Source organism: Syngnathoides biaculeatus, chromosome 22 (genome assembly GCF_019802595.1).
Source record: "Syngnathoides biaculeatus isolate LvHL_M chromosome 22, ASM1980259v1, whole genome shotgun sequence".
Classification (NCBI taxonomy): domain Eukaryota; kingdom Metazoa; phylum Chordata; class Actinopteri; order Syngnathiformes; family Syngnathidae; genus Syngnathoides; species Syngnathoides biaculeatus.
In genome coordinates, this window is record NC_084661.1 from 6,623,612 (window position 1) to 6,695,700 (window position 72,089).

The 72,089-nt window shown below is 39.9% G+C and overlaps 1 protein-coding gene across 1 annotated transcript; it reads right to left on the reverse strand.

The window, feature by feature from the left end:
• Positions 1-548: 548 nt before the first annotated feature.
• LOC133495966 (urotensin-2 receptor) lies at positions 549-48,469 on the reverse strand. Its single transcript, XM_061811061.1, has 4 exons — positions 47,780-48,469; positions 45,693-46,417; positions 42,948-43,325; positions 549-4,553 (listed from the first exon to the last, which is right to left on the reverse strand). Exons 2-4 carry the CDS (start codon positions 46,404-46,406, stop codon positions 4,548-4,550), a joined length of 1,098 nt encoding a protein of 365 aa, XP_061667045.1. The 5' UTR covers positions 46,407-46,417; positions 47,780-48,469; the 3' UTR covers positions 549-4,547.
• Positions 48,470-72,089: the final 23,620 nt, after the last annotated feature.

Sequence of the window (72,089 nt, forward strand, 5' to 3'; positions counted from 1 at the left end):
ACATTGGTTTTCTGAAGTGTTCAAATACTTATTGGCAGCTGTGTCACACGAATAAATCGTTAAAAAAATCATACATTATGATTTCTGGATTTTTCTTTTTGAATTATCCCTCTCACAGTGCACATGCACCTACAATGAAAATTTAAACTTTCTGACGTGCCTGCCTTTGCCACAGTGAGGCAGTGTAATACACTCATGTAAACAGAAATGAAATAGTATGTACTTCTTCTCCTGGTACTGTTGTGACTTCGTATAATGGTGTAATATTAGTCATTTTTCAAAGTGGAAAAAAATATTCCTATCAATATTGTCACACTGTATTGCGTTGCTCAACCATTTGTGTTCAAATAGTCATTGCTTCTAAAAGAGTAACTCTCGGTGCTAACTATGGGGATCGCAATGGCGTTTTCCATTGTAAGTATGAAGTAAAGTGGAGTTTTCTCGGGCAAAGCTATGTGGCTGTTTTAAATACATGACGTGTCATTGTCTTTGTTTTATGTTTAGGTTGACAGTGAACTTCAAGAGGAAGTGGCATTGAACAGGCTGAAGCCTCTTTTTGGATGAAATAGTCAACATTTGCCAAACTGCTGCCCATTGTGGCATGAGTTAAACTGTCATATACAAAAAAGCATTAAATATAATAAAATAAACATTGTTCCAATGAAAACACTACTACTATATAAGCTACAAAATATCTATGGCAAATTCAATAAAACACTCAGATTCAAATGTGAAATGAATATGGAAAAGGCTCTTGTGAGGATAAGCGGCTCAGAAAATGGATAGATGGATGGATGGATGAATAGGCATTTGATAATAAGAACAAAGACAAAACAAATGCATTCAACACAATTTTATTAAGTATACTCGGACAATAACTTTTTTTTTGTGTGTGTTTACCCACCAAAATTGCAAGGAAATTAATGACAGATTGTAATAGTTAATTTTTTTTTAGCAATTTTAATTAATTTAGTTTTGTAAACATACATAAAAACACATTCATGTTTTATTGACATAATATTTGGTGAAAAAAATCATTGGAACCATGTCACATATACAGTAAATATTACATCGTTTTTTTGTCTTCTTTTTTTGTTGTTGAGAAAATTGCAATTAAAGTCAGAACTAATGTGTGCTGGTCCATGTTTTATTTTTATTTTTTTTTTAATGCACCTTCTATCTTTGGTACAGAGGGCTTTTAGAAAAACAATACATCACAAATAACATTGTAATATTGCGGAATATTTACCAATAAAGGTGTAATAATATGAGACAATAATAATCTAGGTGTGGAGTTGTAATATTAAAATTTCTCCATATTTTATAATGACTATTGTCATGATATTACAACTCATTTTTTCTTAAAAATGACAACTTTCTTCTGATAATACAGCATTGCATTTTTTCCCCTCATATCACTATATTCTCATAACATTACAGATTTATTCTTGCAACTTGACAACATGTATTTTATTATAATACAATATAATATTTTTCTTTTCACACTGTCCCAATCTTTTATTTTTCTGAATACACAATTCATCAGCGACAAAAGCCAGCTATATTAGCGTATAATATTCATTTTTTTTTTTTTTACAGATGGCCATTATTCTTTTTAGCAGCGTTAAAATCAGCAGAGTTAAACTCAACAAAGCGTTCTTTCTTTTTGCAGATTAAGAGACAGATTTTTACAAAGACACAAACTTGTTGAAAATAAGTACATAGTATACAGCACCATGCAGTAGTGCAGAGGAACAGTTGTGTAACATCCATCCATCCATCCATCCATCCATCCATCCATCCATCCTTCTACCACTTTTCTGGGTTGGGTCATGGGGGGAGTATCTCTAGCAGGGATACTAAGACTTCCCTTGCCCCAGCCACTTCATCCAGCTCTTCCGGAGGGATCCCGAGGTGTTCCCAGGCCAGCCGAGAGACAGTTTCTCCAGCGTGTTCTGGGTCGTCTCCGGGGTCTTTATGCCCGGAACACCTCACCAGGGAGAGATCTGGGAGGCATCTGTACCAGATGCCCCAGCCACCTCGTCTGGCTCCTCTCAATGCGGAGGAGCAGCGGGTCGACACTGAACACCTCCCGGATGACCGAGCTTCTCACCCTATCTCTCAGGGAGAGCCCGGACACCCTGTGGACTACACTCATTTTGGCAATTTTATCTGGGATCTCGTTCTTTCGGTCACGACCCACAGCTCGTGCCCATAAGTGAGGGTAGGAACGTAAATCGACCTGTAAATTAAGATCTTCGCCTTTGGACTTAGCTTCAACTTTACCATAACAGAACGATATAAAGTCCCAATCACTGTAGACGCTGCACCGATCCCCCTGTCCATCTCCTGCTCCATTCTTCCCTCACTCGTGAGCAAGACCAAAGATACTTGAACTCCTCCACTTGGAGAAGGATCTCATCCCCGAACTCGAGGGGACATCCCACTCTTTTCTGACGGAGGCCAATGGCCTCAGGTTTGGATGTGCTAGTTGTGTTGGCTTCGCAAGCTGTGATCTCCAATGCTCACTGGAGCAGTTCGCAGCCGAGTGTGAAGGGGCTGGTATGACAGTCTAGTTTATTAAACAAAAAATAAAAAAAATATGAAATTATTGTACCTGTTTTTTTATTTATGTATTTTTAGAGTTCTCTGATTGGACTTGTTAATGTATGGGTGTGTTAATCCGCACTGGAGCCTAGTGTTGTAAAATAGTGGTGGTAATAGCCATAATAAAAAGACCTAGCTCTGCACAAAATAAATCATGAAAATGCAAAATGCTTGGTGCGCAAATGCGAAGTGACATATTTTAATCTGCTGCTTCTTTAATATGCCGGCGAGGTCCTGCAGACCACTAGTTATCATTCTAATGAATGCCGGAATTCCCAGCAGTACACAGTCTGTGGGATTCGTTGAGGATTGACACACTCCATGAGACAGATCTCTAAAAAATTCTCTAAAATGAACCAATTTCATCATGGCCTGAAAAATATTATTAAAAGGTCTTACATTCTTGATCCTTATGGTGTTTTGAAAAAGTAATGCCACAAACATGTACATGTTCTTAAGACACTAGGAATTATGTAAAATTCTAAAGAAGAAGATGCTGAATATGTCTGCTTGAAGTTATTTGGGGGTTAGGGTGACACCTTTTAATATTAGTGATACAGTACTGTTGAATTAAAACAAATTAAATGCTGTAGCTAATATTTAGGCCACAATGAAAATAATAAAAATGGAATTTAAAAAAACAGCATATTATTAAAATCCAGCCACAATATTACGAGATAAATCTTTCAATTAAAATTGCACAGACAATAATAAAACAGGGATACAGTTTGCTTCAAAAATAATTTCCTAATTTAATAACGTTAGCCAGTTTTTCCTCAAATTAGTTCCAATTGGAATGAAATATAAAAATTGAAGTTTAATGTTAAACGTGCTTGGGGAGGCCCCGTAGCTCAGTGGTTAGAGCACTGGTTTGGTACACCAGGGGATGTGGGTTCGTATCCCACTGGGGCATCCACTCCCTGAGAAGGGTTGCGTCAGGAAGGGCATCCGGCGTAAAAATTGTGCCAAACATATGTGCGTTCATCTGAGATGACACGCTGTGGCGACCCCGAAAGGGACAAGTCGAAAGAAACTCACTCACTCTCAATGTTAAACGTGCTTACAGTGTATATATATATATTTATATATATTGAGAGAGAGGATGGATGGATGGGTTGAAGAGTCACAATCATTCGCAATTAAAAAGGCATGTTGTTTTTCAGAATACAAGTATGCATAACAACACAGCTGATCAAGAGTGTGCAGCGCACTTTTGGTGACTAACAAAAATACAAAAAACTGGAAAACATTTGGACATCAAACAGAAAATCCAAAGAGGGAGGCAAAAAGCAAAATTTGCATTGTGGCACAAGCGGTGGACAGATTAAAAAAAAAAAAGGTTTCTTAGCATTCTAGTAACATTTTGAATGCAATGGTGCCATATATCCCCTGTCAAAATGGCTCTAATTCACCATTGTATCTATCTGTGCATATCTTTTCAATTAATCAAAGCCATGATATTCAATTATGAATGACTGCATTTATGATTGATGTTAAGGTGGTGGCCTCTGAGCCCTGCTCCACTTGTTTCATCATCATGCAATTTTTCAAGACCGAAAAAGATAACCCACAACAAACACGTCATCTTTTATATGCTTTGAATTAGCTTCAGTAACGTCAACACCATTTTTTTTTGCCACATATATTCATGCAGACTCACATATTTTAGAACAAGGAGCACAGATTGTCGACATATTTAACATGAAAGTCATCCCTATATTTCATTCATGGGAAATACAAATGGGCACACGTATGAATATACGCCGTTGAACACACAGGTACTACTAGCTTCATCTCATGAGCATCTATTATTACCAGTGTGGATGAGCACACATTTGTCATGTTTCCACTTATTCTGTTCATTTGGTAGATGTGAACGTTCGTCCGAGTCCAATTTCCACATGGTTGTTTGGTCCTTTTCATCATTCAGCACAGCTCGGTCAGATCTGCAAGGACAGAGAATACATGATACTTACAGTATTTGCATAAGTACAACATTGAAAGATGTTGTCCCTGTAAAAAAACAGAAACAATTAGTGATGTGTCTTATTAGGGCCACACAGACAGATACAAACAAAAAAAAATACTGCTACTATGAGAAATAAAGAAGTAATGTATTACAGAGAATATGACCCTATTGACCACACATTGGAAAATGTACAGTAACCGCACTGGAACACAGGCAGGGGCCAATAATGTGCGACTCTTCTCGTCACACCGCACCTTAATCTGGAACGTAACGCTCCAAAAACAATCTGCACATTAATAATAACACGGTTTCCTTCAGGCCAAGCAGATTAGGAGCTGATGATCAACCACGATGTAATGTCATGTTTTTGCGGGGTGAATGAAAATTATGATGTCGGGAGACATGCATATAAATCAGCATTAAAACAAAGTGCTGGGTATGTGTTGATATATCCGGGTGGTAAGTAGCACATTATTTGGTTTAATAATGCAAAACAAACAAAAAATGCCAGGTATATCACCATCTGTAGTGGTCATTACCACCAGACGTGTTTTGTAGTAGTACAGCAATCAAAAACGCGTTTTGCTCATGTTAAAGATTAAGTTCTATTTTCATTTTTCTTTCTCTGTAAATTTGAGTTGAATTGAATTGTTTAAACATTTTGTTGATTTGTAGTCCTATCAGTGGCTTCAAAGTAAACAACACCTCACAACTGTAAGTAGTGGGGTACAAAGCTGTAGTGTTGCCAGGGGCAGAGCACTGTAATTTAACGCCCGTGTTACAAGTCCAAATGTGTCCATTGCACAGTGTGCAGAAGTGCTAGTTTGTTAGGATGTTTCCTATTATTTAACTAAAATCACAGAAAGATGCTCGTGGGCATGTTTGGACATTTTCCCTTGTGCACCTTAAAAGCTAAGTACTGTTGTTAAAATGACTCAGCCCTTGATGATACCGGTTGTGAGTAGGGGAAAATATTATCCTGTAATACAGCACTAAAAATAGAATACTCTGGAGCTGGACCAGAAGTACAAAGTAGAGCATGGACCAGTCAGGGCGGCTAGGGTGGACATGCATTAATATAATCCTTAAAATAGCTTACTGGTGTCTTGTGCTTGGATATTGTAGAACCTGACACTTGTTTGTGTCATGACCAAAATCCAAAACACGCTTGAGTTGTAACTATTCATTGCTGCTGAATATATTTAAACTCTTGATTTCAACACTGCTGGGGGACATTGTTGTTTTATTGAATGAGGTTGCAGCTCTGTGATTGGAATTGTTTGTTCTTGGTCATCACAGTTTCTTAGCCTTTGAAAGGTCCCGTATTGTGACTAGTTAGACCTCTCGAGAGTGACTCGTTAACATGGACTTTGCATAACACTGTCAATTGTGTTATAAAAAAACATTCTTGTTTGTTTGTCCAGAAAAGGCCCCTATGATAGCCACTTCTGCTTACCCAGTTTTGTATCTGCTTTATCCATATTTAGCGAAGACCCCCCCTTTTCCTCTTATTGGTTGCCACTGAAGAAGACCCACTTGTTAGTGTTCTGTTAACTGCACTGGCTCAACATAGATAAGCTCCAAAAAAATTGAACGATCTCATTTCACTCCTCTCGGCAGAAAAATGTCTTGGACTCGGGAATGTGAGAACAATTTCAATTAATATTTTATATGTTTACTGAGGCACCATAGGGAGTCAGTATTATATCCCAAATTTTTGAAAATTTGAGTTTGTTTAAACATTGCCCCTTTAGAATCTCGAGTGTTTTATTAATTTGGTTTGGTGTTTGTTGTCTTGAAATCAAAAGACTTAAAAGATTGAAAGACAACGAACTGTAATTTTAACTGATTTATAAAATATAAACATGATATAACACTAGTATCCCAACTTTTCTTTCCACTTTTGCAACTTTTCACTAAATTAAACAAGAATTGTTTCCATGGCCATGGAAATCTCAAAATATTTGGTGTAATTTTGTAATTTTCTTCTGTTCATTAGCTTTTGATAAATACTATTGTATGATTCCTCATACTACTTTGGTTGTTGTTACAGCTTATGAACATACCTACTTTTTTTAATATGAGAGGGGCAACATAAGTTGTCTCCCTAAAGGTGACTCATCTACTCTATTTGCTCCATGAAACTTGAACCCTGTTGCCCCCAGTTTTGAACCTTGGACAAGTATGTTGAGATCTATTTCATGGTAGCGTGCTCACACGAGTGTTAGTCTGTTTTAATACGTGTTTATCCACCTCTCCTTTCCAAAAGAGTTAAGGAGCATGTGGAGTTTGAAAGGCTTAGGTTCGTGGTTGTCGTCCTTGTCCCTGATGCCCATTTAGCAATTGTGTATGTCTTAAATAGCAGCAGGGCAGAAAATAGAAAGCACGACTCATAGCCACTGCCCGTCTGTCTGCTTCTTCATTGGACACCTGTTAACTTGAAATTGCATGCATCTGGCCAAGTGCCCAGTCCACTGATGTCTCTCCTTCATCACCACACATCCACCACCACGCCCCTTTTCATTTGCGCCACTGTCCTGATCCAAAAATGTCAACCAAATGTCTTAGTTATCACCCACACGTCAGCATCGGCCAAGGAGGTGCATATTTTCCCCAACGTGCAAGAAGGCATCGTAATCAAAGGCTCATGAGATGGGAGGGGCATTTCTCAGTGTGCTGACAAAGGGAGGGTTCAATCACTCAGGGGAGTTTATCACTACATGAGGAACACTTGAAGTCATATCTTCACATTGTCTCACTGCAAAAATTTACCAAACCACTCAAAGTCAGAATCTTACATGGGCAAAAGGTAAAGTCTGGTATGATCTATTTAGATGACACGTAATGACACGCACAGGGTCATAAATGGAATAAACACAAACAACAAAGCAAATCTTTTGTCTGCCTATTTCTGAAAATGTGCCTGTGAACACTTCCGGCCAACTGTTACATAAAGTAGGGCCAATTTACATAATAACTAGCCTGAAACTGAATTATTTGCCAACAAGGCTCCCTAGAGCTGCTATTTTCAAGCCATGGCCCCAGTCTCTTACCGGATCAGCACATACACAATATGGTGAAATTAGCATTACGAGCTTAGCATAAGAGCCATTGCTTCGGAACCTCACCATCATTGCGACATAATCAACGTTTGCAAGTAACAGAACCGTCTGCCAAAGTGGCAGGATTTGAATCAGAGACTGACAAGTGGATAGTTGGTGTGTCTGTTCTGTTTCGTTGTTCTGTTTCTTTATCCTCTGTATATTTTGACTCTCTAATGTGGGACCGAGGAACTGTTTCAAATTGTGAAAATAAGGTACAATCGAGATGCTTTTAAGTGATTAGTACAGGGACGGAGGCTCTGAAGAAACAACAAGAAGCAGAACTTGAGGTAACAGAAATGAAGATGCTGAGGTTCTTGCTTAGTGTGAACAGGTCGGATAGGACTAGAAATGAGCTCATCAGAGGAACAGCCAAAGTTGGATATTTTGGAGACAAGGTGAGAAAGGACACACTTCGATGGTTTGGACATGTTCAGAGGCGAGAGAGTGAGTATATTGGTAGAAAGGTGCTGAGGATGGAGCTGCCAGGCAAAAGAGCGAGAGGAAGACCAAAGAGAAGGTTTGTGGATGTGGTGAGGGAAGACATGAGGGCAGTTGGGGTTAGAGAGGAAGATGCACGAGATAGGCTTAAATGGAAAAAGATGACACGCTGTGGCAACCCCTAACGGGAGAAGCCGATAGAAAAAGAAGAAGAAGATCGGTAACACTGAAGCTTTCTAAAAATGGGGAAATAAATATAAAGCAATGAATTGACTTCCTCAATACGTATGTTATGATGATTCTGCAAACTTTCACCAGAGACATCATGGCTTCACGAGTAATTTAATACAAGTGCATGGCATCTGAATGGTGCCGTGCCAACTGTCTAAATACCCAAGCTTCCTTGTTTCATCCCGTTGAGGCCAGGAGTTTGCCTGTGACATTATGTCACCAACAACGAGGGTTAGTTGACTTGTGTGCGTGTTTCTATGATTATAGTCCAGAGGAACCATTCAGTTTTGAAGTTCAGCCACCAAATATGATTTTACATTGTAGAAGCAATCAAACCATCTGTCTGTTTGATTCACATATCAACACCATCACTGAGCGGGAATCGATCCCACACTGTGCGCACCATTCATTCCAATTTAGCAGGCTAAATTTACTCTGCTTCTGTCGTGTTTTGAATTAACATGCAATTTTTTGGGCCTACTTAGTGCGATTTCAAAGATGCAATGAACATGACATGGATAAAACTGTTTAACGCACAGGCCAAATTTAGAGTTTCATGAACTGTAATCACAAATACCAATTTAGTCCAACGTGTATCTAATACGCAAACTCATAACAATTTGGACTGGAACATGCAAGTAAAGAGCAACGTTTAACTGGATTTTCTACAACTAAAATACTGTAGTGAAAAACATCACCGCAGTGAATTATGACAGCCAAAAGGGGTAACTCATGCCCAGCTTGAATCCGATAATACTTTATACTGCTTACATTGCTGAAACTGTCAGTGTGAACCACAGTGCCTCATAGTTAAGATACAAAATATTGATTATTGCCCTTCATGTCCCTGAAGGGGATATTCAAATCAAACTGTGAAGTATACTTTGTGTTGCATATTACAGACAACCAGATAACTCAAGGAAAGATTTAGAGTGAATGGGGTGTGGAAAGAGTATTGCACCACTATGAGCTGCAGTTTTGGGCCTAATGCATTTGCTCAATGGCGCCTCAACAACAGCCAGCAAGTGGACTAACATCCTCTAAAAGTTATCTTTTTCACATTTGTACATAGTGGGACTCGAACCTGTGACCTCTGACTACAAAGCCCAAGTCCCCATTTGTCACCCTTGCTCAATTTTGGCGATTTATAACAGTACTGACAGTGTGAGGCACTAACTATCCACTATAAAAGCGATCAGAAGCAGTTCTCTATCTGCTGCAGAGTATGAGGCAGGCTTTGTCTGGAAAGAGAACAAAAGAAGGTATGCACTGCTCATTGGAAAAGCTTTCTTGAAACGGAAGATGGATGGAAAACTAAAATGCCATGTGCGTCACAGAGAGAAGTTGTTTGGCTCCAGGGATCCGGAGGAGAAATAAAAGAAAGAAAAAAAAATCATCCCCAATGTAAGAAGGCTTGTCCTTTGATTGTATTTCTTAATATTACTTCACTTTGTTCACAATTACAGTAAGTATTCCATTACACTAGTAAATGTTAAAGATCTTTTTAAGGGAAAAATATGAAATATTATTTTGTATTTTCTTTCATGTTATTCAGATTGTATATGGCTGGGAAAGAGAAACTAGCCTCCCAAGTGAACTGTTGGTATTATTTCAAACTGAATTTGTCAGAAGTATTAGTTTGCATTTCATTCAGTGAACAAGTTAAAATCTTCCATGGAAATTAATTAATTAATTAATTAATAATTACTTTTACAGTTGTCTTGTTATAAGGCTATCACTGTATTAAAGATGTCATTCTTCCCTCAAAATGTCTGGCCATCCACTTTCAATGCCACTTATCCTCTTCAGGCTGGTATGTAGCTCAAGCACAGCTGACTTTTGGCAAAAGAGGCATAGAGAGACAACCTTTCACTTACATTCACGACATCACTGAGGGGAAACTGAACCCACTCTGCCCGAACGAAAGTCATGCAAGTCAAGGACTGCACCACGTGTTCAAGCCGAGGCTTTCAAATTATATCCCGTGTGTCCTTCTCCTATTCTTTGAGAACTCATCCACAATACATTCAACCTCTTTACATTGTGGATTTTTGCACTCAGCAGGCCACGAACGTTTTAAAAGTGAGAATCCATCTGAAATGGAATATCCAATAGTCGCCCTTGACCTTTCAACAGCCTAGTTTGAACATGCTAAGAGATCGGTATCTTACAACTGTGGATGGATAAATCTGTCCCGGGTTTGGATTTGCTTAATGACTTTCTCCTTGGGTATTTGTGTCAACGTGGAGGCGCAACAGTGTGGGCATGTTTATATCCAAACAAAACAATAGACTTGTGAGATCACTGCGATTACTTCAGAGGTGCATTGATCTTGGATAAAATAGCCCTAATTCCTCCGATTAAGTGTGATAAAACCCCATTTTAAAGACGAACTAAATTCCGAGGTGCAGCATTCATATTTGGAGAGCTTATTGCTCCTCTCGGCTGAAGGGTTAGCGGCTTTTGGGCCCTCTCTTCACACTCAATGCGGGACTCAAAAGCCATGATCTTTTGAAATGTAAGCAGAATGAGTGACAAGGAGAGACCAGAAACCTTTAGAAATCAGAGATGTGAGATGCACGAGATAAGCAGCGCAAGGAAATATGTGGTTGGGTTTCCTTCAGCATTAATCTGATACCTTTTATCAACCATTGTTGTTTAGAGCGATAACGTTTCCACTTCTATTCAATTTCTTAGGAACTGATTAAATTCCTCATTTGGCCTTCTGTTCTCTCGTGGCCATTTCAATTTCTGGTTGGAATAGATTGTAAGATATGCTTATTGCTGAAGAGTCTCGAAAAAATATTACATGCAAATGAGCAGAACTGACTTTTTGTTGTTACATAATGTACCGGATGTCTTCACAAGCTCAGCGATGGCGACACGGTTCAGTCGTCGTACTTCTTTGAAGGCAGCTTGGGATCGTCTGCCTTTTGCATAAAGTCAGCTGGGATAAGTCCCGGCCCCCAGCGGTAAACATTAAATTAATCAAAATTTTTTATGAAAGGTTTGAACTCTTTTTTTGGTTTGCCAGTATTTTACTGAGTCGATAAATTGTACTTGGAAAAGTTGTGATATTGGGAAGGTCTTGGCGGACAAGTAGATACGGATGTTTTTTTTTCAAAATTTATTTACCAATGAGGTGAAATTAACCTTTACAGTGAAGAAAATAAGTGTATAAAGACATAAGTCGTAATTAGTTTAATGAGTAGCTATGCTCAATCATGAACTTGTATATGCAGAGTTTGAAGGGCAACACATGAACAGGGAAATTGTGAGTCTCTTGTGATTGCTGTGAAGTTGTTTGTCTTTACAGTTATGCTTATTTGTTGGACGGCCATGAAATTACTGCATTATATTTTCACGTACTTAACTATGATGACACAATCACCATTAATGTTTTGAAAATAGGACTTACAGTGAAGAAAATAAGTATTTGAACACCCTGCTATATTGCATGTTCTCCCACTTAGAAATCATGGAGGGGTCTGAAATTTTCATCGTAGGTCCAAATCCACTGTGAGAGAGATAATCTAAAAAGACAAATCCAGAAATCACAATGTATGATTTTTTTTAATGATTTATTTGTGTGATACAGCAGCAAATAAGTATTTGAACACCTGAGAAAACCCCTGTCAATGTTTGGTACAGTAGCCTTTGTTTGCAATTACAGAATTTAAATGTTTCCTGTGGTTGTTCATCAGGTTTGCACACACTGCAGGAGGGATTTTGGCCCACTCCTCCACACAGATCTTCTCTAGATCAGAGAGGTTTCTGGGCTGTCACTGAGAAACAGGGCGTTTCAGCTCCCTCCAAAGACTTTCTATTGGGTTTAGGTCTGGAGACTGGCTAGGCCATGCCAGAATCTTGATATGCTTCTTATGGAGCCACTCCTTGGTTTTCCTGGCTGTGTGCTTCGGGTCATTGTCATGTTGAAAGACCCAGCCACGACCCATCTTAAATGCTCTGACTGAGCGAAAGTGGTTGTTCCCCAAAATCACACAATACATGGCCACGGTCATCCACTTAATACAGTGCAGTCATCCTGTCCCACGTGCAGAAAAACACACCCAAACCATAACGATACCACCCCCATGCTTCACAATAAGTATGGTGTTCTTTGGATGGAACTCATCATTCATCTTCCTCCAAACACGGTGAGTGGAATTATGACCATAAAGTTCCATTTTGGTCTCATCTGACCACAAAACGTTCTCCCATGACTCCTCTGTATCATCCAAATGGTCATTGGCAAACTTAAGACGGGCCTTGACACGTGCTGGTTTAAGCAGGGGAACCTTCAGTGCCATGCATGACTTCAAACCGTGATGTCTTAGTGTATTACCGTCAGTCACCTTGGAAACGGTAGCCCCACCTCTTCTCAGGTCATTGACCAAGTCCTGTCGTGTAGGCCTGGGTTGATTCCTCACCTTTCTAAGGATCATTGAGACCCCACGAGGTGATATCTTGCATGGGCTCCACTCCGATTGGGATTGACCGTTGTATTTAGCTTCTTCCATTTTCTAATGATTGCTCCAACAGTGGACCTTTTTTCACCAAGCTGCTTGGCAATTTCTCTGTAGCCCTTTTCAGCCATGTGGAGTTGTACAATTTTGTCTCTGGTGTCTTTGGACAGCTCTTTGGTCTTGTCCATGTTACAAGTTTGAGTCTTACTGATTGTATGCGGTGGACAGGTGTCTTTATGCAGCTAACGACCTCACACAGGTGCATCTGAATCAGGATAATACATGGAGTGGAGGTGGACATTTAAAGGCAGACTAACAGGTCTTTGAGGGTCAGAATTCTAGCTGATAGACAGGTGTTCAAATACTTATTTGCAGCGGTATCACACAAATCAATTGTTAAAAAAAATCCTACATTGTGATTTCTGGATTTTTCTTTTTAGATTTTCTCTCTCACAGTGGACATGCACCTACGATGAAAATCTCAGACCCCTTCAATGATTTCTAAGTGGAAGAACTTGCAATATAGCACGGTGTTAAAATACTCATTTTCTTCACTATATATATTTGTACTGAGAATGTGAATTGATTAAAATGACAAATTTAAAATTAAATTTAAAATTAAATTTAAAATTAATCACAAATGTATCTTTAATTGAGCAGAATTAAAAGTTGTGAATGTTTCATTAGCATAGTAAAACCTCGATTTAATGCAGGGGAACTGCATTTTTAATAAACTTGGACTTGAGTGGAACATTGTAAGTTGTCATTAAATTCACTCCATTGAACACGTATAATGTGAACTGTACAGACATTAATGGTTACAGAGGCTCAATGAAAGGCCAGTGTAGTATATCAAAAATTATAATTATACCTATCCACGGTGGACAACTGTTTAGCACATCCGCCTCACAGTTCTGAGGAAATCTGGTCACACCTGTGTGGAGTTTGCATGTTCTCCCCACGCCTGTTCGGGTTTTCTAAATTGTCCATGGGTAAGAATGTGTGAATCTTTGTTTGACTCTATGTAGCCTGCGATTATCTGGTGACCAGTTTCATGCCTCTTGCACTCAGTCTGCTGGAATAGGCTCCACCATGCCCACGGCCCAAGTGGGGATAAGCGGATATTCACCTTGTGGTTCAGAGATTCATTGTAATTAAACAAAATGTCATTTTGTACATTTGAACCTTCAACACCCGCAATGATTTAAATTCCTTTGCATGTGTCTGGATGCTGAGGCATGCTAGTTTTTTCACATTATTGGAAGAGAGAACAGCTCTCTTTTTCTTCTGAGTGATGTTACCTGAAAGAGAAAATAGCCTTTCTTGGCATATAGTGATGGCAGGTGTTAAATGATACTTGCAGGCAATATGTTCTGTAGTCCAGGGAGTCTTTTCTTGGTGACCACCGCTGCAATGGGCACCCACTCAGTCATGCCAACAATTGGATTCTGATTTGTGTCGCTCCAGAGTAGTTTTAAATTTCTTGGCTGTCTCATCCTCTGTCTGAATCAGAAGTTGCAAGCAAGAATATGGATAGTCATAGTATTCTTCTTTACCAGTACTTGTGTTGTTTCAACTCACTGATTCTGGGCCTGTTGTTTGTCTTTCACAGATTATAGAAAGAACTCCTCACTTCAGCTCTTTTGGATTCTGGTAGCCATTTAAACTCTCAAATGTAGGATTGAGTACAGTGGCAATCTTGGCCCAAGCAAGATTGCGTCTGCCCTTTTGATGGCCCAAGTCTTTAAAAAATTAAAGCTTTTTTAAACTGCACAATGTAGACAAGGTCATCAAGAAACTCAACGGAATTCAAATTGTAGCGTTCTCACCTTAAAGCTCTACCCACACGAAAGGCATGATTTTTAGTATGTTTTTTTAAAAAAAAAGGCTGCTGAAATGGACCCATCCGTTTTTTCACCACGTCATTATGTTGTCGTATAAGGATTTTTGTATCTCCCGCCATGAAAATCGTCTCTAAGCATCCGTTTTGTAGACAAAGCAGGAAGTGACGTTTTATCCAGACGCCCACACTGGCGGCTTCGTGTGTTTGTACCAGTTTTACCGGCAGGAAATTAGCTGGTTTTTTTCCTGCGTGTTAGCCAAAAGGCCATCTTGCTGTATTGCTGGATATTGGTCAAACACTTGGGAGGATGAGTTCACTCTTTACACGTTTCCAATACACCCAATCTGTCGTGAAAAATGGATTGCACAGGTACAAAGGACAATAGCTTCGTGGGTTCCAAATGACAGGTAGGTGTGGATAGAGCTATTAAAACAATAATAGTTGTGGGGGGTGACATAATCCTCTCAGAACCTAACAAAAGACCTGCGTCATAATAACTTAAAGTATGTAAGTCAGGGGGGCTAAATGTGTTGATGTGCATTGGCCAGCGTTGATCATCGCCGCCGCCGTTGGCGTTGTTAATTTCCTCCGCGTGCAGGAGGAGAAAGGAGCTCTCCCCCCCACCGCCCACCGGTGTCTGGCACCCCTGAAGTAGTGACTCCTGAGATCCTCCTGAGTACGCTACATGCTGTCATACATACTGTCGGGGAGTCTGTTGTTAGTTAGCAGTGAGCTGCATATCATCTAAATATGGCTCGAAACGATACGGTAATATGGCCACAGTCACGTCACTCGATTATGAGATGTTCTCTTCTTCAAAAAGAGCTTCCGTGTCAGAAAGAGCGTCAGAAAAATATGAAAATCTCTGTTGTTCGTCTCACATAGGAGGTAGCAAAGCGTCTTCTCAATGGCGACTGTCCCAGTGTGACATCTGTAAATGACGTTGCAGGCAGTATGGCTGCCACTGGGATGTCGAGTGAGACTTCCGCAACATTGCGCATGAATGACACGCTCTTTGCTCATTTTTTTGTATAGACATTGAAGTCGATATTATATGTAATTTTCATAACAATATAAGTTTTACAATGGATATAGGGATGTCGGTAGACTTTTAAAGGGCCACTGTCATGAAATGTATGATTTTTAGTATGTTATTAATGAAAAAAGGGCAGCCACCACGTAATCGGTCTTTCATAACTCTAAGAAAAGAGGCACGTACGTATGACAGGCGTGCAAAATGTGTCGATGTGCGCGTCGGACGGCGTCTGGCTTGCCGGTGAAGACTGCTGCGTCACTTCACCAGCGAAGGCTGCGCGTTAAGCTCGTGGACGGCGGCGGCTCTGAACAACACTGACAATGCAGCAAGCACTCAGCCGCGTCACGGCTTCGGCGAAGGCTGCGCGTCGGGCTCGTAGATGGCGGCGGCTCAGGAGAACACTGCTGACAACGCAGCACTCAGCTGCGTGCGACGGCAATGCCGTAAAGCGCCCCGGCTCGACAGTGTTGATCATCACCTACAGCGGAGGCTATGAACAACACCCTAAAGCAGCCCAGCTTGGCTCTGTGATAAGCCACCTCGGCGCTGAAAATGAGCCACACCAGCCAGCTGCGATGAGCCGCCATGGCTCATCTCCGCCACGGAAGTGGATCGGACGGGGAGACGTTTTGGCCGTGATGCATATCATCTGAATATGGCTGGAAACAATAAGGTAATGTCGCCCCGGTAACTTCACTCAGTTATGTGATGTTCTCTTCGAAAAGAGCTTCCGTGTCAGAAGGGGTGTGTTCGTCTCCCATAGAAGGGTCCACCGCGTGTTTTCAATGGCAAATGTCCGGGGTGACGTCATGGACAGGGGATGCAGCCAATATGGCGACCACTTGGATGTCGTAGAATGACACTTCTGCAACTTTGCGCATGGATGACGCGCTCTCTGCTCATATTTATTTTTTCGTATAGATATTGAAGTGAATAATGTTATATGTATTTTTCATTGCAATATCTATTTTAGAACGTTTATAGGGATGACACTTAACCTTTAAGATGTAACATAAGTACTGTCAACATGGAAATATAAAGAATAGAAAATAGTACAATGCTTATTGTTTTAACTTATTTCGGGGAAAGCGCCCAATTCAAATTACCTGCTCGGTTCAATTAACTTCTCTAACATCTTTAATTTTGAATGCTAGATACGTGTTAACATTTGCATTTTGCTGTTCTGCTGAGATAACATGGACTGTGTTGCTGATTTGCTTTGCTGGATCCTTATTGTCTTTTCAAAAGTAAAATTCCCTCTGGTCGGTGCCTCTCGACTAAATGACTTCTTTTTGTTTGTGTGAAGTTTGTGGCTGATTCAAGTCATGCACACTGTCTGGGGGAAAAAAATATGCAAAAATGGCCCTGCAAAGTGGTGCTCTATAAAAGATGACTGCTAACCCTTCTCGTCATCGATAAAGTGAGCCATGATACCAAAATAGATCTCATTGTTTACAAAGGTCAGGTGATACAAGTGACAATTCACCGAAATTTGCGTCATTTTTAGATCCATCTATTTTCTCCCGCTTATCTCGTTCAGGGTTCCAGATAAGCTGGAACACATCCCAGCCGACATAAATAAAAAATGTCCAATTAAAGACAGACAGTAGATCTTATATAAGCTATGTTACTGACTTCATGAAGTTACTTGCAGAAGCTATAATGGACTCCACTAGTGAAGATTTATTTACTGTCTGTTCTAATACACAACTTAATTCAGGTCACCATTTTGATATCAGACATTTGTGAATATGAACTGTGCAACTGTACTCTCAATTAGTCAGATGAGTCAATTATTACCATTAATATGAATGTTATTGATGAGATGATTCATTTTTGGGTTATTAGACATTTAATCATCCAAGTTTATCATAAACTGAGAAGTCATCTTGACTAGATGGATAAGCACTCCATCTTCAATATAATGTTTCATTTCATACCCAAATCACCCAAATGTGCATGCATTAGTTTAATTTGTCATTGATATATGAAACTCAAAATTTAATACAATATTGAACCAAACAATAGTAACCACATCTGTTTGGGTCTTACTAGACTTCAAATGTGCGACAAAGGAATAAAACACCGGGACTTATTGATTACAGTAATGTCCTTCCAGTCAATTCAATCTCACCTTTAACCCCAAACCACAAATCAGCGTTGTTTTTCCACCTGCTCCTCACATTGAATATCATTACAATTACACGTCCAGCCGCTAGCCACACATCCCATTACATCCGCTTGTTTAACACATCATCATTATGGGATGTGGCCAAAGGTACCAAAGCTTTCAAAGCTACATTTTAAACCCGTATGGTGGCTTGACTTGTTCAGTAACTTGTTTTTGTCACAAATTTGGATGACAAATTTATTTTGTGCTATATATAACCTGTATCCAGTGACGTATTCTGTTGCATATGTATGGCAGCTTATCTATGAGGATAATTGAACCACTGTGAAGTGCATATTTATGAACAATTATATATAATTAAGGTTTGCGGGCTAAATGTCTTGTGAGGTGTACCTATGACAAAGCTGTTTTCATCTAGTCTGAATTGGCAACCAATATAGAGTTTCTTAATTATTATAGCTGTTTATACATTGAGACAAATAGTCCTAAAAAATAGGACAAATCTGGAATTGTGAGTGTATCATTAACTGACTTCTTGGTTTTATTTCAAAATGTGTAGAAAAAAGATTTTTTGTGAACAACTTGAAATGGTCTGTGTAAAATACTGTACAGTACGTGTAAACGGCACATTAAATATTTTTACAGAATCTAGGATGTTTGTACTATTTCCAGAGATAGCGTGAAGAAAATAAGTATTTGAACACCCTGATTCATTGCAAGATCTCCCACTTAGAAATCGTGGAGGGGTCTAAAATTTTCATCGTAGGTGCATGTCCACTGTGAAAGAGATAATCCAAAAAGAAAAATCCAGAAATCACAATGTATGATTTTTTAATGATTTATTTGTGTGATAGAGCTGCAAATAAGTATTTGATCACCTGAGAAAACCAATGTTTGTATTTGGTACAGTAGCCTTTTTTTGCAATTACAAAGGTCAAATGTTTGCTAAATAAATATGTGTTCATCTAAGACAGGGGTCGGGAACCTATGGCTCGCGAGCCACACCTGGCTCTTTTGGTGGTTGGATATGGCTTGCCGAGCCCTCATAACGACACGCTGTCCAAGTGATTTTTGTCGTGCAGAGAAGGTTTGTCCTAGTGGCGTTGCCGTAGTTAGGTGTGAGAGGCAAAGCAAATGACGTAGAGACAGTTTGCCATAGTGGGTTGCAGGAGTTTTTGCGTGGTAGTCGAAGTCCAGTGCTGCAGAAGGGTCTAATACTGATCTTGTCGGATCAACTATTTATGGGAATGCTTTTGACAAAGGTCGCTCAAAGAAAAAAATCCGAGTACCACCGAATTTTTTAACAAGAATGGACAACCATTGTGGAGATGGAGGCTTCTGCTGTGTGCTTAAATCCACAGATGGGGAGTATGCCAAAGCGTTCGTATTCGACGTTGCCAATCAACATTTTGCCAAGTTCGCATCAAGACAAGATAATCAAACGAATAAAAGACACACCTTTGTCGGCAAGAACTGTTCACCATCCTACCAGCATGATAGAAAATCAAATTGAATTACGTTCACGATTAAAAGATGGAAATCTCAACGCCTGAGTAAAGATTAATATGACAGTGTATGAAACAGATTGTCAAGCCATTAGCAAAACCAGGAAGCACCTGAAGTCGCATTAATGGTAAGAAGTGCTTTTGTCAACATTGGTTAGCAGCATCATAATGTTATTTAAAAGAATTCAGAGACTATATTGTACTCTAAAAGTGTTGGTTCGACATAAATGCGCAAATACACCTGTATTTAGTGTTTTAAATATTGCATGGTTCTTTTGAAATCACGTTTTAAAATATTTGGCATTTATGGCTCTCTAAGTCAAAAAGGTTCCCGACCCCTGATCTAAGATGACACACTGTTGCGACTCCTAATGGGACAAGCCGAAAGGAAAAGAAGAAGAAACGTTTCCTGTAGTTGTTCACCAGGTTTGCACACACTGCAGGAGGGATTTTGGCCCACTCCTCCACACAGATCTTCTCTGGATCGGAGAGGTTTCTGGGCTGTCGCTGAGAAACATGGCATTTCAGCTCCCTCCAAAGACTGTCTATTGGGTGTAGGTCTGGAAATTGGCTAGGCCACGCCAGAACCTTGATATGCTTCTTACGGAGCCACTCCTTGGTTGTCCTGGCTGTGTGCTTCGGGTCATTGTCATGTTGAAAGACCCAGCCATGACCCATCTTCAATGCTCTGACTGAGGAAAACAGGTTGTTCCCCATAATCTCACAATACATGGCCGGGTCATCCTCTCCTTAAAACAATGCAGTTGTCATCTCCCATGTGCAGAAAAACACCCCCAAAGCATTATGCTGCCACCCCCATGCTTTACAGTTGGGATGGTGTTCTTGGGATGGAACTCATCATTCGTCTTCCTCCAAACATGGTTAGTGGAATTATGATCATAAAGTTCCATTTTGGTCTCATCTGACCACAAAACTTTCTACCATGACTGCTCTGTATCGTTCAAATGCTCATTGGCAAACTTAAGATGGGCCTTGGCATGTGCTGGTTTAAGCAGGGGAACCTTCTGTGCCATGCATGATTTCAAACAATGACGTCTCAGTGTATAGGTGACTTGCAGGTGATGTCACATCCGTTTTGAATTTTTTCTGGCCGCCATATTGGGAGGTCTCATTTCGCTGGTTACATTAGATTACATAAGACGCTTTTTGACTTCTGAGATGATGGTGCACACGTGTTGTGTTATTGGCTGCTATAACAAGTTCAGCAAAGAAGGGAACAGACGGTTTTTCCGATTTCCAAAAATAATTACGCAAAAACGACCCCAAACAGAAGAAATGTCGAGCAAACGGCAAGCGAAGTGGCTCAGTAATATCTCGCGTGTAGATCTCACTCGTCCCACAGTTTCAAGTCGTGTGTGCAGCGATCACTTCATAAGTGGTAAATTTAAGCCTCGTATTGCACTTTGACCATATCCTCCTACCACTATTTTTACATGTATGTGTTGTTTGCTGTGTTTTATATTACAAGACTAACGGTGTTTGATAGGTCTACATGTACATGTACATCCAACTCGGCCGCCGATCGAAATCGGCCGCCAGTGACAGGCTTTTCATCTAGGGTTATTATTTTTAAATTATTTTTAAGAAGGAAATATACCGTATATATATTAAAAACAACACGAGTATGCATGTAGAACCTACCACCTACCAGGGCATCATTCACGCTAGCCCTAATACAACAGTACCGGCTTTCTATATCCTGACATTTGAGTAAGGCAAATGTGAACAAATAGAAAGCCGCTACTGTTGTATTAGGGCTAGTATTACTATTAGGGCTACATTCAAACATTCACGCTATAATTTGTTAGTACTTAGTAATTTACACCTTGTACATTTTAATTATTGTCACATTACTTAATGCTCCTTCAAATAAATTTAAAAGATGGTGTAATATTTATTTGTCATAGATCTTTTTCCCTAATTGGTCCAATTTGTCGGACCTGAAAAGGCCATCATGGCTAAGCAGAAACAACAACAACAACAGTGAGTTACGCACTCTGTCCCGGGTGATTACAAGTTACTTACTCGGGCAACGATTAAAACCTTTTCTTCACCCAACGTTTTGCAGAGGACACTCTGAATCGACCCGCTTACAGAGTAATTGTAAGCCTCCAAGGACTTGTAGGCCTTCTTCTGTTGGTTAGTAAGGCTGTTGGTTGTAAGCACCAAGTAGTTCACAATGTCGGGGTATTCCACTCTCGACCAACAGTTTTCAGTCGCAAAATTAGCCTTCGATAGACTATACAGGTCCAGATCCTCACATAAACTGATTTTCTGCCTGTAGTAGGTTTCAGATCAGCCGACAGATCCTCGAAATACTTGGAAAATGCCATAGAAAGTGCAGATACAATGAACGCGATGCTGGTATGTAGACCTATTTACATTACACGTACGTAGAACTGTTTACAACCTCCCAAAATGGCCGACACACAAAAAATTCTTACCCACAATGCACTTGCTCTGAAGTTGTGCAAGTGACCTATTACCAACAGTCACCTTGGAAACGGTGGTCCCAGCTCTTTTCAGGTCATTGACCAAGTCCTGTCGTGTAGTCCTGGGCTAATTCCTCACTTTTCTAAGGATCATTGAGACCCCACGAGGTAATATTTTGCATGGGGCTCCATTCAGATTGAGATTGAACATCATGTTTAGCTTCTTCAATTTTGTAATGATTGCTCCAACAGTGGACCTTTTTTCACCAAGATGCTTGACAATTTCTGTGTAGCCCTTTCCAGCCGTGTGGGGATTTACAAATTTGTCTTTGGTGTCTTTGGACTACTCTTTGGTCTTGGTCATGTTACAAGTTTAAGTCTTACTGATTGTATGGAGTGGACAGGTGTCTTTTTGCCGTGAACGACCTCACACAGGTACATCTGATTCAGGATAATACATGGAGTGGAGGTGAACCTTTAAAGGTGGCCTAACAGGTCTTTGAGGGTCAGAATTCTAGCTCATAGACAGGTGTTCTAATACTTATTTGCAGCGGTATCACACAAATAAATCATTAAAAAAAATCATATATTGTGATTTCTGGATTTTTAGTTTTAGATTATCTCACTCACAGTGGACATGCACCTACAATGACATTTCAGACCCCTCTATGATTTCTAAGTGGGAGAACTAGCAACGTAGCAGGGTGTTCAAATACTTATTTTCTTCACTGTATAGATATTGATAATCATTGAAATTGCCCCTTTTTTGCATTCTCACTAAGAGTAGTGTTGAAAGTTATGAAGCATTTAATTTCCATTTCGTTGTTCAAAATTAGGTGAGGGCTGGTACACAAACAAGTCATCCTGCGTAGAAGACGTTTTTGTGTCATTTACAAATAAGTGACTGTTTAATAAAACTTTTTCTGCAAGCCTCATCCTTCCACGTGACATTCTGTTGATTAGAATTCCATTCGACGATGGCAAAAGCCACTAAATTGTACTTGCAACTTGTATCGCAAATCAATAGTAAAGCTGCCTCGAATGCAGGCTTTACGGGGTGCGGCAATCCGAATAAAGAAAAAAAAATCCACAGAATCCTGTCGGGATTGCTATTTCCTTCCACAGTATTTGTCACAGCAAAACTCTTTTAAAAGTGTCTGCGCATCACGTTGACTCTGTGTGTGCGTTTGAATGGAAATTTAGTGTCTTAGAAGCTCACCGGGGTGCTTGGAAATGTTCTCATTAAAAAGAAGTGTAACATCTGCCTACTATTCATCTATAGTTCTGAAAATAATAAACTCAGCATCTGTCAACCTTTCGACTCAGCCGTCCCTCAAGCGTCTTCGAGTTGCCATGGTTCACACTTGGCACATGTTCCCTCTATGCCTTGCTTCTTCCTAACTTAATTTCAATGATAAATTCATTTACCTCGGCTGAGATGAAAATGGGGAAGATGTTTATGAGGGTACCTAAGGATAAAGACCGCATTATACATGGCATCTGCATGCCATGCATTATACATGGCATGCAGATGTATAAAAGATCATTTGCTGGAGGTCTTAAAAGATTCATCCCGAAATGCAGTGTGGGTATTGGTATCTTGATTTACAATCGTCTACAATCTTGGTGAAGGATCTTTTTATTCTGGTGACATAATATCTTAAATTCAGAGAACACTGACAATGAAAGGTCATTCAGGCTCAGCAGGTGGAGACACACACGATGGTTTCAATTTTGAATTAAGAAGCCCATTCTGTGTTTATTGTCCATGGTCCTGCTGCTTTCTTGACAGTTAATTATGTAAAATGAGCTAATTTTATTTTAACCATTTCAAATTGAAACCCTACAACCATTTATGAAGGGCAATTTACCAGCAATCAGAAAAAGTAAACAACTTTTGTTCAAATAGTAGACAAACAAGCATTCCTATTCACAGCTCTGGACAATTTAGTCTTAAATTAACCTGGCATGCATCTTTTTAAATGTGAGAGGAAACTGGAGTGACTGGAGAAAAGTCTCACAGGCAAATTAACGCCGTATAAAGACACGAGGTGACATTCAAACCAAGATCCTCTTGGGTATTCCACCGTGGCATTAGGATACATTCATTCAGTTAAATTAATATTATCTATTGTGTATGTTGACTATGAATCGTGTGTAAGAAGTGACCTTTAGGTTTTGCATGCACTTTTCTTTCAGTCCGAATCCAAAGGAATACAGAGTACATCTAATTAAGCCCTTCGCATTGCAATTATCGTAGCGACTTCTTATTTTGTTCCTTGCCAGAGTGCGTCAGATAGAACTATGATTGTCTAAACATGCTACATGCATCCATTCATTTTCTGTCATGCGTATCCTGCTCAGGGTCGCAAGGACCCAGCAGAAACTGGACAAAAGACCGACTACAGTTAATCACAGCCTTTTAGAGCACACACGCAGCCAACATTTACATTTCTACAGAATGAGCACACAGTATAGAAGAAAATATACATCTTTAGGAATGGCTTATATGAAAATATGATACAGTAATAAGTAAGTTTCTTTCGGCGTCGCCACAGCGTGTCATCTCAGATGAACACACATATATGTTTGGCACAATTTTTATGCCGGATGCCCTTCCTGACGCAACCCTTCTCAGGGAGTGGAGGCCCCAGTTGGATACGAACCCACAACCCCTGGTTTACCAAACCAGTGCTCTAACCGCTGAGCTACGGGGCCTCAAAATATAATACAGTGACGAAAACAAGTATTTCAATACCCCACTATAGTCCAAGTCCTCCCACTTAGAAATCATGGAGGGGTCTGAAATGTTCATGCATGTCCACTGTGAGAGAAATAATCAATAAAGAAAAATCCAGAAATCACAATGGATGATTTTTTTTAACAATTTAGTTGTGTGATACAGCTGCAAATATGTATTTGAACACCTGTCTTTCAGCTAGAATTCTGACCCTCAAAGACCTGTTAGTCCACTTTTAAAAGTCCACCTCCACTCCATGTATTATCGTGAATCAGATGCACCTATGTGAGGTTTTTGGCTGCATAAAGACATCTGTCCACCCCATACAATCAGGAAGACTCAAACTTGTAACATGGCCAAGACCCCTTGCTTAAACCAGCACATGTCATGGCTTGTCTTACTGTAAGTTTGCCAATGTCCATTTGGATGATACAGAGGAGTCATGGGAGAAGGTTTTGTGGTCAGATGAGACCAAAATGGAACTTTTTGGTCATAATTCCACTAACCGTGTTTGGAGGAAGACGAATGATGAATTCCATCCCAAGAACACCATCCCTACAGTGAAGCATGGGGGTGGGAGCATCATGGGACAGGACGACGGCACTTTATTAACGAGAGGATTACTGCGGCCACGTATTGTGCCATTTTGGGGAACAACCTCTTTCCCTCAGTCAGACCATTGAAGATGTGTCGTGCATGGGACTTTCAACAGAACAATTACCCGAAGCACACAACCAGGGAAACCAAGGAGTGGCTCCGTAAGAAGCATATGAAGGTTCTGGGGTGGACTAGCTCGTTTCCAGAACTAAACCCAATAGAAAATCTTTGGAGGGAGCTGAAACTCTGTTTCTCAGCGACGGCTCAGAAACCTCTCTGATCTAGAGAAGATCTGTGTGGAGGAGTGGGCCAAAATCCCTGCTGCAGTGAGTGCAAACCTGGTGAACAACTAAAGGAAACGTTTGACCTCTGTAATTGCAAACAAAGGCTACTGTACCAGATATTATCATTGGTTTTCTCAGGTGTTCAAATACTTATTTGCACCTGTATCACACAAATAAATTGTTTAAAAAATCCTACATTGTGATTTCTGGATTTCTCTTTTTAGATTATCTCTCTCAGAGTGGACATGCACATATGATGAAAATTTCACACCCCTCCATGAATTCTAAGTGGGAGAACTTGCAATATAGCAGGGTGTTCAAATACTTATTTCTTAACAGTATTTCAAGGAAACAAAATCAAAATTTAGGCAAATTTTGGCTGTGAGTTTGCTTAACGTCCTCACACGTGCTACAGGATCACAAACACAGCCATCGAGATCGGCAGGTATCTAGAAACCCTGTAAAGTGTTTTTACATTCGGGCCCTCCAAATCAATATTCCATACAGGTTATACTAGTAAACTGTTAGTCATGGCTTCTTAGTATCGTCATCACTTCGCCCCATTGCCCCCATCTAGGATCGGAAGACAGACCAAATTCCAGATTAAGTAAATATCGTCCAATTTTCTGGTTTAGTTGGTTTGAATCTCACATGATATGATTTCCACACTTCAATATGTATTCATTCTGTTATGAGAAGAGACCTGCACGCCAAGACATGAGCTTGTAATATATGTGACATTTAATGCTATTACATCTTTTATCTGCCCCAACTTTTAACACAAGTGGCAGTCACTCAGATAATGCAATAATTTCCACACGTACTGTAATTATGTGACGTTTTATGAAAGTAGAGGACAATATTCATGGATTGTAATTTAAATGCGGACACCTCGGAGTGTGGACAAGCAACATTAGGTATTAAAGTTACGTCCCTTTTTGGTACAAAATCAACGTCATGGAGGCAGACGTGCTGCTGATCAGCTTTCTATTAATCAACTACCATCGTGACATCAAAGACTCGATTATACACAGGAAAGTCAGCTGCGTTTAGTCTTTATTTGAAAAGACAAGTTGTGTTGCATTTACTTTTTTTTTGTTTTATTTTGCAATTATAGTAATTTCAGTGCCCGGTTCAATCCAGCATCAAGGTCATTATTATTAAGTGCTTGAGTTTTGGGGTGGTAGGAGGTCTTGCCTCATCGCAACCCTATGTCTTGTCCCTGTGGTCATGGTTACAAAGAAACAGTACCTTTCTTTTTGCCCTGTTGTAATAGAAGGCCGAGTTGGGCAGTGAGTCATTTGCATCAGACTGAACCGCCTTCCTAAAATCGATAGATACTGTATCATTGAGTCAACCAGTGATGTGGCCCCTTTTATTAAGACATTTGGAAAGTGATTTATACAAACAAAATACAAAATAATTTGGCTTTGTAAAAGAAGAAAACATTTCTTCAAAGTCATTTTCAAGACTGAACTGCTTTGTGTTCTGATACAAACATTGCTACCCCTTGGAATGTCCCCACACCCCCATCCACAATCTGTGCCGGAAACAACATTCTACAATTTACTTAGTTGACCTCGGATGATTTAGATTTATATTATGATTCACATTACATGTGATATTAATCACCCATTGCTTTGATTTTGGTTCTAATAGTTTATGATGGCAGTGAGATTTTATATCTGCCATTTGGGATTTCTCATTCTCATATGCGGGTAGATTTGGAATGTACACAAGCAAATGAGTTGCCCTTGGAGAACTTTCTATTTATATGAGGATACCTTGGATGCTAATTAATTATGTGGCTGAAGTGATCATAGAATATAATTAATCAGTGAGAACCAGAGTAAAAGAACGTTTCCTCAAAGAATGCCGATAAATAGCGTGTTCTTATCATTGTTTGAGTCCCCACCATTTAAATGTCAAATGTCTACTGTCTTTGCTTCCAGTCTCTGTATCTTATACTCAGGTCTTTTTGTGTGAGAATGTTTTATGACCTTAAAAAGTTCTACTCTAAACTTGCGGCTCCATTGTTCACTGTTGCCAGTTGAAATCCTTCAAAGTCAAAAGTGGAAAGACACCATGAGAGTTTCTCTTGTTCACAAAAACTTTCCACATCCATCCAATGCCAAAAGTATCTTGAGCGCAGTTTGACTCCCATTGAAGTAAGTTTTTTTTTTTTTATACAAAGAATTACTAGAATCTGTACTACTTTATTATTATTATTATTTTTTTTTTAAATCAAAATTACCACAATAGACCACCTCCTACCTTTAGAGTGGTTTGAAACTTCACTGGCCATAACTTTAGTTATACCTTAAAACAATGCTGTTGTAATTGTGGTTTGGAATGAAAGGCATTTGTTCATTTTCTACTTTCAACAGATTTTGAATGTAATACCAGAGGAGCGATGCACCCTGGACTGGTCGCTGGTCATTCCCACTGTTGTTCTAATGCACTCTAATAAAACTAAAATAGACCTAAAATATATGATGCAGAGAATTGAAGGCATTAGTGGAGTGGCTTGTAAAAATTGTTGTGGTGCAGCAAATGTACACTTCACTGCAAAATTTTGTTAACAACCAAAAGCTTCTGAATACATTTTTACTCTGAACTCTGTATTGTTTTGGTTTGCCCTACTTGGCATTTCTCACAGTTAGCTGCGACAGGGTCCAGTTTAACCATGACCCAGATGAGGACAAGTGCTGAAGAAAATGGATGGATGGATAGTTGTAGTTATATGGCGAGTATTGTTTGAGAAAAGAATCTGAGCTCCTGAGCGAGCTCTTTTGTAAGAGAAGCTTTTTATTGATGACCCTGGTAGATGACTGGGATTTATTGGCCCGCATTAGGCTAGAGAGTGAGTATCTCTCAGGAAACAGACACAAAAACAAATGTGAATGCCGTGTGACTTACAGTGATGGATGGTATTTGGGTTCCGTGATTACGAGTGCAATCATTTCCCCTATGATCATAACAGAAACTCACATATGCCTGCCTGTGTTACTTTCAGCGGTAGAACCACACATGGTAGTCAGATAAAGCACAAACATAACACATACAAAAAGGAAGGCAATATGACCGTTCTTTCACGGGGGTTCAAAATTGTATCATCCTTATTTACGGTCATTCTGGTCTTGAATATGCAGTATATGTTTCTGTGGGGAGAAATATCAGGCATGGGTTCTCGCTTCCAGGTATTGGTGATCAGTAAAACCTTATCTTATCACAATAATGCGATGCCTCAAAGACAAACAGCCCAGTCTCCTCGAGATATTTGAACAGTACACTGAGATTTCAAGGTCATTTTTAGGGGAACCCGGTTAGAGATGGTGTCTGTTCAGAAGAAAGCCATGTATTTTTACAAATTCATTTTAGGGAAACCAAACAATATTACTGTTCGATTGAAATTAATTTAAAGTAAAACATGAATCTATCAAAGGGAGTTGTGATGGAGTTTTTCCATGACGCAAAGAGGCATAGCCATCAGCTAGCTCACAGACTAACAGGCTTACGAATGCTGCGGAAAGGTGGTGCGGTCATCCAAAATGGCTCCATGTTTGGCACATGGTCTGTCGTTTTGTGGTTCCACATTACAGAAACACTTTAGGGAAAGTTAAGAATTTATTAAACACAGTGGCACATTATTCAGCCTTTGGCTTGCAATAACCGACATTTGAGCCCATACTTTATTTCCTGCTACTTACAATATAAACCCTACAATGCTTTGCGCTTGGACATATTATGATAGTCTCAATAACACAAAATATGTAACACTTGGGAATTTGAATCATAACACTGAGCTGTACTCAAAAATCTGGCATCCAGGTAAGATGTATTTTTCATGTCATAGGCATATATAGCTTGCCAATTGTGCGTGTTGTGGTAGAAATGGGGCAAAAAATACATCTTAGTAACTCAACGGTGCTGCAAAGCCACTGATGGAACAAAGGCACACACTTCTTATAGTGGGGGAGGGGTGACTCTAGCTGGACAGCCAAGTCGATGCCTCAGAGTTGCTTTAGCCAAGCCTTGGAAAAGCCAGTGAACTGATATTGGGAAAATATATTATGTAGGACTAGATGTTAATATCCCTCTATTTACGCATATTTTGGCTCCGATGAGGCTCTGTGGGATGTTCAAATAAGTGATGGCACCCTACGGGTTATCAAGTGGGCTTCCTTCTGTCATCAAGTGTTTCCCCGATAGGCCCACGACACTCTCGAGAGGGTTCAGCAGTGAATCCCAGTGTTGCAGGTTCAGCCCCTAGGTGCCATCAATTCTCCTGGAGGCCTAATTGGGGTCTTTCCTGGCTGTCCTTTCCCACCGTCTTGTAGAGATCTCTGGCTACTTGCCGATGGGCATTCCTTCGGACTACCATCTCTCTGAGTAGCCTGAATGTTGAGGAGCCTATAAACCCTCTGCAGCCAACTTCCACCGGGCGTACCTCTGCTCTCCAACCTTGCTGTTGCACTTTGGCCACAAGTCCTGCATACCACAACCGCTTCAGCTCACACGCCTCCTCGACTGCCCCCTCCCAGGGCACTGTGAACTCGATGATGTAGACGAGCTTGAGAGAGGCAGACCAAAGCCCTAGATCTGGTCATAGGGTGGTAGTTGTAATCTCAACTGGAAAGCAAAGCTTCTTGTCCAGCTCTGCCAGCAGTTTCCAGTCTGGTGCACTGTCCAGCTGTCTGCTGTCTGGTGGCTTGTTGGTGTGGTAGGTTTGACTCCTCCCGAACAAACAGCCTTGGTTGCCTGTTGGCTGACAAGGGTGGGAGGGCGTTTACCCTAATCCGTTGATTCTCCAAGACACCAGCGAGACACAGCAACACTTGGCTGTGACGCCTGGTGTAACGGCCTTTAGTAAGGCTGGTCTTGCAACCAATCAGGATGTGCTTCAGTGTTGCAGGACTTGGGCATAACAGGCACTTGGAATGTTTGGCATACCACTGGTTTAGGTTCGTGAGAGAAGGCAAGACATTATATACAGCTCTGATGGTAAGCTTTCCCTGAATGCCTCCATCTCCCAAAGCTCTTTCCAGGTGATCGTAATTGCCTCCACTCCTTCCCAGGCCAACCACTGCCCTTGCTTGGCCTGCGACACAGCTTGGGGACACCTTTGTGTTTCCTCTTCTCGACGTAACTCCTGGACCACCAGCTTGCACCGCTCAGCAGTATTGGCCTTGGTCCATACTGGTCTACTGGCCCCAAGCCTAAGCCCACTCCTCTCCATCTACAACGGCCAACAATGTCCTTGTGTCTGAGTGGTGCTTTTGCCTGTTCAGTTGCAGCCACCAGTGTCCAATTCCTCCGAGTAACCAGGATGGGGGCAATCTGGGCAACCAGTGGATCAATGAAATCCAGAAGCATCATTTCCACTCTTACTTAGGCGCACTTGCACTCCTCTGCCAGGCTGGAAATGGGCAGGTGTAGCCTCCCTTTACCATAGAGCCCAATGCTGCTGAGGCACCTGGAAAGGCCAAGCCACTTCACAAATGAGCTGATCAGTCTCTCCAGCTTTTCTACCTTTGAGAGTGGGATCTCATAGAGTGTGAGTGGCCAAAGGAGTCGATAAAGTAACCCGTACTGCAAGCACCAGAGTTTCAACTTCCCAGGAAGCAGGGTTCTGTCAATTTTTTTCCAGGCCACTGGCCACCTCCTTTCTGAGCTGCTCTACCAAAAAGAATTTAGTGTTATATCACCACAACTGAATACTACATATTTCATTATGTTTTTTGCACAAAACGTCTGAATTCACTTAACATGGTCTTCACCACACTTAATTAACTAACCTGAGAAACCGTTTATGTGCCTTGTTAAGTGCTGCTGTATTTGGTTAGTGCGGTTCACATGGGCTCAGTTCACCATTTGTGTCATGTGAGATCAACAATGAATGGAGGTAGTCTATTTACATTTTTTTTCTCCTTAAAGGGAATAGTTTGGCAATTTAGTGACCCATTCATTGAGTTGCTAATTGAAGAAATAATTAACAGTAATTTGAGAATCCCAGCTGCTTATCTTCATGAAAGTACCACAGATGCATTATTTCCCTTGAGGATGCTAATTGAAAATTACAGAGAAGGTCAGAAGGAGCTACATTGTGTCTTTGTGGATCTAGAGAAAGCCTGTGACAGAGTACCAAGAGAGGAACTGTGGTACTGCATGCAGAAGTCTGGGGTGGTGGAGAAATATGTTAGAATTGTACAGGACATGTATGGAGTCAAGAGAATAGTGGTGAGGTGTGCCGCAGGCGCAACAGAAGAATTTAAGATGCTGGGATTACATCAGGGATCAGCTCTGAGCCCCTTCCTGTTCACTGTGGTAATGGATAGGCTGACAGATGAGGTTAGACTGGAATCCCCTTTGACCATGATGTTCGCAGATGATATTGTGATATGGAGTGAAAACAGGGAGCAGGTGAAGGAACAATTATAAAGATGGAGGCATGCACTGGAAAGGAGAGGAATGAAGATTAGCCGAAGTAAAACAGAATATATGTGCGTGAATGAGATGGGTGGAGAGGGAAGCGTGAGGCTCCAGGAAGAAGAGATAGCAAGGGTGACTTTAAATACTTGGGGTCAACAATCCAGAGGACTGGTGAGTGTGGTAAGGAAGGAAGAGAGAGTGAGTATATTGGTAGAAGGGTGCTGAAGATGGCGCTGCCAGGCAAACGAGTGAGATTAAGACCAAAGAAAAGGTTGATAGATGTTGTGAGGCAGACACGAGGACAGTGGGTATTAGAGAGGAAGATGTAAAAGATAGGCTTAGATGGAAAAAGATGACATGCTTTGGCGACCCTTCACGGGACAACCCGAAAGGAAAAGAAGAAGAAGAAGCTGCTTATCTTCACAAGAGTCAGAGGAGTGCTACAACCTATCCCAGCCTATCTGGCCAAAATGCAGACTACACCCTGAACTGGTCACAAGTCAATCGCAAGGCACATTTCGACACCATCACTGAGAAGGAATTGAACCCACGCTGCCCGCACTAAAATCAGGTGTGTGTAGCACTTCACATCAATGATGCTCAATATTCACAAATAGATTATTATTTTTTTTAATATTAATTTCTGATGGTACAAATGAAAGGGCATTCCTAAAATTATCATTATTTCTATTGCATCAATCCTCTCCATAATGAAATATTCAGTGGCAGTGATTTGAGAAAAGAAAGAAGCATCAACACAGTTTGAACTGCTCCAAATTTAAATGCACTGAGTCAACATAAAACATCTCAATTTCTCAGCTTTTTCTCGAGACAACTATTTGGCCAGGCGGTTGCTTCCAAAACTTAAATGACGCATGGCCGAAAACGCTTGTGAAACCACAGACACAGAACAGAATTCCTTCAAGGAACGCTCACTTAAAAATGGAACGATTAATCATGCCATTCCTTCGGGTGAATGGGCAGCCTCACGATTCATGTTCACTATAAAATACAAAGCTAGGCTTTTTGACCACTTTGCCGTAGTAAGAAACAAAGGTGACCCACTGGTTCATTCGGTTCATTCAGCTTGGCAACGCCTAACGCCAACGACTGCTATTGGACGTGAAAATGAAATGATAAATGGCACTTCTCAATGGCCAACAATCTTATCTCATCTCAGCAAAAGCAGTCTGTGATGAAAACAATACTGGCACAATTAATGTTTGTGTGTTAGGGACCAGAAAAACTTGTGAGTGGGCTACCGTGCTTAAGATGAATACTCTTCTCAATCAAGGTTTTGGGTCCCATTTTGACAAAGCACGTTTTCCTTATTCTCATTGCAACACCGAATCTCATTTCCAAGATGGCTTCACCGATGAAATTAGGCGTCACCTCTCAAAGAAATCATTGCAGAATCTAAACGCCACAGATTGAAAGAGGACTCAGAAATGAAGTACTTCGTAAAACTAAATGTTATTCATGATCTCTCATGAAATATTGAAAGCTTGATGGATTGGACAACTTTTTTGTTTGTTTTCTTTTAGGCAACCTGAACACTTTGAGTGTACCTCAGTTGTGGCTATGAGTAAAACCACCAAAAATAAATAATCAATATGTTCCATGCCCAAAATCTTTACATTTGGCAAAATGCTAAAACTTTCAGAATATTTCAATTTCAATAAAGCAAGTACACTGAATAAGGAATCATTTTCATTTCAATCAAAACAAATCCTTCAGATTTAATTTCACCGTTTGAATTTAAAATAACAAAAATGGAGCTACCCCACTTGAGTTCTCATTGGCTAATGTGATAAACTCCGTTTTAAGTGTCAAATGCTTTTTTTTATACCGTGCATATACAATACAGGACCAAAACTTGTTGCTCACACATGACCATAACACATGATCAGTCAGGAGTAATTAATCTTAATAATTCATCAAATTATTTACATTTCGACATTTCTTCCACCCAACAGAAGTGATCTGCATATTAAACGTATTTATCATTGACAGTGCATCGTAGATGCATGGGAAAAAGGGCTGCGACTTTTTAAGTCTATACATCTGTTTCATGGCATTGCCAGTAATCAATGAAGCATACACGGGTGACATGATAACAATACTGTAATGATTAGCAAGTGAAAAACTGCCCATTTGTTTTTTCGCCCCCACCGCCTACATATATGTTATTAACTGACTCAAAGTGGTGCAAGCCAGCTATAATTTTAGATTAGAAGGGATATTTTGTGTTTAAACCCACAGGGGATCCTGATAAATACTTTCACAGTTTTCATAAAAGTGTGATTCACAATCGCAGTGTGGTAAACAAATTGCCTACATGAATTTACACGCATTGTATAGTTTTATTTGTGAAGGATTCTACCTTTCAACATATTAATATATGTATTATTTTGTGTTACACAGTGGCAAATGACAGAAATTAATGTTTAAAGTTTGAAACAGGTTGCAACATTCAGTAAGATAAGTTGTTAAGAAAATGTGTACCAGTATATATCAGGTTAAATGAATTAAAAAGGAAGAAAAAATTCTGTTGAACCAGGGCTACAGGAAAAGTGCTATCATGGGGAAAGTGTTTCTTTAAAAACGATATTCTTTTTACAAGGTCAGCATCCATTATATGTAACCTCAAAAAAAAAAAAAAAAGTCAGAACAAATATCAATCAGGATGAGCGACAGCGCTGCACTGACAATCTTCACTGCTCATCTCACATTTTCTGCAAGCAGAAGATGACTTGTGATGAGGGGAGGGGGGATGACCAGAAATTTCATGAAAAGGTTCTTGACTGGCACTTTGCACTTGAACATTTTGTAATAACAACGACTGATGTTTGCCATACTCCAAAAACCATTCCTGTTATTAGAGAAGAACACGGTGTAGAAATGTGATGTATTTATGTTGTTTACCAAATTAGGCATGCGGGAGAGAGTTTTGTTGCGGGACATTTTTATGTTCATATTTATGTAGTTTGTCATAGACAACAACAGAGTCGTCTCCTTTTCAATTTCATCATTTCAATGACTCAGATGAATTACTGCTCAATAGATTCAGTCAGAGCATGACGTTAAAGCATGGGTGTCAAACTCAAGGCCTGGGGGCCAGATCCGACCCACCACATGATTTTATGTGGCCTGTGGAAGTGAACTTACATGATTCTTGTTAAAATCTATACAAAAATTTTAAATCGTCATATCATAAATGATAACATTGAGATATTGCAAGCATTTTTGGCTTACCAGACATGAACAACAGTTGGAAAAACCCATTACCCTTGATTTCTGATTCCAAAACTAGTTCATAAATTTCATGTGTAAATATGATTAGGTGATAAAAGGTTTATGTTTTCAGTCATAATAGCCCCCTGAAGGAAACCATAACTACAATAGGGCCCACGACAAAAAGGAGTTTTCTTTATTTTTTTGCAAAATCTCAGGAAGTTAGACTTTTCTGTTTCTGAAAATATGCTCTGTCCACTTTTCTTTATTTGAAGAAAATGAAATTTGAATAATTTCAATATCTACATGTGATAATTGTCGACTGTAGAAGGTGATGGTCATCTCAGCAATATTAGAAGTTAAAATTTAAGATAGTTAAGTTTGTCCATAGGTGTCAAACTCAAAACCTGGGGGCCAGATGCGACCCACCATATTTTGTGTCGGAAAATGCGGCGGAAATCAAATCATGTTCATCATCTTTCATGATATTTGCTAAAATCTGTACCCTAATTGTCATAATAATAAACAATAGTGTTGACATATTAGATTTGACTGTTACCAAACCCCTTATCTTACAGTAACTTAAACAACACTTAAACTATTATGCTTGTCTTCTGATTTCAAAACGAGTTATCCCTCAATTTGTTGTGTAGTGGTAATGATATGATGTGGCGATTAAATATTGTAAATTTTTCCTATTCTAAAGGCCTTCTGAGGGAAATCAGAAATACAATGCGTCCAGAGACTAAAGGAGTGACTTTAATTTGTCTGATCAACCTATTAAAGTAAAGTTATGATTGATAAATGTTCATTCACTGGTAGTGGTCAATGTATTAATAAATAACATTAAATACTGCATATTTATTCTTGGAAGTCTAAATTTGGCCATCTTGAAAGACAGCCACATTATCCTGGTAGGTCATGATTGGTTCCTCAGACAGAGAAACTTCTGATGTGAAACAATTTAAAGAACATCAGGCCATATTCGCCTGCACACATCTAATTTCATTTTCTTTTTAAGGCACCTGACATACGCACCTTTCAGCTCTGCAAATTCTCTCATGCAGACTTCTGACGAACACGCCGTGTGTAACTTGGAAAATTGTGTGAATCCAACAAAGCAGCATGACTCACTGAAGTCTGCTGATGGCTGTAAATTATGGTGCATGGATATTTCCCAAGACTTGTAAATGTCATAGAACGCTATTTGGAAAATAAATAAATACGTGGCACGGTGGAGCAGCCGTGAAGCGTTGGCCTCACAATTCTGAGGTCCAGGGTTCAATCCTGGCCCAAACTGTTTGGAGTTTGTATGGTCTCCCCGTGCCTGCGTGGGTTTTCTCTGGCCACTTCGGTTTCCTGCCACATCCCAAAAACATGCAACATTAATTGGACACTCTAAATTGCCCCTAGGTGTGATTGTGTGACTGTTGTCTGTCTCCATGTGCCCTGCGATTGGCTGGCAACCAGTTCAGGGTATACCCTGCCTCCTGCCTGATGACAGCTGACATAGGCTTCAGCACTCCCGTGACCCTTGTGAGGATAAGCGGCTAAGAAAATGGATGGACAGTTTAGTTGATTAGTATTTATAATAGATCGTGTCCATGTGGTTATACTCAGCAGTATTGATTTATCTTATGATATGTATCCAGTATACATGTTCCATGTTTTGATTCCCTTCCGATCGGTGACTTACAGTCTACAGATCCGTGTCTGTTCAAACAAGGCAAATAAACATTTAAAAACACTTGTTTGTAACTATGAGGAAAGCTTAGACAAGGAACATATAACCAATTAAATACTATATAGAACTTAACCTTTGAGATCTATTTTTTGTGTCATTCATTAATAATCAAATTAATTACTGACAGCAGTCAGTGGAGTAATGTGGAGTTTCTGCCAACTGAAATCAAATGGGGGAAGAATCAGCCCGGACAAACTAAATAGTATGTAAAACATAATATTTGTACTGTCTATGCCCATTTTATTAATTCTGTCTTGTATTTGCTTGGTGTTGCCACTTGTTGCTACATAATTATGTGCAATTTGGGTCTCTGTGCATATGACTTGTTTCATGTGTTGAGTCAATGGAAACAGTTTTATGTGAAACTTGAAATGTAAGTAGAAATAGGCACCTCAAACATATATTATCGGCATTATCAGAATTAGGCACTTGGACCTGCAGTTTAAACCGAGCCAAAGGCTTAAACCACTGCAAAACAACTGCATAGTTTTGGTTTTCAATGGGCATGATCATTTAAAGGTCACCATACATCGAGTCTGCACTTGAACGTGAACAAAATGGATAATTGTGAACAAATTACATTCAGTAACTAACACCCACACAACCTCTTGCACATATACCAACTCGCTGAAACAGAAAAAAAAGTTTTTCCTGGCTTTCCTATAAGAGACTGCACATACACAGTCCTGCCTTCTTTTTTTTTTCAACCTCAAACAACAACATATAGAGTATCTATACAACAGTATGTACTGCATATAAAACAGAGGCCATTGGCAATAAATCATTTCAGACACCATATCCAACATTACACTGGGCACTTTCCCTTTTACAGGTAAAAGCTTCTAAAGACACAGGTGAGAGAACATCAATTACAATTTGTAGCTCCTAAAATGGGTCATGTCAATATAATGAGCTTGGAAGACGAATAGGCCCTTCACAATCATGGATGTAGAAAAGAGTTATAGCATGACTGCCCTGATGACCTTTCCAGCCATGACCTGTAATTTAGTCTTTCAAACCCTCTAATTTATTAATTTATTTATTTTAAGGAGACAGGAATCCCACTGAAACGAGAAAATGACAACCAATGAAAGTCGTTATCTATTTAACATACGTGCTCGTCAGAGGTGCAAATGACTTGAATCTGCTGCTGATGTTAGCAGCTGCGGTCATGTGGCTGATACAGTTCTACCCCTAAAAATGAATGTTTATCTTGCTCCAACAAAGTAGAGGCCTTTCCTTCTGGAACAAAATTGATTTTTTTTTTTAATGGTGAGAATGTGTACATGTAGATATTTGTTATCAGAACACTTTCCTCACATTGGTTGAGGACTGGAATTTGACACTTCCACTGGCTCGATGTTGGGGAAGTGCCAGGGAATGAATACTTTGGTTTTTGATTTTGAATGATGTTCACATACAGTCAAAGTCATAATGTGGATTGGTAGCGGTACACTGATATCTAGCAGGACATCATATATAATCTTTTCACTATGAAAGTACAATGTATTTTTCCATCCATTTAAAAAAATAGAAATCAACTGGTCTCTCTAAAATATGTACATTGTGCCTTTTACTATAGAGCTCGTGCACCTACGTAGCCAAAGTCACGTTACTGGCCATACTGCCGGGCTAGCAAAGTATAGTTCAATGCTAAGTTGGTTGGAGACGACACGAAAATACGTCTTATTGCACGCCGGCGAGAGTTTTGTCCGATACAGTTAAACATTTAGAAGGTGATAATAAACGAAGGTATGTGGAAAAATGAGAGACACTTGGCATAGAGGATCCATATTCAATGCCGAAGATGATGTTTTCGGCAATAAATAGTGGACTGTTAACCCATGTCCGCTTGTCTTTGACAACTGGATCTACACATGTATCTGGTGATTAAGTCGTTGAGATTTACAGGAAGAGTTTGAAAGCGTAGAAAAGTCTGGGCCCATACAAATACTTTGTTGCTGGATATTTTTTCAATCAAGAATAAATCCCACATAGTGATGGAGCCACTCAGATTTTTTCCAATACAAATACCAATATTTAAATAAGTGGCCCCTGGTTTTACAAAAACTCGCATTCATTAACTATGATTGGAAAAAAAGACAGCGAGTCGGCTCCTCCGTACACGAAGCGTGTTGAGGCCACACATCAACCTATGTTAACATCACTGTGACTGACGGTTTATTTTCTTTTTTTTTTTAAATACGCATTGGACTCATTTGGGAGCAAAGCATATTAAAAAAAAAAAAAACATCTGTCAGGGAGAGGTTTACCGAAGTTTAACTTGTGTCTGCAACACGCTTCTGTGTACGTTGCAGATGACCCACTGTGATTTTTTTTCAAATACATTGTTCTCAAATGAGCCAATTTGGCATTATAAATACTTCTTGGGAATTTGAGATTGAGAATAATAATTCCGACCTGAGATGAAGTGATCGCTTCACAGTCGTGTGTATTTGGTTGGACACCATTCATCATGTTTAATTGCTGAAATCCATCGATCTTTTCTAGTCTTTTCAGCTGGTATTCTATAGAATGACCTCTTTGAATATCTACAACAACCAACAGCACAACAAGCCTCGGGCATTGTGAATATTCTGCTCCAGTTCAATGTCCCCACACTGTCGAGCAGCTCTTTTTGACTGGCAGTATGACGCAGTCAAAATGGTGACGTCACGTGCACGAGCTCTATAGACAGTATAACCAACATTTTTAATCTGGCTAATTTCATGAGAACTGCAATTCCTATAGACATCTGTGGCATTGACATTATGAGCAGCAATGTACACAGTACAATTGAGTATTTTAGACATTGTAATAAATTGCTATAGACATTTCTCAACAGTGTAGGAGAATAGTCAGATTGGGAATGTACTCAGTGCTTCTTCACACGATTAATTTCCTTTCTTTATCGGACATGAAAGGAAGAAGCCAGCTCTGCATGTACGTTTAAGCGTTTAGAGAGCATATATTACAACGTATCGAGAACTTGAAAAGTGAAGCAATTAATCACTGTTATGCTACATGTTTTCATGTCTAATTGTTCATGTTGTGGAGTTCGCTCTCTTTAGACGGTGGCCCTTATTAAATATGGATGGAGTTGCTATTGTTGCTGATACAGCTTTTGAATAGTGCCCTAAACCAATGTCTTTATCAATTATTATCATTCCTTTCATATTGACATTGCCTTTTAGTGCTAATCTTAGTCACTCGAGAGGGACTTTCAATCCTTTGTACGAATACAGTGTATGGAATAATTAAACTAGTGCAAAGGGGATTGCAATTTAGCTGCAGTGAATATTAAGTTGATTTCAAGCACAAAACTGGACAGAGTGTGGCTACCAATGCTTTATTCCTGCTATTTCCTGTGTACTCTGGCCTTTCCTGCCCTTTTGTTACTGTAATCATGATTCTATCAAGCGTCATTATGAGTTCGAAACGCTTTGCAATTGGCAGCCAGGGATCTGTCACCGTGTGGATACACGTGATATTTTATTGAGGAACCTTTTATGGTCCACTTGAGAAGTCAGCAGTAAAAATACTGCATGGTTGAGACTTTTTCACAAGAAAATCATCAAAGGAAGTAAATACTACATGAAAAACCAGACAGAGTAACAAAACTAAGTTTTTGATCATTTTCAAAAAGGGTAACATTTTACAACTATTCACAAATGACTGACTGACTGTGAAAGGCAATTTATTTTAAAAGCTCTTTTTCAAGGCTGCCAATCTGAACCCCGGGAGCATTTCTTTTTGTTGATAAGAAAATGAATAATGAATAAAATGTCAATGTGAAATTCAACTTTTAGAGTACAATATATAGTTTATGTGGTCTGCCATGGGTTTGTGCACAATACATATTCAATAATTTTATTCCAGGCTGGAAGAGTTCTAAAAAACTTCACGCACAAAAAATCTATTTCAATCTTTGATTTGCCATTTAACAATGGTGGAACTTTTACACAGTTATATGCTTGGGCTTCCATGAGGGACGAACTGTTACATCCTAAATGTTCATGAACTAAGTAATGCTAAGCGGTGTTACTAATAACATGTAAAAACAATGAACTGTGTACTTAGCCTTACTTACGTTTGATGAGTGAATAATGTGTTAACCAAAGAGAAGAGGATTGGATAAGAAGGATAACCACCGCTCATAATCAAGTGTGCATTGTGTTTTTAAATTAATCTTATCGTCATCGATATGTCGACTGAAGTGAAGTACATTGATACTGATTATGAACATCTTAACTGAATTTGAACGACCACACAAATGAATTACTAATATTACCGGCTCAGCGTCCATTCCAGCCTGGCCATCCTGGAAGAAGGACCCCCCCCCACCCCCCCAACTGTAATCCATTTACAAGGTTTCTTTCTCAAGTTTTTCCTTGCCCTCGGGATTTTCTCCATTTTTGTCAACCGTTGTCTTATGAAGCCCTTTGAGATTTTTTTTTGCCATTCAGGGTTAAATAAATAAACGGAACCAGGCAAATAATGAGGAATATGTCAGGAGGTGTGTGCTTACTGCTATTTTGTGTGTAATGTACCCTACTTGATTAACACAGCATGCCACAAACATAACAATATTGCCATAAATAACCATTAATCTTCTCCCCCAAAGCAGATGTCTGCTGTTTCGAATTGGAAAAAGTCAAAAATGCTCATTTGGTCCAATTTTTAGTGTGTGTGTATGGGAAACTTTTATTTATGGTCTTAGTTCACCCTTTGCCAGATATACTGGAGTTGACTTAACCATTGAGCCGGTGAAGGAGACAAGTGACACTGATACTCATGCTACTTCATCACTGAGAGTTGTTTTTAATTTTGAGAGCTATTAGAGGTGTGACTGCACAAGACCAAATACCCAGAAACAAATGTCCCCTGTGGAAGGAATTTGGTATCACTCAGCGCATGATATTCCAAAGCAGAGCACAGCAATAACTGTCTCTAGTAACCATCTCCACTGATACTAAAGACACACAAACCATCAGGGCTAAATCCCAACCTACGCCAGTTTTATGCTATTCAAAAACATTAATTCAATGACATCGCATGATGGTATAGATAATTATTATGACAACCAAATAGCTTTTCCTTGCAAGCTTGTATGTATTTTGATTCTTCCCTTGCTTGCATCTTCCTCCTAAATTCCAAAAAAGACCCCTGTAATTAATGACAACCACTCCAGGATGTACCGTGCTCGCTCAAAGTGAGCTGGGCTAGGCTCCAGCTCACCCCTAACCTGAATGATGACAAGCGCTATCGGAAATGGAGGCCTACTGTATGTCTGTGCACATTTCCCCCAGTCACACTACAATAAATTTCTCCAGTTTCCTCATCACGAAAAAAAATTGCAAAGGACATCTAATATTAGTACGAGCGCATCTCAGTTGTGTGTGTGAGAGGTCATCCAGAAGTACATTCCTGACGGCCCCTCATATTACTTGCACAATGTACACAACAGCCATGCAGATCGACATATGCATAAGTTAAGACAAAAAAAACAAAACACCTACGCTCTGTTTTTGAATAAATGGAGACCGTTAAAGTACATAAAGTAGATGCATGAAAAAAAAAAAATCACTTACACTTACAAATATGGGTAACGTAAAAATGGCTTTCAGGCTCTTATAGTACATTAAATTAGAATTCCAGCTCTTATAGTACATTAAATTAGAATTCCACAGTGAATTTTGCTTCATAATTCAATTTAGGAACTTGTGACATAACTTTAAACTCCTACTAACCATCTATGAAACACAATGTGTTCTGAGATACTGTTTTATTTGACTTTGAGAATTTTCCTCATGGTAACCACAGTTGTGGTTTCCAATGTCAAAACAATCAGCATCATAAAATCTTTTCAACACTACCATCATTTTTTCAATAGAACAATCATAAACGTAGAAAAAAACACTAATATTAAACCAAAACACAAATCACTATGTTTGATCATCTGTACCTGTTTGAAATTCGAACTGTTTGCTATAATAAAGCCATTAAGAAGTCAGAAAGGAATTATTAAGCTGCAGATGTTGTCATGGAATTTTCTCTTAGGTGATAAGTCAGGACCACCCAGTTGACCAAACTCAGGCTATGTTTAAAAAAAAAAAATAATACATGTGCCTACCTCACAAGCTGCTGTTGTGGGCACGCAAGGAGGCTGTGTGTGTGAGCATGAAACTTTCTGTACACTGCTGACTGCTTGCAGACGGCGACCTGCGTGGCGAGCGCTGCAAACGGCCCCTCCTTCAAAAAAACTCCCGGCTGACCAGGACCGGTTGTGCTTCCTTAAGTACTCCTTGTAGTTCTTGGTGAGCAATGTGTATAGGAATGGGTTGATGCAGCTGTTGGAGTATGTCAGACATGTCGTCAGGTAATTGATGTTGCGCTTGGCTGCGGACGACAGGGGCAGTGTCGGATGGTACTGACCCAGGAGCTGCCAGATCCAAAAAGGCAAGAAGCATGCCCAAAATAGGAGTACGATGGTGAAAATCAGGTAGAGAACCTTTGGGGTGATAAAAGGAAAGGGAGAACCTGTTAAGGTACAATACGTCACTGATAGCATTAAATAAACTAAATGACTCAAATTGTGTTTCCAAGGAAAGCAAAACTAATTGTAGGGTGCTGGATATGGACTCAGAAGAAATCTAAATTACTTGCAAATATGCTCAATAGGGGGTATGGGCTGACATGAAATATATTCTCCTGCCATGGCGCCATGTCTAAATCATTCCTTTTCTGTCCATGATCTCACTTTTGACCATCTTGCACAAAAACAACTTGATGGAACTGATAAGTATTTGAACTTAGAAAAATAACAGCTCAAACGTGTTAAGAGGAACTCTGTTTAAAGAAGACATAGTACGCAACTCTGTTCCACAACTTAAAACAATTCAATGTGTCTGAATTAAATCTATGACAGTAATGAAGAACTAAAGAGTTAGTCAATGCCAAACACCAGGATGAAGCAAGGAGGTTGCAACCAGCCCAGGGCTCCAACTAGCCCTGAGTGAAAAGATAAAAAAAAGCAAGATGCCATGACGCCCCATTATTTTCAGCATTTAGATAAAATGTCTCCTTTCCACTTTATGAATAGTTGGAGTTTTTAACATTATTTGAAGTACTTTCCTTTTGGCACAAATACTTTGTACTGAGTTGAGAAGCGACACAACCTTCTGAAGCAGAACTAAGCAGCCAATTGTAGTCCCCGTCTTGCAATTACTGTCAAATGTTGAAAACCTTGGAAAATGAAGATAATGTTTCGAGCAGCTGACGTATTCACTTTCTCGGGAACCACGTTCTGACTGATGTGCGGAAGCCAAAATCCGATCAACTGAATTCGCTATTAAATCTTGAATTATGTCCACGTAGAATATAAATCCATTTCTTTTAGGGATATATGTTGTTTTACATTGCCACACATCCTGACAGGCTGACAGGAACATAGAGCACTTCCCTCCAAAATATTGATTTGACCTCTCAAAAGAGATAATTAAGTGAACACAGAAAGTCAATGTCATGTTATAAACCATAAAAATGTGACTGATGTTTTTTAAGATGGATATTCCATTTATAATTATTTTTAGACATTACAGAGAATGATTCCAGTATGACAACATACCATGAATCCCTAAATCAAATTCAAGAAGTTCATTACCTCATTTAATTGTGGCCTAAACATGAAATCACATTTGTTGTTGTATGACAGAGCGACAATGGGTTTGACATCTTATAATATACAGCGTGGTTGTTGACAGCGTCTCCACCCTAATAGTTTTCTTAATTCCGGATTGTGTTTGTGAACCTGATGGCCTCATCACGCTCACTCAGATGGCTTCCTGCTACATGTCATATGTGCTCCTTTGTGCGCTCTTATCATGCTTGCACTTGATATGAGCCCATTGACAGTGACGTCTGTTGCCAATGTGTTTGTGAGAGAGAGCAAACCAGGATTGAAGTGATCAATTAATATTCATGCAATGAACAGGGGAAACAGGAGAACAGGTTGGGTTGTTTTGGTGAATCAATCACTGCTTGGGTATTAGATGGAAAATCTGTTCAAAATTGAAACCAGTTTGACATTTAACCCCACATCCCCTAGGAATCTTGAATATCTTTAAAAAGTGGGACGTACAGTATATTGGAAAACTGACGTTTTAATCACTTGTTGACAAATATGGGAATCTGGAGTGTCTGCCCACTTATCAAGAGTGAAAGTGCACAACCAAGTAAATCTTTTGTGTGCTGCCTTCCTCCTAAAATGTGTCTATAAATCCAGTGAGAATTATTTAAAATATATGGCCCTGCGCACACTATCTTTGCCCATGGTTTGGCAACTAAGATGCCCATTTATCATGGGATCTGCACACTAATTGTAAGTATACTTTGACAGCTTTTTGATTGGGCACCACCTCCATAAGTGAAACTAAAATTGTTGCAAAGATTCAGGGGTTGAGCACAAGTGGCCCCGCCTCTTGCTCCACCCTTTGTTGTCATGGTGACAAAACTCTGTTGGGTACGCCCAATCGCGAAGGGTGCTTATCTGCTACGTGCCATTGCTTAAAATTAATCTAGCCGTTGCTTTGAAAAAAGCAATCTCTCACTTTTGATCTTGATCGTGATTGATATTTGCGCTGGATAATATGTCACAAACATCTCTGGATATGACACATGTTCTATGGCGTAGGCTCTCTTTTCAAAAATAAAAAGCATCCCTGAATATCTACACACCCCGTATTGTAATAAATAAAGAGATAGGTTTGATTTGCTCGAAACTCAATCCCCACAATATATTGTTTTGTTTCACACAAATGAGTAAGCATATAACCATCCTCAAACAAAACAAAAAAAGTCTGTATTGACCTCCACTGACCTTCAGATTGGGAAGCTTATTGGTCGTTTTGAAGGTCACTGTCTGTGAAATCCAGTAAGTCCGAGCAAGCTGGATGTAGAGGTAACCAATGATCAGTCCTGGGGCAACAATGCTTGTGCAAAAAAGGAAGGTGATATAAATCTTATAGGACAGGGATGACAAGGTGGGAAGACACATCGCCTTGTTTCCCACCTTCATCATTTGAATGCTCACAATCATCGGTAATGTGAGGATTAAAGAAGTCCCCCAAACGAGCAGTGCAATGGCTTTTCGATACTTTTTCGACCGTTTCACCGTATCCAATGGCTTAAGCACCGCAAAGTAGCGCTCAGTGCTCATGATGGTCAGTGTGAAGATACTGGCGTGCATGGTCAGAAAGTCCATGCTGATGAGGATCCGACACCCGACGTCCCCGAAGTACCATCGCTTTAGGAAGTGTGTGCACACTACGAACGGGATGGTGAGCAGATACAGCAGATCCGCCAAGGCTAGGTTGATGATATAAATGTACATTGAAGCTGCGTTGCGCATAGAATGGCACATGACCACGAGGGTGTAGATGTTTCCCAAGACTCCCACAAGAAACATTATGGAGAGAATGGTGCCAATGGTGAAGGTGGCAGCTGGATCCTCATGGGAGCTTTCAGGGACGTCGGTAGCATTGGTGCTCCTTTCCACCAGGACTCCCACTGGCTCCATGGACACAGTGGTCATTTCACAAGGTGCTACAACAAGAAAATGCAAGGAGTTAACTTGATGTCTTATCAATGCTCTAAGTAAATCCATCAATCTCTTATACCACTGAGCACAATTTATACATCCCCATTCAATCGCAGGGCAAATGTAAATGGCAACTCCATTAGGAATTAATTCCATGATGTCAGCAGGAAATTCAACTACAGTTGGAAAATCACTTTTTGTAATTTAACCTTTATATAAATATACTGTACATACCGTATTGCTGACATCAGGTGCAACTTTCACATTTCTAAAACCTTTACTTTTCACCCCCCCCCAAAAAAAAAGACAAAATATCAAATTGGTTGAGCCATTAATCTTTTTATAGAGAAAGCCATTTTCATTTCTGTAAGTTGGTCAAAATTTTGCAAATATGTCAAACCTGTGAGGTGATTGACCAATAGGTGTTTGTGAAAATATGTAATTGACCCAATTTGGACATTAAGTGTTTCCCCCCAAAAATGATGATAAGATTCAAATTAGTTGTGAAAGAGGTGTGGGCTTTAAATAAACTTAGATACAGGACATCATTTCAGAATGACAGCCATTTTATACATCACACATATACTATATACGTCAGGGACTTGAAGATAGACAATTGGCAGTGTGGCCAAAACATGAAAATATGGATTACGGTTTATGTCGAAATTGTGAGTTCCTTCCCAAACACCTCCAGTTGTTGTTTGCTTGCTTTTTTTCCCATCTTTTCGGTAAATTGCAGGCATCCTCGATTATGTTGAGATCAGGCCATTGGATATTCTGACGTTGAAGAGTATTCAGTTGATTTGACTTTCCACAACAACTTGTACTACTTCTACTACATATCCTTCTATAACTTATTTGCAGTCATTGACTCAAAATATTAGAAAATCTGTGTTACGTTATACTGCTTCTAGATTTGAGCAGACTAATATTGGACAACAGCCATTATGAGGAAAGCTTACACTGTTAATACTTCAAAAACAGTTCTAAAAGTAGTTTTGAGGTTTCGCCAGGTATTGTTTAAAACAAACAAAAAACACGAGTTGAGTGATATGATTGCATTTTTAATCATGAAAATAATGACATGATGATAGTCCTGATTAAAGCAGTTTTATAATAAATAATAATTTTACCTGACTGATGAATGATTTATCTCAAAGTTTGAGACATTACTATGAAAATGCATTCTTATCACCACTCAGACAGCACCAGTATAATTTTGAGTCACAAATCCTTGCTAATTATTGCAAAGTCTACAAGCAATCACTCACAATGTGTACGCCTGTTTAAAAGGTCTGCGGACTAATTTAACAAGTCACACTGTCTGCCCTTTGCAACAGTAATTAAATGGCCATGCAAGTTAGTACCTGTGTTGTCTTGTTGGAAAGAAGCCTTCAGCCACTTTCAGCAGTTCCATTGGCCATGCTTTTTTTCAAACTTTTTCATCCCAAACATGGCACGTATGTCCAAAATTTCACACTCCATAAAATCAGCTCATACCAGGTGTCGGTGAGGTGAAACAAAAGTGAAAAAAAAAAAATAATAATAATCCAGTTCTCTAGAGGGGAACAAAACAAGTAAAATTTGTCTTCAGCTGTGACAAAAATCCGACAATTGGCAAAGAGTCCCTCAATGGTAAACACATTTAGAATTGAAAGGTGCAGATTTATAGTTGATCAGACGCACAAGTTCTCTTCCATTACATCTATGCAGCTTGGCAGCAAAGTTGTGATACAAAAGGAGCAGGGGGAAAAAAAATTGAATTACAGAAATATAAGGACAGCTCTTAAGTGGAGTGAAGACGACAGAGAAATGAAGACCGCGTTTAAGCAACCACGCGTCTCAGAGAATTCCCCCTCAGCGAGTGTATATGAGGGAGTGAGAGTGAGGTAGAGACGCAGTGAGGGAGGGGAGAGGGAGAGCAAATGAGACTCTCTTACTAAAAAAAAAAAAAAAAAAAATGGGAAGGAGAAGACAGAGAAGATCTGCTCATGGTGAGGTATGCAGGAAATGTGCTTTCCCCCCCTCACCCACGTACCACCCATTTCTATAGCACCGAGAACCACACTGGCAAAAAAGCAAATGCCATCAGAATGAATTGGTGCCGTCCACGCTCCTCTTTTGTACCACAGTGGTATCAAGTAACACTTTTTATGAATGGAAAGTACCAGTGGCACTGTTTCCTATCACTGCGACAATGCTCCTCTACGTGGCGATGACCCGACAGAACAAAAAATTCACAAGGTTCGAGTGCAGCTGGTTCACAGTATTCTCAGTTATAATTATAAGTAGAGTATAATGAGTACTTCTCTGGCACCTCATTGGATTGTGCAGACGTGATCTAATGTTGGTATAGCGTCTTCATCCCAGTCGAGGTGGTCAATTTTACAAAAGCCAAATGAGGTTGGTGTTTGTGAACTCTATGATTGCAAGTCTGAATGTGCTGTTATTTTGTCTTTTTTTGCTTCATTTTGTAATCCATTTCTGCACCAACTCGAGCACAAATCAGAAGGATGATGAGATGAAGACGAATGGGCTTTAAAGCAAAGCAAATGTATTTGTATTGCGCAATTCATACACGTGGGTAAATCAGTGTGCTCTACATGATAAAAAGCATTTAAAACGAAATCAAATATTTAAATAATTAAAACGGCACACATTGCAAGAAATATCATTTCACGATGGAGATCAGACTCAGGGGCTGACATCACCTCTGTTGGTAATTTATTCTATTTTTGTGCAGTATCATGCCTCAACTCTGCTTCACCATGTTTGCTTTGAACTCTGTGCTCCACTATTTGACCTGAGTCGGTCAATCTCAGAGCCCTACTGGGATTGTATTCCGGAAGCATTTCTTTCATGTATTCAGGACCTAAACCATTTAGTGATATTTTAACCCAGTATCAGAACTTTAAGATCTTTTCTGGAAGCCAATGTAAAGATTTTAGAATTGCAGTTATATGCTCTGACCTCTTTGTTCTAGTCAGAACCTGAGCTGCAGCATTTTGAATGAGCTGCAGCTTTTTAATGCTCATTTTTTGGAGTCAGGTCAGAAGATCATTCCAATAGCCAAGTCTACTTGAGATAAAAGTCCCCTGGTCTGCTTGACACACTCAAGCCTTCAATCTGGATATGGTTTTTAGATGGTAAAAAGCAGTTGTAGTAATTGATTTGAGCTGGGATAGGCTTCAGCACACACGTGACCCTTGTGAGGATAAGTGGCTTGGAAAATGGATGAATGGATTTGATATGATTGCTGAAGGTCAAGGCGGAATATATCAGAACACCAAGGTTTCTGACTTGGCTTTGGGTGTGTGCGCGCGCGCTTGTCTTTATGTGTGTAATAAACCTGCAGTAAAAGTTTAATGGCAATATGTTAGAATTAAAATACATATAAACCACCACATTTATTATTTTTCTTTAGTGCTTCAACTCATTTGAGGCACAGGTGAGCTGAGTCTGGGCAAGACTCACCCTAGACCAATTGCAGAAAATCACTGCACTGTATTATTACTATTCTCATTACTATTATTTTATTATTTAACTCAAACAACAAAAATATTTCTGGTAAAGCACATTATTATATCTATATATGATCTTTGCAACAATTGTAATGTTACAGGGGATTTAAAAAAAAGGTCAGACGAGGATGTGGATACAGGATATGAAAAGATATTTGATATTTGCATTAAACAATTTATTATGGTTAAAGAGATTATAAATACTGGCATATTATAAGTATGTAGTACTTTACTTGTCTTGTGTTACAGAAAGAATCAATATCTTGCGAATTAACATAACTCCAATATTTGGCTTGTTGGCCGGTTTTAACGTAAAGCCTCGGTCATTTTCCATTTTTCACAGAGGTCATCAAGGTCAATTGGTCTTATGCAAAGAGTGAAATTCAGAAAAGCCCAGGATGTTCCTGTATTTGAGTCAATGGTCTTTTGACTCTTGGGTAATAATTCCCAACCATAACAACAAAGCCTCTTTGAATGAAACAAAATTAAGCAGTCTCAAAGTCTCCATTAGTGGGAGTCAGCAAACATCTACCAACATTTAACGTGTTTCTGATGACCCCAAATGAAGTCCACCTGTTCTTCTCTCATTTTTCTCCCGTTTGTAGTCACTTCTAACAGCACAAGCCCTGATCTGCAGGGAGCTTTCAAAGCATCGGGGACCCCCATACACAGAAAGGGTACAAAAGAAGCCTCATAAAAAGATTGCATTTTCTATTTGGTTATAGGTCATAAACAATTAATTTAACAATGGAACAGAAACAGAACAGAATTCTGTAGCCCTTTTAAATCCACTGTACGTACTGTATGTGCAGTATGTACGTAGAGTACGTATGTACATATGCATGTACGTAAACTCTTTTATTATATTCATACAAACACAGCAAGCAGCATCATTCAGGAAAATGCATTTTTTATTTTTAAATTCCTCTTGTTTTCCTTTTCCGGTTTATGTTCTTTCAGAGGTGTACAGTGTATGGAGAGCAAAAACCTACTTGATGAAAAACAAACCTTAATGTAATCAATTTAATAATCTTTTTGCCCACACTTATGCACAAGAAATGAAAAAAAAAATACCAGGTAAATGTTGAAATAAAGTGTTTTCATGTTGCATTTGTACAGCAGCAATTTATTCCAAATGTGTACATACTGTCGAAGTCGGAATGCGGATCACTAACCTTCACCGATGCAGTACGTAGTCTTGATTACAGTACGTTTTTGTATTACAAACATTTCAGTCAGTAATAAGTGTGCATACTTGTGATGGGTGCAAACATATTCTTACGTGGCTATGGTTTGATTTAACCTGAAAACTGTCATTGTCATCCATGGGAACCTGCACAAAATACATCAGTAATGGATCTCATACTGCTTGAACAGTGAGTGATGCTGTGTGGCTGCTTGTCACATCTCATTAGCAGGAAAACACATCCAGGCTGAAAAAGGAATGAAAGAAAGGAGAAAGAAACAGTGCAGATTGTTATCTCCTAAATTGGAGGTTTGGCGTCACTAAATGCTGGAATGCTAACCCCGCCCAAATGCTGCAGTGTAGCTATAACAAGTTACACGCGATAATAACATTGACAAAGTGGAAGTGCCCGAATAAGTTTCGGGTGCCCTATCGTAAAACTACTTTGTTTCTTTTGTGAGAAAAATTTGCATTTGTAGAGCATTCACTCTTTCAACAGAGCTATTCTCCTTACCAGGAAGGAACTCATTTCATCTGTTTGTGTTTGGAAAGATGTTTTCAAAGTATGTGACAATAATTTGGGGTGTTTACACCCTCTCCCTTACATTACAAGTTTAGATTTTGTTGTGGAAGTTGATAGAAAAAAAAAAACTGGCTTTGAAAATACTGCAGCTAAAGTTAGACTGGTTGAAAAAGTATTTTTTAGGTTCATCTTTCAGATGTAACACCTCCCATAAATCCCAATGGAAGTGGAGCCCTATTATTACTTGTATTATTATTACTATTATAATGTCAAAGATGTTACAGGTTTTATTTTTTTCTTACAACATGGGTAGATACTGAAATTATTTGGTAATATGCTGCAGTCAGTTCGTTTGGTGAACTGTATGCTAGCGCTTTTAAATTTTTAAGAAACTGTACCTTGTGAGCCGTTAGAGAAAAAAAAAATGCAATTCGGCAAGATGCTTAAAAGTGCATTCAATGAACATACTCCTTTTGCCAGCGTTTGAGCGACGTGCACTTTGCTACGCCATTTGACTTCGTAAGGACCGCGCAACATGTATTATGCATCCTCACTTCAAAGTAGGGAGCACTGGCAGCGAGGCACAATTACTTCGCAGCATCTGTCTAGCGGAATAAACACACAATGCAAATGCAATGCAAAAACCTCCTCCAGAGTCAGACTCGCTTGGACCAGCTCCAGGTCCATGACCAAAAGGGACTCTCAGGACTTGATTAACTAGCGATTTGCTCATGAGAAGAAAAGTGCAGACATGATTCCTCATCAAACCGACTGTATGTGAATGCTGATTTACAAACCTGGCTCACAAAACGCAGTGTCTGCTGTATTGAAGGCAAGAAGAGAGGTCAGAAACAAAAACAATCGGCATATGTTGTATTAAGCAGTGCAATTTCAGACTTTTTCAATGATCTATTCTACAGGTTTTAGAATAAAACACAAGATTGATGTAGGGTGATTACAATGAAACCAGACTAAAACACATGTACTGTAAAGTACAGTATGTTCATGGATCAGTGGGTCCGGCCAAACCGCAGCAGCCGACCAATATTTGGCCGAATATTTATGGGAAAACAGTGAGGTGCTGTCTGGGAACATGATGTCCCTTGGTACATTTGTGGTATGAATGCGTACCTCCTGTGACACATGTGCGGTAAATGTGAGTCTGCACTGCATTTGGCAGACAAACACATCTTGTAGACTTGGTCAAAATACTTGTGCCACTTTCTCTTGCCTTAATTGCCCCACGGAATTGAATCTGAAAAAACCAAGACATCAAAATAATTGATAGTAAAATTACTCTTCATCTTTGATTTACATCTGTCATACAAACTTTCAGCTCATTTCAGAGAATCCACTAATTTGTTAACTTATTTTGTCGTGAGACAAATACTGTTTTCCTATGTAATGTATACTGTAGAGTAGCCCCAAAAAATGTACTCTGGTAAAAGTATTATACTGTTAATTCAGAATACTCTTACGCAGCAAACTACACAAGAACTGAGTAAGTTGTGATTAATTCAGTTCGTTTTGAAATGGCGCGTGAATGTCATTCAATGAATGTATGTAGTTCATTCTGTTGTCGTGTCAGTGTAAATAAAATCATGTGAATAATCACAGACTGCCAGGCAAAAGAGTGAGAGGAAGACCAAAGAAAAGATTGATGGATGTTGTGAGGGAGGACATAAGGACAGTGGGTGTTAGAGAAGAAGATCCACGAGATAGGCTTAGATGACACGGTGTGGCAACCCCTAACGGGACAAGCCGAAAGAAAAAAAACTCACAGACTTTATTATTACGCCATATCGGAATCAGGCTCTTTCATATTTGAATTAATATCTTCGATGCAATCCTATCAAACCGAACATCTCTGAAGTATACTCGACAGTTTCTCTCCAAACAACACAAACAATCTAATTGGTAAATTTAAACTCCAGTGAAAGCAGACACCATTTTTAATAGTAGATCTATTTTTACATTTTTTTAATTAAAGTTTTTGAATTTTGGTATTATTTATGGTGTCTTGGCTTTGTATGGTTAAATGTCTTCCATGCTGAAGCTGCCATGCTTTACATTGAAGAAAATAAGTATCGGAACACCCTGCTATGTTGCAAGTTCTCCCAATTAGAAATCATAGCGGGTCTGGAGATTTTCATAGTTGGGGCATGTCCACTGTGATGGCCCCGTCACACCATGACGTTCTGGCCAGCGTCCTATAGTCTTTGAGGAAACGTTGGTAGTCGCCCACGGTCGCCGGGATAGCCCCAGAGTAGCGTTGTTTCCATGCCAGTGAACGTCAATGATCGCTGGGAATCGGCGGAGAACGCCGGTCCGGAAAAAAAGTTTTGAACATGCACAAAAGTTCTCACCGAGACCAGCGTTCATCAACGTTTAATTTTAAACACTGCAGAACGTTCAAGAACATCCGTGGAATGTTTTACTAAGGTTCGCCGAGCATTGCACGCATTTGCCTATCGTTAGTCAGTCGTAACTCTAACTTTACTTGGTTGTTACTTATTCGTTTGCTGGTGACCTGTCAACGACCACTGAACAATCCCATAGCGCACACAGCGTGTAACCAAAGTGAAACGAACATTGTTTGGTGTCCATTGAGCGTCATTCGAGCGTTTCCCGAACTTCCATGCATATGGGTATATAAACCGATGCTTTGTAAAAGCAAAGTCCATTTCATATTAAGCTACAGTAGAGAGCACCTACTATGGAAGATCCAGGAAGCAGCAGTTCGTTTTCGCGTAAAACTCCACCAAATTATCCTCAACAGCCCAGTCCAGGAACCTGCAATCCTTTCTGTGCTTCTTTGGTCTCATTGCTCGTGATGAAAGAGGCTTAGCTTTCTTACTAGCAGCGCTAATTGCTGAAGCCCGCGGTCTAACTTTTTTTCTTCTCGGCGGCATGATGCTCACTGTTCCAACTCACAACAACAGCTGAAATGACGATGAACATTCTAACGTTTTAGTGCCGGTTCCACTGTAAAAATTCCACGCCAGCAAAACGCTTTTCTGTTGTTATTCACCCATTGGTCACACGCTCAACACACTCGTCTTACGTTGACAAATCGCTCGTCGCGCCCCAATGATGCGTTTGCACACGCTAATGGTTTTAGGGGTATTTGGTTGCTGTTACACGCTTTTCATGCGTTAGACACGCTTTTCGTGCGTTAGACACACTTTAAGTCATGCGTTAGACACACGTTAATCACACGCCACACGTGTCATCCGCATTTGAGAACGCTGAAAAATAGAACGATTGAAATGTTCAGAGGACGTTGACCAGAACATCATGGTGTGACGGAGCCTTTTGGACGAGATAATCTCAAAAGAAAAATCCAGAAATCACAATGTATGATTTTTTAACAATTGATTTGTGTGATGCAACTGCAAATAAGTATTTGAACACCTGTCTATCAGCTAGTAGTCTGACTCTCAAAGACCTGTTAGTCCGCCTTTAAAAGTCCACGTCCACTCCTTTTATTATCCTGAATCAGATGCATCTGTGTGTTAGCTGCATAAAGACACCTGTCCACCCCATACAATCAGTAAGACTCAAACTTGTAACATGGCCAAGACCAAAGAACTGTTTAAAGATACCAGAGACAAAATTCTATAACTCCACACAGCTGGAAAGGGCTACATTAATGGTGTTTCTTGGGCCATCAAAGTACATGAAGCTATAATACAGTAATTTCATGGCCGTCCAACAAACATGCATAACTGTAATGACATAACTTCACAGCAATCACGAGAGACTCACAATTTCCCTGTTCATGTGTTCCCCTTCAAACTCTGCATATACAAGTTCATGATTGAGCATAGCTACTCATTAAACCAGTTACGACTATTGTCTTTATACATTCATAATAACGCGTAAAGACGCACAAATCTTCTAACATGTCTCACACAAGTACATATCTCATAACATATTCTTCTGTCTGCTACTGTGTGAATGTCAAACCTTCAGATCGCTGATCCCACTGATGTATTGCTGTAACATAATAAGACTGAATGCTGTACCGAGAATTTTCTAAAATAGACAACACATTCTGCCAGACGTTTTGACCTTGTTGGGCCATTGTGGCAATCTGTGGTCAACGACTGTCATTAACTTCATTGAGGTGAGAGGTCACAAGGACGCGACCCCCACTCAGCTCCGTCCTAGTAATTACAATGCAGCCCTCAGTCGCTCACTTCGCAGCGCACAGCATGTTCATCGTCTGAAGAGCGACTACTCGAGCCGCTAACAGCGCCCAACGTGTGAGCCGATGGCCGAGGTTTGATATGTGACGCGCACAAATGAACAGAAATGAATCAAGGAGGTTGTTTCGACAGGCCATTTCATACACATTAATAGTTAGGAGAATCAAACTCCGCAGCCAAGTCTTTAAATCTTCAGTCTCCTCTTCTGAATGTCCCGTAAGTTAATAGGATGGAAGATTATGATGCAGATGGTTTCATAGCACTGCTTCAGTCTGGTTATAATTTATTACCTGAGTGAGAATGGAAATAATATACTTTATCGTGTACTGTCAGAAACAGACTACGATAGCAGGACACTACTTGACCTTATTCTCAGATTCCTAATAAGTTTTCCTGTCAAAAAAAGAGATTTGCCATTATATGACTTTAAAACCATAAATGCAGAATGACATCTTCAAATTAAAAAGGCTTCAACATAATGTTAATACTGCTGCGGTTGCGACTACAATTTTAGATTTTACAGGCAATAAGAGGCCACTTTTAATGAGAAGGTGGTAACAGTTCCTTTTTGTATTATTTTATATGAAAAGCAGTTTAATTTTATATCCAGATTATGCTCATCCTCCTGCTTGATGTATTTTCTGCTTACAATCCACATGTCTACCTTGGCGGTAAATGTGTGCTAATTGAGTCGAGAAAAGAAGATTGCACTCAATTCATTTCAATAGCGGTTTAATTTTGGTGGAATGCCAAACATGACTTTGTGTCAATTTGTTTTCAGGTGCTGGCAAATTTCAAATATCCAATGGTACAGGTGTCAAACTCCAGGCCAGGGGGCCAGATCTGGCCCGCCGCATGATTTTATGTGGCCTGCGAAGGCAAATCTAGTGTGTCAACTTCCATGATTCTTTTGAAAATCTGTACCAAAAATTCAAATTGTCAGATATCATAAATGATGTTGAGATATTACCGGCATTTTTGTGCTACCAAACATGTCCAAAGGTTGAAAAACCCATTACCCTCAATTTCTGATTCGAAAACTATTTGATAAATTTCACGTGTAAATTTGAAGAGGCGATTAAATATTTTTTTGGTTTAACACACCTAACGGCCCTCTGAGGGAAACTTTAACTACAATGTGGCCTGCTACAAAAATTCGCTTGACACCCCTTTCCATGGTTTTTATCAAGTCACTGACTTCCATTCCATTAAACATTTTGAAATGTTTTTTTAATACTCAATTCACCCGTCATTTTATGCAAATAAATTAAAAAAATACACATCCCAAATTATGACCCAGCATTTATTATTTACCATAAACCTTACTACTAGTAGTCATACCCCTTTCAATGGATTAATTAGGGCTACAATAGGTCTATTAAAAACAATTCAGCACTTACTAAGTATCTGGTCAGCAAAAAAAAAAAAAAAAAAAAAAAAAAAAACAGACAATACCCGCAGAGGGAATAAATAGTTACTTCTGTGGTTGAATAATCTGACTTATGACCCACAGTACACTAAACATTTCAGTCCAACAGCTGAGAAACTCCTTGACTTGCCAGTGCCAGTACAGACTATAATTAGTTGGATGCCAAGTGTCACAGCAGTTACAATGCGCTGCAAGGTTACTTATATAAGTTTGCTTTGAAAGGAGGAAAGTTTTATGAAACCTGTTGAAAAATCAATGTGAGATACAATAAGAAAAATACAAAGTAATTAGGGTACACACAGTGGCAACCACATGGCCTTCATTTTGGAAAAAAAGTTAATCTAAATGTATGAGTAGAGAAGAAGGATTGCCTCTTGTTTTGAAGTATTTCTGGAGGAAAAGCATTTCCTTAGGTTTCGACAGGTGGTTAGCAGCAATATTTGCAGCAGCTGAAATAAGTATTGAATACATCACCATTTTTCTATTTTTGGGCAGGAGGTGGGGTACATCCTGAACTGGTTGACAGCCAGTTGAAGGGCACATAGAAACAAACTAGAATTCACATTCATTATCTCACCAAAAGGCAATTTTGAGTCTGCAAAGACTTTTCGGATGTGGGAGGAAGCGGGAGCACCCGGAGAAAACCCACACAGGAACGGGGAGAACATGCAAACTCCACATAGGCAGCACCACACAAAATGACGTGGTGGGCTAAATGTGGTCCCCTAGCCTCCAGTTTGACACCTGTGCCTTAAAGATTCGGTAGAATCAACAGTCAACAACAACAATGAAATACAATACAAGGCGAAAATGCATTTATTTTCTATATAGTTTGTACTTTTTTTGTGTGTGTGAGAGGTCGGGAGCATCCTGGATTGGTTGCCAGCCAATCGTATCAACCACTCACAATTTGGAGTCCTCAGTGATGCAATCAAACACGACAGCCTGAACGGAAACTTTGACCTGGGATCTCTCGACTTCGAGGCAGAAGAGCTAAACACAAATCACCGTTCTGCCATTTAACAAAAAATCCAACCAGGCCAAATTGCATCACAACAATAACATTTAACAGTGAGAGTTAATGTCCCCCACCACCCCCCCGCCCCACCACCCCCAACTCCAAACACGCTTGTGCGTGAAAACTGGGAAAGGTTCTGTCCAATGTAAGGAATCTCAAATAGGTACTCTGGGGCAACATGATAGTAAGCTTGTGGAATTATCTAGAAGGAAAGGTGCTTCTGCTCTGCCTCTTTTATCATCATGGGCACAGGATGCACCGAAGCATTCTATAAAGAGATATGCGCTAATGCTTGCAAATCAATCTCTGCAGTTTACATGGTTGTGCATTACAAATAGGCATATCTGCGCGATCCAATAAGATCAAGTACAAAAGGAGTTCATTTTTACACAGATAATATTCATAACAGACATAGTACTTGCAAAAGAGCTAGTCCTCATGCTGCCTTACTGCTGGGCCAGCGGCAAGTATGGATTTTGTTACCGTGTCGATTAGGAGTGCCAGCACTGTGACCCCAGACTCTAAAAAAAGGGATTGCAGACTGCAATGCACATGTGACAGTGGACCTGTGTATTGGTGCAGTGGCCATATTGCCCAAGATATAATGTATTCGCCCCAACTGCCACCGCATCGACAGCAGCACAGAGAAATCGAATATGAACTGAATAGGAGATTAATTGAACATTGCTGACCTGAGCTGATTGTGATGATGTACTGTACCTATTTGGCACCAGATGAATGCCTGAAGAAACACTTACAGAAAATCTTTAAGAATCGGCAGGCTAGACAGACATGACGTACATTTTTAGGGTTAGGGTTATTTGTCGTCTTATTTCACAGCAGTGTGTTTAATTGTTGATTTTCCCATCAATGATGTGCTTGGAGTCTCCAGCAACAAAAGCCGCCAATGGTCATGATAAAACATAAGGCACTCATTTTTCAATAGTTCAATATTGGTAAATGTAAAGTAAACTATAAATTAAAGGACAGACAGTAATAAAAACATGCACTAAATATGTTACGGTCAGAAAAAGACAAAGAAGAGTAGTCTCAGTAATGGATCTTCAATGGATCTGACTGGAGAATTCAAACTGTTTTATTGTTTTTACTTGTTGCATTGACTGTTATAAACTTCTCTTTACATTTGTGTGACAAAAGATAATGTTTAGAAGGATGTTTCTCTCCTGTTTGTGAGTTGGGTCCTGGAGCAAAACAGAAAAGCTGCTGGATGGAATGGCCTCTTGGCCAAGGCCTGTGTTGAAAAACAACCGTTCACACCAACAGGAAAAGTCTTCATTTAACCTCAGGCCCACCACATATTGAGTGATGCAGCCTGAACCGTCTGAATTGTCACACAATGTACGGGCTTCTGCAGCTACTTTAAAAGACGGTCAACCGTGCGACAGTGGTTTTGCTGCGATTCAAAATTGCCAGTGAAAGGGATCGGAATGTTGCCAATGTCAAAGCCAGTCGAAAATGCACTTCACACAAAAAGTTATGTTTCCCACTAGTAAGTGTAAGAGAGGCCCACAAGCAGTATAACTTATTAGTGTATCCAGGAAAGCAATCAAATTACAGCTACTTCAACGGGCCAACAATAGTTACGATTGAGTCAACAATGATTCTTTACAGGCATTCATTTGTGGATAATGACTTAAAGGTCTGTCCCTCTGTCTGTAAGTCTGCCTGCCTGCCTGACTGTCTGTCTGTCTGTCTTTTTGTCTCTCTGTCTTGCTAGCGATCCATTCAGCCATTCATTCATCATCCATCCATCCTTCCTTCCATTGTACTTGTCATTGCTCTTATTAGTATAATTACATTTAAAGCACTAACTTTAGTCAGATTATACGTTGTTTCATGTGTGTTAGCAGTACTATTACATGTAATTGATTTATAAACATTACTGCTGATTGTGAAGAAGTTTCTTTCGGCCTGTCCCGTTTAGGGGGCGCCACCGCGGGCCATCTCAGATGAACGCTCATATTTGTTTGGCTCAGTTTTTATGCCGGATGCCCATCCTGATGCGTCTCCTCTCGGGAGGAGTGGAGGCCCCTGTTGGATTTGAACTCACAACCCCTGGCATTCCAAACCAATGCTCTAACCACTGAGATATGGGGCCTCCATATTATTGTTGATATTGCATTATTAATTTTTGCATGGAAATTAAATGTTCACATTGCAATCATCTTTTTAAATGTACATTTCTTGTTCCTTTTCAAATGTGTTTACATGAAATTGTCAAAATGTATTTTTAAAGTAGAAGTAAATGTTAATACTCTTGTTTTTTTTAAAGATTGTTCTAAATGTTATCCAAAGTAACCATACTGGAAACATTGCAGTCATGTGGTACACTTTATGAACAGAGAGAAGTAGAAGAAGGGTTTTCACGGTTTAATCATATACTCCCAGTTAGCATAGTCTAAAATGCCTTCTAGGGGGCAAAAGGAGGGCATTTAGTGGTTAAATGGGCCAAGCCATGTAAACACATTGGGGAGGGGTAGTGAACTGGTCAGCGTATTAGGTGCTATAATCACAGTTCCCTATTTAGATTATGTTTCTTCCGTTAGCTCCAGAAAAGACAAAGCCATGCTCACTTTTAAAGGTTGGGCAGGTTGCAACCCTGTGGGACTTGAAGTGTCTCTTGAGAGCCACGCAGAGTCCGAGGGGAGAGATTAGCGAACAGGCTGTGGTGAAGAGGTTTGTTTAAGAACATGCAAACCCCACACATGCGAGGGGGATTTAAACCCAGGTCCTCAGAACTGTGAAACAGATGTGCTAACCAGACACTCACTGTTCCGCCATATAGTTCATGCGCAAAGACAGCTAAAAGCCATTAAAAAAAAAAAATTGAGATAGCAGCCTCTAGTGTCTTGCCTTCATAATATTTACAAGATGGTCATATCAAATTACCACAAAACCCCAATAGCACATATCATGAGATTAAAAGTAGGATTTCTCCATCAGAGTCAGCTAGCCATTTTAGTTTTTCCATAAATGGCGCTACTCCCGCTATACCAGTAGGAAATGCGTTCCGGGTCACAAGACAAGAAAAGGCGCGCCACCCATGAAACCATAACCATTTCCTGCTTTGTTGCTCATTTCGTGCTTGTTTGCGCCAAAGACGTGAAAAATTTCGATGAGATGGTCAAATCAATCTTGGTGTCACCACTTGGGAAAGGCAGACGTCAGGAGCCGAAGAATTCCATCAGTTTTAAGGATAAACAAGCTCGATATAGCGAGGATGATAAAACTCCAAGGATCGCTTGTCGACACAACAATGCATCGTGTGCGGGCAAAACGTTGACCGAAGAAGCAGCAGCTTTATTCAGCAAAAGATAAAGTGGAGCACGATGCGAGAATTGTATTGAATCTCAACACAACAAAAGTCGAGTGTCACAGGGCAGAAGTAGCGGATGTATACAAACAACAAGAGAGGGATCTTGTTGTGTGGGGGTGGAACCTTGACCGGAAAAGCAGAAGCTTTATTGAGCAAAAGATAAAGTGGAGATGGATGCCAGACTTTTATTGAATCTCAATATAAAAGTCCAGCGTCATCGGGCACAAGTTGCAGACGTACACGAACAATGAGAGCCGGATCTCACGTATGAGTACAGTGTGCTAAAGGAAGATAACAAAGGTTGTAGTTTGCCAGCAATGGTCCCCAGCATTTTCTGGAAGTCGAGTATTTTGCTGTGAACTCTTTCTGCAATTCAAGTAATATTCAGTTATTGATTTCTTATTGCTAATCTCACTATACTCTTTTTATGAAAACTAGAAATGTTAAAATCATCGCGATGTGAGCCATGATTTCCATCACGCCAACAACTATTTTACCATTGTAAAAAAACTTTTTTGTATGTTGTTGTTGAAAATGAAACATTTTACTATTATTATTAGTAATAGTCGGAATAGCCCCAAAAATCGGGGTGGAGCTCGGAACCAGAACAACGGAATTCAAGAACGGAAGGCTGTAAGAACCCACATGGAATCTTTTACATTACCCGGTCGGAAATATCTCCCATCAGACCTGATCGTTGCAAAAATACTTAAAATGTTTAAATGGGGCGCCACATTGGAGCAACTGGTTAGATCATTTGCCTCACAGTTCTGAGGATCGGGGTTCAAATTCCGGCCCCGCCCGTTTGGATTTTGGTGTGGGTTTTCTCCAGGCACTCCGGTTTCCGCCCACATCCCTAAAACAAGTATTCATTTGAGACTCTAAAATCCCCTTAGGTGTGATTGTGAGTGACTGTCTTTTATATTTATTTTGTATTTAATTTAATTTCAGAGTCCAAGGCCAACAGGTGCACACAAGGCTGCACACAAACGGAATAAGTTGCCAACAGAGGTGACGTCAGCCCCAAGTGTCAATATTTTTTAAATCCAGGTTAAAAATTCATTTTTGCTCGCTTTTTAGAATATTTCCAATTTGAATGGTATTTCTTGCATTGCATGCTCTTTTTAATTGTACTTTTATTTTTATTTTCATCTTTGTTTTTTTCCCCATTGTAAATGCTTTATCTCTTTGTATTCAAGTCCTGTTAATCATGTAAAGCACATTGTGTTACCTTGTGCATGAAATGTGCTATATAAATAAATTTGCTTGCTTGCGTCATATATATCGTATTTTCCGCACTGTAAGGCCCGCCGCATTATAAGGCGCAGCTTCAATGAATGGCCCATTTTAAAACTTTTTGCATATATAAGGCTCACCGCATTATAAGGCGCATAGAATAGACACTAAAGTAGAGGCTGGGGTTACGTTATGCATCCATTAGATGGAGCTGCACTAAACGCTAAATATCGATCCATATATAAGGTGCACCAGATTACAAGGTGCACCGTCGGCTTTTGAGAAAATGAAAGGCTTTTAGTTGTGCAAAATACGGTATACAATGTGTGTGTATGTATATATATATATATATATATATATATATATATATATATATACACATACACATATATATCCATCCACATATATATCCACCCATCCATTTTCTTACCCGCTTATCCTCACGGGCGTCGCGGGGAGTGCTGGAGCCTATCCCAGGTGTCAACGAACAGGAGGCGGTGTACACCCTGAACTAGTTGCCAGCCAATCGCAGGGCACATAGAGACAAACAGCCGCACTCACAATCACACCGAGGCGCAATTTAGAGTGTCCAATTAATGTTGCAAGTTTTTGGGATGCGGGAGGAAACCAGATTGCCCGGAGAAAACCCACACAGGCACAGGGAGAACATGCAAACTCCACACAGGCGGGTCCGGGATTGAACCCAGGACCTCAGAACTGTAAAGACAATGCTTTCCAGCTGAGTCACCGTGGCGCCGCAGATGTGTATGTGTGTGTACACACACACACGCACATGCGCGCACACATACACGCATACGTACAGTAAATATATGTACATTAGTGGTGGAACACTAACTCTAAGCAAAGGGAATATTCTCACCATTATTATTGTTTTTGTTATTTATGTATTTATTTAATTGCAATTGATACAACAGAAGAAATCATGGCTCCATGCAAATATATCAACTCTGTTTGATTTACTTCTTTCTGTCAATTGCACACATTTTGTAGTTCATTGAGGAAAACAACAATACAGCACAGTACACTTATGTGAAGCCTCAAAACAGGCTAGGGGGTCCGGGTTTTTTCATTGCAGAGAACATGTAAGAGAAGAAATAACATGGCAACTGCACAAAGAGATCCTCAAGACAAGAATGACGGTGAGGCAGACACTGTGCTAATTTTGGTCAGTCTAATTGTGATGATAAATGTTCATAGTGTTTCATCTCTGGTTGGAGTGTCCACTACTGGTGCTGGGTTGGTCATGTATTCCTGTGTAAGATAAAGCTGTTTTAAAAGTATCGCTTCACTACTCCTGCAGACTTCCAACAACAAAAACAACAAAATTCCAATGTTTTGCTGGTTGTTTTGGGATCTCTAGCTGAGCGGTTAATAGCTGCAGACAGAACCACAGCTGCGATGGACAGAGGAGAAGCTGACAACGCTTGATTTGAATCATCAGCATCAACAGACAAGCGAGACATTGGATACACTTTGCACTGTTGAGCTTCCGTTTGCACAACGTTTAGTGGCTAATTAACACACGGCATGTAGCGTGACCCCAGTGTGCTGCAAGCATAACAAGCTGTTCCTTTTCAAAGCGAACTGAAACTTATTTAACTGCACAACAGGCGTGTTGTCTCCCTTGAAAAGGGAGAAATTAAGAATATCCCAAATGAGCAATTTGTGCCGTCTGTGTGGTCTGCTGTTTTTGGCAAACTGTTGCCATGATCTCATTTCACTCATCACTTTGATCCATAATCCTTCCGTCCAATTGCCAGCAGCTATTTAAAATAGCAAACCCACACTCCCACAATTTGAGTGGTCCTTTGGGAATCAAGGGGTTTCTTTCGTACTTCAAAAGCCTCCAAGGCCCTAACCCTACTAATTAAGCCTTTAAAGTCACACAGAAAAGTAATCATTCGTCATCATGTGAGTCATTAGCATATCGTGATACTTGTACCCAGTCAGTATTTCTGCATAGCTTATCAAAATTATAGAGAGTACATGTGCTCTTTTAAATGTTTACACAGTGGCTTAGCAGGAGTTTTATTTCATTTATTTTCAGTGATTATTTTTTTTACATTGGCAAGACACGATGCTAAAGTTATACCTAAAAAGCCTTTAGAGTTTTTGAAGCAAGCGAATACTGCAGTTGGGCAGACAGTACGCAGAATGAACAAACAACGGAAATCCATACTTCATAAAAGAGTTGCTGTTATTTATGTTGATAATTGTAAACCTGGAGCAACAATTTCCCACACTAATTTCAGAGTTCCTGTTGTTGCAGCACTGCCCTCTTGCAAAGAAAAATGATTCTTCTCTGGAAAATTATGTTCAGTTGTGCTCCTGAGGATCATTCTGGTTAAGTTAAATACAACTCATGGTGGGAACTGTCAAAGGAAAATGATTAGGATGCTGGCCTGATTTATTCCGCAAGTGACAAAAGAAAACATGCAGGGTTCTTCAGCATGTTGTTATGAGAGTTTAATGGGAAGCAAAGTATGATAGACCTAACTGCATTCCAGCAATGCGTGCACAAAAACACACCTCTGTGGTGATTTCTCAACATGACACCCCTTTCCCACCATATTTATTTTTATAGGACAAAAATGACCTATTACCAATTAATGTTTTCCATTTCCACAGCATGAACAGTATTTATGTCACTCAGTCAAATGACATGGCAGCAGTAACTACACTGGAGTAGAAAGTCAGCAAAAAGAAAGCAAATTGTTTCGTGAAAGCAACAAGATTGATAATATTAAGTTACAATTTGGAATAAAGTGAGTTATTTTACCTCAAGGATCAGTGGAATTATCTGATTTGTATGAGTACAATTCACACAATTTATCCCGACTGTCTAGACGAGTTAGGAATGATAAATCAATGCGACCGAATATCCGTTCGTAAAGGGGAGTCATACGATTCTGGACTCGGTTATCGATACACAAGCCATCAGGAATCCATTGTAAGGTTTTGGACTGGATGTTGCAAGGCAAGGAATCTATTGCCTAGGCTTTATGGTTTTCATCTCATAAAACAAACGCAGTGCACCGCAGGTAACATTAAATTTACAACCCAACACAAGTGGTGGAAACTAATGACACTACTAAACTACATTTCACTGTAGCATCACTATTGCAACATTAAATTGTCTACTTCTCCGTAGACAAACTCTTATCATGGTCACAGCGATAGCAAAGTAAATGTTCCCTCAGGATTTGTAAACACTGAACGCAAACATCACGTTACATACCTCATCTCCAGTCCCCCGTCCACACCAGGGCCGGTGGCGAAACATGTGCCGTAGAATGTAAACATGCAGACAATATGGCAAAGCTTCAGCCTCTTGGGTGCTATAATTACAGTTCCCTCCTTCAAAGGCCTGCATTCCCCTCCCCAAACAGGTCAGCAAACTAATGCTTTTTCCAAAAGGACATGCAGCCAGGCATATTCCTAAGCTGACACGACATGACATCTGACCTGAGGCTGTTGGTAGTGCTCCATGGACATTGTGATGATGTTGACGATGGTGATGAAGAGGTTCAAGTTGTGGCCCTTGGACATCCTGGGGATTATCAAACAGGTGGGAGAGTAATCGGAGTAGTAGGGCTTACTCTGAGTTTCTGTTGGAAGTGGGGTTTGGAGTGGGGTCAAGGGGCTGGGGACACGGTGTGTGGAAGAAGGAGGTTGGGCAAGGTGGCATTCATAAAGTGAGATAGGAGCTAATTCAGTGGGACACTATAAAGTACACCTACTGTTTCATCAAGCTGGCTGCTGAATCTGAAACAAATGTTTGTGCTCACATAAATAATTGTTTCAAATGATACTACATAGATTTGCAGAAGAGTAGAGAAGATCAGTCAGTGGAGAGAGGGAAAAGATGTTAAACATAAACTCTCCTGTGGTTGGCCGGTATAATCAATTACATCATATAGTATCCTCAGCCTACCAAGCACTTTGAGCGACACAGTATTGCTCAATATGTTTACGTCTCATTGACCTTCGGAGGAGGTATGTCCCATTATATTTAAACAGGCTTTGGATAAAATTTCAGCATCTCATACTGTGTCCGCTGATCGTCTCCTCTGATCTCTTTCACATTTCCCCTCTCTGGCAAGAGACGTAGCATAGAGAAAATAGTCAGATTGGTTTGTTTCTTAATCCTTCCCTAAACCCAAAGAGGGCAGAAGAATGAACAAGATGATGAACAGAGTGGATGCTTGACCTCTCTGTCATTTCGTTCAAAATATCATTTGGGATTACAATTATCTATTGAATGAAACCCTTCAATTGCCAGTGGCACGAAGCCAGTCATCACTACTTAAAAGTTCAAAAAGTCAGTCAGCACTCAGCAAGCAGCAAAAAATAAATAAATAAGACAAAAAAATAAAAAAAGCCATGTGTGTGTGTGTGTGTGGTGTGTGTGTGTGTGTGTGTGTGTGTGTGTGTGCGTGCGGTGGCGGTTCTACCTTGAATAGGATGAGCAAAAGTGTGTGCTCCACATTGTTTGTGCAGTTGTGGGGAGAAAATCTTCAAACGTAGAAATTGTATTGCTGTAGTCTACTGAAATGATTACAATTTATATATATAAATGGATATCGGCAGGAAAAAAGAATGCCCCTTTCTCAACTATAACACAAGTGAACTTAAAATACTGTTCCTAAATGGTGATTTACTGATTCAGGAAAAGGTACAAAATTAATAGATCTGATTGATAACAAGGGTCAAACAGTCAGTGGAAAATAGGATTAATCAATTTTGTCATCTATTATTTTGACTTCCCGCTAAAGACCATCACAGTTGAATTTATTAAAGGTCACCTGTCCCTCCCCTCCTTCCTTACCTCAAAGGTTTAGTACCATGCTCTTATGCAGCTCCAAGGGTCAAAGAGGGTTTTAATCAATACATGTCAATCCCGCTAAGAGGAAACGAGATTGAAATGCAGAGCAGAACATAAGTCACAAGCTTTTCTACCTCAAAATGAGCGTGTGCTGAATCTCAGAGTGCAGCCACCAGCTGGGACTTGTGGATTGTCTGAAGTGCACCAAAGGTCAGCTCACTGGTTTAGACATCGGTGAGAGCTCTAACCAGGAATTGTAGCATTCTTTTTTTTGTCGTTCCCAAGGGTGTCTTGCCCTTTTGATATTTCCCTTCTGGAAAGCCCGATTCACATCCACCAGGCCACCTTTCAGGACTTTTCAGGGCGACTTGTATGACTTTCTGATGGTGTATTACAGCTGAGTTGAAAAATATCTACTATTGAGGGCTTAGGCTATTTCATGAAAACTCAAAAACAGTGTGGAATATGACTGTGGCTATAATCGTGCATTACACATTAACCCATTTAAGATACCATGCAGTCATGTGAGTGTAAGAGTAATGTGTTCATATTCTTATCAGGGTTTCCAAAACCATACAAACTTGTAGGGTAAGATGGAAAAACATTTGTTGTGTATGTTTGAAGAAAAGGGAAATACCGTTTTTGTTTTTTCTTTTTTAAATCATTTGTAAGATGAGCAACTTGCTGGAAAAAAAAAAAGGATAGGGGATTCCTTTTTTGAAAATATTGTAATTAAAACCACATCTAAAAGGGAAGAAAAAGTCGATGCAATGATGTTGTAGAAAGCTCAAATAAATGAGAGGATGAAAGGGCTGATCAGACATATATGAGGACTGTTTCAGTGAAACGCGAAGGAGAAATAGGGGCTAACTATGATAATAAACCAGTGGAAAAACCTAATGGTAATTTGGATGAGGTCAGATGATCCTTCATAATCCTCCCTGTGCTGGGGGGGAAGCAAACCTTAGCACAGTGACAAGGTTATTTCTACGGTCTAACCCCACAGAGACTATTATGTGCGTGCATGTGCGTGCATGCATGCTTTAAACCGTACATCAACTTGATGTCTTGTCCTGAATGTAACCTTGTAAAATACAGCAGGACCCCAACTCTTGTTTTATATCTTACGTATAACACCATCACAAAAAGCTGGACTGTTTTCAGATTTATTGATTTGAAGGTCCTCTATCTTTAAAGAGACCTTTTAAAGAGAATGGAAGCTGATCCCAGGTCCATCATTAACCTTATAGCTGCAAGGATTTCTTTTTAAATGGCGACTCAGAGCCACAAGGTCAAATCAACAATTAAAAATGGCTAGCAAAGCTGACATTGACTTAAAAGATACATGATAAGTAACCAAATATGTAAACAAGAACATTACAGTTTAGCATGCAATTTAAATCATATAAAGAAAATTTCACATCCAGACTGGTTGAAATAATCCTGATAATCATACATTACATGTTTCCGATTTCAAGCATTATTCATTCACTCCTCACCCCCTGGTGGTCGCACCCAACCTACGTATGTAGCCACAGTCTGACAGAAGCGTGGCTGCCATTCTGCATCTACGGTCCCTCTGACCACGACCAAACATCCAACGACACTCATTTCTGGACAGGGTGAGTTACTGTAAGTGTTTTGCCCAAGGACACAGCAACTACACGCACTGGGGCTGGGATCTGTGCCACACCGAGCAAGAAACAACTTGGTTTTTGTGGGCCAGCTCCCTCTCAGCTTCTGCTTCACCCTACACCCACTCCGGAGCGCAGTAGAGACCCAACTACAGTATTTATATTCAAACAAATAGTAACACTTCATCATATATACCATTTACTTTTAGTGAAAATGATGTTGTTTTGTGGCAAGTTGGATTTTATCAGACAAATAACCATATATAGTTCTTCAAAGCGATGAATAGAAGGGTGGAGCTATTGAGTGATAACAATCTAACGTGTTGGCTCCAGTAGAGATTCCTCAAGGCTCTGGAATTTATGGGGTCCTGAGGGATTTAGACTTAGCTCCTTCAAATCAAGACCAGCCAGATGAGCACTCTTGTATCTCCATCTAGGATGCTGCCCGGGTAACTCCCTGGTGACCATGTCCCACTAGGAGAAGGCCATGGTGAATACACAGGGCCATGCAGGAAAATTAGGGGCGCTATTGTCATGAACAGAGTAAATCTGGTTCAGTGGCTGAAGCAATTGTGTGGGTTGACCAGCGTTGGTTATTTTCTAAACCAGCACAGTCTGGCGGATCCAAGAGTGAGTATGCTGTGACACTGTGGGACTGTGTAATTCCAACTTAATTTACCACCCATCCAAGCGACTCCTGTCATTCCCTTTGAATTGAACAGCCACGGCGACATCTCTGTGTGGAAGAAGAAGACACTCAATCACAGCAATCCGTGCATGAGTGGACATTTGTCACTGCTCTGGGCCGGTGTGGCAATAGACAAAGTGAGGAGGGTACACAGAATGAGCTGGTGATAACTGCTGGTGACATATAGTAAATATGTCCGTGAACCTCAATATCTCTCCGCCCCAGTCAATTAAGGAAAAATAATAGAGCATGGTATCCCGCGGCTGGCCTGGGTATGTCCGAAGATTCCCCAGAAGAGGTAAGTAAAATGTCTGGGGAGAAGGCAGTTTTTCCCCTCTGTTCTTGGACTGCCGCCCGATGGTTCGAAGCCAGTTAAGAGGAAGATGGATGGAGAAACTTTGGTGGTGGTGATATATATGCAAAAACATTGCAAATCTGATCAGAAAATTCCATCCACAACGGGTACTTGACTAAAACCGCTTGAGAACTCATTAGTATTGACATAAAGCAACTCCTCATCAGTCACATTCAGTCAAAAAAGCTTTGTGTGTAAAGCTTCTGAGGCTGCAGCAGCACAGTAATGTAAAATTTAAAAAATATTTTTGGATACCAGTACACTCGCTAGAGGCATTTCTGTTACTGTTCTTTCATTCATTTATTCATTCCATTTATTGGCATGCCTAGGGTATTGTAGAGCAGTGTAGTTCTTGTCAAATTATTCATAATGAGCTGAACATTTGGTTCACGGTTTTGAACTTTGACAAATACATCTAACGCTATACAATCAAAGAGATTCTTACTGAGACACAAACTCATCCAGATAATGTTGAAGCTATATTATAATTCATAACCTGAACAGGACCTTATTTTCTGGACAATTTAAAATGAATTTGTTGGGTCAATGGCGATTAATTATGCCTCAAAAGCCAAAAGGCTTTAAAATTTTAGAAAAATGTTCCAGGAAAGAAGCCTCCATATAGTATTTGCACAAACCTTCAGTTTGAAGTGCCTTTTATGCGTGACATTACTTCACAACATTATGCAAGAAATAATTTCAGTGGGTATTCATAGGATTAACACTGCGTGTTTACTTTTCTTTGGCATTTCGGGAACAATTCCGAAAGAATGATCAACCCAATTATAGCTGAATTATGCTCCAGCTCTTCCATGACCCTTGTGAGGATAGTTAAAAGATGGCTAACGCTTGACCCCAAGAAAAGTATCATTTTACCTTTTAAACACAACTGATACAAAAGAGTGGAAAATAACGACAGAACAAACTGAAAGGGTTCAGTTAAACTATTGAGAATCCAAAAGGTTAAAAGGTTTAATTAGCTGATAGAGCTTCTGTGGACCTTCTTTGCCGTTTGTTTGCTTTCATCAATTAGGTGTCATGCCTCGTGCACTGATTTGCTAGCTGAGCGCTAATGTGATCAATTGTCACTGATTCAACATTGGATGTTCAGAAATGCAGAGAGGAGACTGCTAAACTCTGAACTGTTTGGAAACTCATCAGGTTATTGAAATGTGCTGCTTGGTTATGCAGAGCGCCACATTCCTAGAGTGACTGAGCTTATGCTGGCTGCTCCGACTGGGCATGCACAGCGGTAAATCGTTGGGCAGAACAAGCATGTAACCCGTTCAGGCAAACTGTCATCTCTGTCAACAACAGCCCAAAATAACAGTTGTTCGTAAATTCAAAGAAAGGGAGCTTGCACTGTCTCTCAGGATATTGGCAATGTCAGGGCAGTGTTAGGGCTTCTGATTGAATTTCAGAGTTCAGCCCTTTTGAAAAAGACAAAAACTGCCCGCTGACGACATCCTCTGCCCACCGATGGCTCACTCGTGTGGACAGAGCAAGAAACATCATCAGCTTGGTGTGTTGAGACCTTAGTATGTTTGTTCCATTTGTAAGGAATTACATCAAGTGATTTCAAAGAGTGACCATTCCTGGAGAAGCTGCTAATACACTGAAGGCGATATTTAATCGAGCTTTGACTGAACAACGTGTAGTCACATTCCCTTCAATTACAGTAATGTTAACTGAT

Excerpts from the sequence above, each read along its gene's own strand:
- LOC133495966 (XM_061811061.1), bottom strand. The coding sequence starts at position 46,406 with ATGACCACTGTGTCCATGGAGCCAGTGGGAGTCCTGGTGGAAAGGAGC. Across the intron at positions 43,326-45,692 it reads ATAAGCTTCCCAATCTGAAG|GTTCTCTACCTGATTTTCAC; the intron begins GTCAGTGGAGGT and ends ATCACCCCAAAG.